This window comes from Pinus tabuliformis, chromosome 8, assembly GCF_031772625.1.
Source record: "Pinus tabuliformis cultivar Carrire ecotype Pingquan chromosome 8, CPIR1, whole genome shotgun sequence".
NCBI lineage: Eukaryota > Viridiplantae > Streptophyta > Pinopsida > Pinales > Pinaceae > Pinus > Pinus tabuliformis.
The window spans coordinates 1,656,533,146-1,656,605,234 of record NC_142294.1 but is presented as its reverse complement, the minus strand read 5'-3'; the positions used below and the strand labels follow the sequence as shown (position 1 = coordinate 1,656,605,234).

The 72,089-nt window shown below is 38.2% G+C and overlaps 1 pseudogene; it reads left to right on the top strand.

The window, feature by feature from the left end:
- Positions 1-41,273: 41,273 nt before the first annotated feature.
- LOC149242544 (uncharacterized) lies at positions 41,274-67,147 on the top strand (annotated as a pseudogene).
- The last annotated feature ends 4,942 nt before the right edge of the window (positions 67,148-72,089 follow it).

Sequence of the window (72,089 nt, the reverse complement as noted above, 5' to 3'; positions counted from 1 at the left end):
CTGCAAATGATGAAAAATACATAAAAAAATATTCACAAATCCTGATCAATGGAGGCTGAATAATGTAAAGGAATATGGCTTCAGCAATGATATACTGATCATAAGTAGCAAAACTACTGAATAGAGCTGAAAACAAGGAGGAAAAACCAAATTCCAAAGAAGGCAATAGTATCATTCAGTCATTGCACCTGTCCTTAAGGGAAATAGGGATGCATCTCACCTGCAACACACAGGAGGTGCGATGCATCCAAGCTGCTAGTTAGAGACAGTGCAATGGACTAGGGAATGAAACTGAGCTTGGTTTTTGCTCAAAATTTGCAGCTAAGTTCAGTGATTTAGGCTGAGCTATGATAGACAATAACAACAAAGTATAGGGGTATGATCTTATGAGGTTATTGAGCTACCACAAGGGCACTTAGGATGTTTACAAGTCAGATGTTCAGTTCATAAACCAACGCAGAGATTGACTGAAGCAGCATTGATCTACTTTGCACTTGCATAGCAAGATTAGTTTGAAGGCTAGCTGGCTTAACTTCAGGTTCCGTCTGTAGTTTATAAAGCAAACAAAAATAACAAACAAACAAACTATTCATTAACCAGTGGAGTCACGGTTTTTGTTTCCGGGAAAACTAGTGTATTTTTGATCTTCTAGTCCCACTAAGATGGGTAGCCATCTTAGAAACAAACTATTCAAAGCACTTCAAGATTTCCTTTATGTATGATAGATAAGAGAGAAGCAGAGAGCACTGTAGTGATTCTAGCTAGGGTACTAGACTAGACTCTATATTTAATATCGACTGAGGTGCGTAAACTTAGAGGCGTGGTCTAAGATATATAGACATAAAGAATTACCGCCCAGGTGATTATGAGGGAAATTGCAAGGCTTCCTTACAGAAGACCGTGATATGCAACCTATCCTTCACACACCTAGATTACCCTACTGATGTATTTGACTACAATGCTGATTATGACATGCATCTATTAAAGCAAACTGTGACTCTAAAGACTGTGTATGATTATGGCAATGATTCTAACCTCCTTACAGAGGTATCACTCAGAAAATCTTTGCTCAGGACACACACACAACATGCAAGATATGTACACTATTAAGCTGTATAAAAGGAACATGAATAGACTAAAAAAAGGAAGCAGAGTTTATAAGCATGTATCTGTAAATCACACGAGGGCCAAATCCCTTACAAGATTCTCATTCCAGGCCCTAATGCTGACCATTCAACATAACAATAAACCCTTCTGATGCGCACACCATATACATATGCATGTAATGAAACTTAAATCATAAAAGAATCGAAAACTCATATGACTGCAACCCGTATGCTATGTGAATCAACAGTTATATAAATCGAAATTATAATGCAATCTGTGTGATACATAAATCGGAATCAATGCAACGCTGTGTAAGCACAGAGATTGAAACTAATACAGCGCTGTGCAAACACATATATATATATGAACTGAAATGAAATATAACAAAAACGAAGAGCAGTATACCAAACAAAGGACGCAGGGCCCGTCCGCGCCTAAGGGTATACCGACTACCACCGTTCAATCAATCAACCAATGCAAAGGAGTGAACACACGTTGGGACTGTAAACGATTCTCTGTGTATTAACTAAACTCTGTTCGAAGCAAATGTTTCAACTATTGATTAACCATCAAAAACATTCAACCACTGTATTTACATACGCGTACATACAGCCATGTCATAGATGCAGTGAATGTACATGCTGTTGCCGCGCTTTTACATAGCTTTTGCAAAATGTTTCCATACCATAAGTTTCAAAAAGAACAAGAAAAATCAAAATGAAAATAGAACAATGCTGTTGCTGCTTTTATGCGCCAGAGTACCCTGCTTTGACTGAGGTTGACCGCATGCTTAGGAGGCCCGATTTGGATGGAAGATAGGTGATTGTCCATCCTTGGACATTCCACTTTTCGCCCATGCTTTCCGTTCTCGCCCATCCGCTGCGCCACATGTCAAACGGTAAACTCATTACAGGTTGTGGGTACTTCCTGTAGTCAAGTCATCAAAAACCTCTAATTCTGGAACATAAAACCCCTAAATTAATTCTTATGCAATCTAATAACTATAGAACAATTAATAATCAATATTCAAGGATTTTGAGGGATAAATGATGAAAGTGTATGGATAAATGATGTGAAACTGGGAAGGGAAAAGGGTCTCAGGATGATACCAACATCTCTCCCCGACTTAAGGACTTAGCATGTCCTCATGCTACCCCAGAGGTACTCCCTTTGAACTCTGTGCCTGCATGGATCTCTGCTGCCTTGAGCAGGGTATCTACATTCTTCTTCACCTGTTGGTCCTTCTGTCCTTTGAGTTCTTGCTTCAGCTTTTTATATTTCTCCTTAAGAGCCTTCTTCTGGTTGTACCACTTAGTGGCCCAGTTGGAAATCTCAGACTGCTCAGTTTCTAACTCACTGATCCTTTCCTTTAGCTTTTCATTTGTCTTCTGCATTTCTTTGCCTTGTGTTTTGAGCAGCTCATTTTCTCTTTTGATAACCTTTTCCAACATGTTAGCTTCCATGAGCTCTTCTTTCAATTCCTCAATTTGCTTTTCTAACCTCTTCTGTCTTTTGGTAGGAGGGGTTGAAGATTTCTCCTGTTGGTTATGGCTTTCCACCTCTATGTCAACTTCTGGTGCTGGTGGTGAATGACCACCACTTTCAACATCCAAATGGGCAGGGGCATGAGATTCAAGTTGGTCTTCTTGCAGCTGAGTTTTTGGTGTCCTTCTTGACCTTCGGGAGTAGGTGGTGAAGATTTTGTCTTTCTCAGCCCCCTTGTCATCCTCTTTTTGCATGTTTCTGGTCCTTATGCTGCCCTCAGGTTGAGGTGCTCTGCTGGCCTTGGACACTGGAATTTCCTCATCTATATCCTTCATAAACCCAGAATCTTCTTGCATCTCTTCTTTTTCTTCCTCATCTCTGATCTGGTTGACAACTAGGAACTCTTTCCATGGCTTCCCTCGCTTCTGCAACTCATGTTCAATGAGGATTTTAATCAGGCCAAAATGGTATAGACTTTTGTCCTCATTCCCTTTTTGTTTCTGGATAGTTTTGGCCATCTTTGTTAAACTTTGCAGCAGAAAATATGGCACACTGATTACACATTGTTTCTTTAAATGGAGGAGTAGCTTGATATGATAGAGATAAACAATGCTGTATCTACCTTCACATGTTATAAACTTCTGAAGAATGTAAACCATTTCATCCCAAGGATGAACTAACCAGCTCCTTGGAACCCCCTTTTTCCAATTCACTGAGGAAACTCTAGATCTGGACATGAATTGTACCCATGATTTCTCCTTGAACTGCTTGGTTTTGAAGTACTTCTCTCCTTCAGGACTTACTCCAATGGCCTGAGCTATAGTATCCTCTGAGATTCTGAAGGAGAAGTTGCCTATTAGGGCCTTTTCCCCATTAAAAGTAAAGGCAAATTGTTTTGTGACTTCTTCATTACTACCATGGAATTTCTCCAGAAAAGGTAGCCACTGTGCTTCTCTAAGAATCTCAATACAGTCTTTATGGTACTGTGAGCTATCGAATGTACTAGGTTCAGCTCTATTAGTCATGGTGATGGCAGAGGGTTATGCCTTTAATCCTTCTCTGTCTACACTTTTAGAATTTAAACACAGAGATGTCAAGTCGGTTACCTGGTATATGCAGCTCCCTTCAATCTTCAATTACGGTGCCTAGTTGGTCAATATGACTGTTGTGGGTGTTAGACGTGGGATGGTGATGCTTCCCTTTTCGGTGCTCACCGGTTTCACTGTGTAAACCGTCCCCAAACGGTGATACTCTCCTCTGCGCTCTTGTTCAAATTTTTACTTTGTAACCCCACTCAAATGGTAACAATCGCCTCGGCGTTCCTTGCTTCACTCCTTTACTTTGTAACTCTACCCAACTGATGACAATTTCCTCGCGTTCCTTGCTTCAAACTTTCACTTCATAAGTTATGGGAACCGAGGATGTGAAATACCCTGTACTCGCCTTACAATGTAATCATACAATTTTAAAAACAGAGGGCTGTACGCTTGTATGCATGTTAGCATAACAACGCTGAGAGCGTACCCAAAGTGTTGAGCTATAATGCTGGGTGACAATGCTGGGTGGCGAGGTTATGATTCGGGTGTGCGGTGATGTAAAGCATATAGGCCGCTTGTTATGATTCGACTGTATGGTGTAAAGAATATATATATATAGGCCGCTTCCATCTCATCCTTTGTATACTTTTTTCTCTTTTTTCTTTTTTAAACAAAACAAACATACAACTCACCACGTGCACGTACCCTCTTCAATTATGTTCAGTCATGTAGAGAATATTGGTATGCCTGGGGGTATATGACATAGTGAATGTGTTGGTGATGGGTGTAAGGGATAGGTGGATGTAGGGAATTGATGAAACTTGGTGGAATGAGGGTAGTGAGTGGATGTATGAGGGTGTCCTTGAAATTAATTACAACAGCTTATAGTCACCAAAATTACATTAAAAACTAATCTAGGAAATTAAATGCCCAAGAATAGAAATACATTACTCCTTTGTTACTCATTTGACATGCTGAGTTGCTAATCCTTGTGACTGTTCTTTTTGACAGGTCCTCTGAAGGAGGTTGAATACACAGGTCCTTTGAGAAAATTTTTGAAGATGTAACAGGTCCCTTTGAAAAGTTTGAATGTACAGGTCCCTTCTTGAAGACTGTTGAAGACTAAAAGTGTAATAGGTCCCTTTGAAAACTGAAGATGTTGGTCCCTTGAGAAAACTGAAGATGTGCATGCAGCTCTTTGTATTATTACAGGTTCACTGAGCTTGCAATTTGCTGAAGTATTGATGCCAAATCCTTGTAAGAGCTTGGTTGAAGTAGCCCTTGTTATCAAGAATTTTTTTAACAGGTCCCAACTGAATGTTTTAAACATGTCCCTACTGCTAGCTGGAATGTCTCAAACAGGTGTCAATTGCTTTAAACAGGTCCCTTCTGAATATCTTAAACAGGTCCCATTGCACTGATGGTGTTGGTAGCATAGGTGTCTGATCAAAACAGGTCCCCCTGCAAACTATTTACAACCAGGTCCCTCTGAAAATCATGACAGAACAGCTTATTTGTTAAAGTCTAGAATACTGGTAACAAGCTGCTGTTGGAAATTTACAGTGAAATATAGAAATCTGAAGAATATACAAGGGAGAGATAAAAGTAACAGAACATATGTCTCCCTCTCCCCGACTGAAAGTTTGACTTGTCCTCAAGTCATGATGCAACTGAGAAAGGAAATAATGAACAACAGAAGTAGAATTCATACCCGCCAATAAATTGGTTTTCAGGTAGGAATTCGGGGTTAGATTGTGCCAGATACTGGTTTTCACATCTAACCCATTATTATGATTATTATTTTTTTCTTTTTTCTTTTTTTTAGTTTTTGTTTTATTCTTTTTTTTTTTTTTTCTTGATTTTGGAATTGAAAAAAATGAAATTAAGGCAGTGATACTGCAGCTGAGGGCTGCAGTAACTCAACCTCTTCTTGCTGAGATAATGTAGTGAGAAAGTCTTGCTTGTTGATGGGTTTGTTATACAGCTTCAGGCGATGACCATTGACTGTGAAACAATGACCTTTGCCATCAATAGTTTGAAGTTTAACTGAACCATTGTCATAAGCCTGAACAATTTCATAAGGGCCCATCCAATGGGTGGTGAACTTAGCTTTATGATCCTTGAATTTTGAATCAAAAAGCAGAGCCCAGTCACCTTCTTTGAAGTTCTTATTTTAATGTGTGAATCATGCCATTGCTTCCTGTGCTTTTGCATGAGGGTGGTGGTTTGTTCTGCTTTTTGCCTCATCTCATCCAGCTGATTCAACTGCTGGATTCTCTCTTTCTGTGCTTGATCCAAATCAATTAATAAATCTGCAGCTAATTTGAAAGTGTGAATTTGGAATTCAATAGGAAGCATGACATCCTTACCGTACACCAACTGGTATGGTGTAAATCCGGTGGTATCTTTCCAGGTAATCCGGTAAGCCCAGAGTGCCTCCTTGAGCTTCTCCTCCCAGTTTTTGCGGTTCATTGCAATAGTTTTGGTAATGATCCCCTCCAGAGTCTTGTTGGTTGATTCCACCTGCCCATTGGCCTGTGGATGGTAGGGGGTACTTTTCCTATGCTTTATTTGGTACTTGTCTGTGATGTCCTTCATGAGCTGGGAGGTGAATTGGGTACCTTGATCAGTGACAATTTCTCTTGGCACTCCATACCTCACAAAGATCTCCTCAAAGAGGAAATTGACTACTGTGTGTTCGGTTGCTCTTACCAATGCTTTTGCTTCTGCCCACTTTGTGACATAATCAGTACACACTAAGATGTACTTCTTACCATTAGAGGCTGGGTTGATCGGTCCTATGAAGTCCAGAGCCCATTTATCAAATGGTTCTAAGTGAACTTGGGGCTGAAGGGGCATCTGATCCATAGCTGTGGGTCTGCCCATCCTTTGGCAGCTGTCACAACTCTTTACATACTTCTTGGCATCCTTGAAAATGGATGGCCAATAGTATCCAAGAGTAAGAACTTTGAAGGCTGTCCGCTTCGCTGCAAAATGCCCACCACACGGTTCATCATGGCAAGATTTTAAAATGTCAATTACCTCATCATTTCGGACACATCTCCTAATGATCATATCAAAACCAGTGTAGAAGAGATCGCCATTAAGCCAAGAATATCTAACACTTTGTTTGATCAGTCTTTTCCTTTCCTTTGTAGTGAAATGTGGAGGTGTCCTACCTGTAGACAAGTAATTAGCTAAATCAGCAAACCAAGGAGTTACTATGGAAATTGCGAATAAGTGCTCATCCGGAAAAGAGTCCTCAACAGGAACAATCTCACCTGGATTTTGTAGTCTAGAGAGGAAATCTGCCACCTGGTTTTCTTTACCTGGTCGATCTAGCACTGTGATGTTAAATTCCTGCAACAATAGTAACCATCTGGTAACTCTGCCACTAGTTATTGGTTTATTCATGAGATGTCGAATGGCAGAGTGATCAGTATGTACAAAGACTTCATAACTAGTTATGTAATGGCGAAATTTGTTCACAGCATAAATGATGGCAAGTGTTTCCTTCTCTGTAACTGTATAGTTTAGCTCGGCAGGTGTGAGATTTTTACTAATGAAATAAATTGCATATGTACAAGATTCTTCTTTTTGGCCTAAGCATGCACCTATGGCAGTGTCAGATGCATCGGTAAAAATATGAAATGGTAAACTCCAATTAGGCCCTCTCAGGACTGGTGCAGTAGACAGTTTCTTCTTAAGTTGTTCAAATGCATGTTGGCAGTTCTCAGTCCAAGTAAAAAGTACATCTTTGGCAAGAAGTTTAAACAAAGGTAAGGCTATCTTGCTAAAATGTTCAATGAATCTGCGGTAATAGCTAGCATACCCGAGAAAACTTCTTACCTCTCTCTGGTTCTGTGGAATAGGCAAATCGGCAATAATCTGTATCTTGGCTGGGTCAACCTGGATGCCTTGAAAAGAGATATAATGGCCCAACACAATCCCTTCATTTAGCATCATGAAGCACTTTTCGTTGCTGAGGGACAGGTTAGCTTTAATACACCTTTTCAAAACTTTTTCTAGATTTTCTAATGCATGATCAAAAGAATTGCCATATACTGAAAAATCATCCATATACACTTCAACACAATCATGAATCAAATCAACAAATATAGCTAACACAGCTCGCTGAAATGTAGCTGGAGCGTTACAAAGTCCAAATGGCAAAACATTGTAGGCATAGGTGCCCCAAGGACATGTGAAGGTGGTTTTGTCCTGGTCTTCAGAGGCAATCCGGATCTGGTTGTAGCCACTGAAACCGTCAAGAAATGAAAAGGATGATTTGCCGGCTAGGGTGTCTAACACTTGGTCAATGAATGGCAGTGGGAAGTAGTCTTTGAGTGTGGCTTTGTTCAGCTGTCTGTAGTCAACACAGATACGCCACTTGCCATTCTTCTTAGGCACAATAACCAATGGGGATACCCACTGACTGTCAGAAATAGGATATATAAAGTTGACTCTCAAGAGTTTTTGCAACTCCTCTCTGACAATGTCTTGGAGCATGGGGTTCATTCTTCGTTGTGGTTGCCTCACCGGTTTAATGGTGCTATCTGTGTAGATGTGGTGAGTGCATGTGTCGGGGTGAATCCCATGCATGTCAGTGTAATCCCATGCAAAGGCTTTTTGGTACTTTGTCAAGAGTCTAATCAATTTTTCTTGTTGAGATGAGTCTAGGTGGTTACCTATGTTCAAAGTTTTGCCCGGACTGATCTCTATGACTTGACTCTGAGTATTGGTGATGGATTGAACAGGAAAGATGTCATGAAATGTAGATTGCAAGGAGTGGATAGTGCATGTTTCTTGAAAGTTCTGAGCGAGAAGTACATCTGCAGCATTATATTGTTCATTTCTCAAGTTTTCAGATATATCAGGCTGTGAGAGAAATAATTCTACCAAATCAGTATTATCTTCATGAAAATCATAGATCTGGTCAATGCTAAAAACAGATTGTACCTCCTCTTTGTCATTAAATTTGTCATCAAGCCACAGGTTATGTGTGACTGCAGGTGATTGTGCTGATGGGTAGAGGGTGAGATGTTTCCTTTCGGTCCCTCTAGAGATAATCATGTTACCTGATCGGCATCCAATAAATGCATCAGCAGTCGCTAACCATGGTCTGCCTAGAATGATAGGATGTCCTCCTAGATTGGATTTGGGTTGCAGGACTAGGAAATCCACCGGATACTCCCAAGAGTCCAGTGAAACAATGATATCTTCCAAAATCCCCTCAGGAATGACTTTGGACCTATCAGCTAGCTCAAGAACAATTGTGGTATGTTGCAAATTCACAAGCTGGAGTGTTCTCATAGTTTCAAGGGTCATGACATTGATTGCAGCTCCAAGATCTATCAAAGTGTTTGGGATCCGTATGTTGTTAATGATAGTGGTCACTTTTGGAATGCCCGGATCAACATACTTCTCCATGGAGATGGTATTGGTCATAAGGCCTGCCAAATTTCCTAAAACATGAATGGTCTGCGGATCAATCCTCTTCCTAGCAGGTTTCTTGAGACACATCTCTTTGATGGCTTTGGTGTAAATAGGAATGTCCTTTATAGCTTGCAGCAAAGGGATTTTTATGTAGACATTTTTAAGTTCATCCAAAACATCAAATTGTGGTGGAGGCAATGGTGGTCTGACTTGGACCAAACGGTCCGGAAAAGGTGGTTGCAGTGATTGCATTTGTTTATCTCTGGTTTCACTGCTTGGTTGTGTTTGAGTTGTTATCTCTTTTTCTTTTTCTAAGTTTTCTTCTTGCTGGTCTGTTATTGGAGAATCCTTCTGAAGCACCCTACCAGACCTCAGATTAATGTTTTGTAAAGGCAATGTGGAGTAGGAAATTCCTTCTTCCACGTTATAAGCTGGCCTCTCTGCTCTATTGTTCGGATTTGGGACAGTTTGAGCAGGTATTTGTGTTGGTCTGGGAGGTTGTGGATTAGTTGGAAATTGAAGTTGTGTGACATTTATTTGTGGAGGAGCAGGCAGAGTTTGTTGAGAAGGCTGGGACTGATAAACAATTGGCTGATGGTGCTACTGATATGGCTGTGAATGTGATGGATATGGCTGCTGGTACTGCTGATATGGCTGTGAGTAAGGTGGATATGATTGAGGATACTGATGGTAAGATTGGGGATATTGTTGAGATGGTCTCCATTGATTTTGTGATTGGTTTCCATGCTGCCATGGCATAGGTATATTCCATGAGTTTTGTGCATACATCTGATCATTCATAGGAAATTGCATGCTTTGATTAGGAAACATACCTTGGGGTGTTTGCCTTGGTTGCCATGGTCGCTTTGCACCCATGTAGTACACGTTCTCCATCTCTGTGCTGGCTGCCATGTTACAATTCTGCACAATTTTAAGTTTGGGGCAGTTAAACACATCATGATGCTCAGTACAGAAAGCACATACTTGTATATTTTCTAGAGGACAGTCTTTTAATGCATGTTTCTTGCGACACTTGGGGCAGAAAATGGCCATGATATTGTTTTCTTCCTCTTGTTTCTTTTTGGCTTTTAAGGTATCAATTTGGTTTCCTAGAGTACTTAACAAATCTATTTTGAACTCTTCTAAGAGATTACCAATTTCAGCCCGGGTGACACTAGCAGAGGCAGTTTTTGTGACCTTAGAGGACAAGGTTCTCTTTCCCATTTTGGCCTTACTTCTGGAATATTTTTCACACAGTCCAACTATTTCTTCAAAGGGTAAGGCAGAGATATCACCTTTGCCCATTAGGTTGAGATCATCCATGTACTCTTCCCGGATACCTTTCAAAAATATGGTGCGGACTAGATCAAGAGGCATTGTTCGATGTTTATATTTTTGCAAGTTATAAACAAACCGTTCTAGATATTCTTCTAAGGTATCATCCTCCTGCTGACTCATTCTAAAGATGTCATCTTTAGAATCTTTGGATCTGCAATAAGGCTGATATTTCCTCAGAAGTACCCTCCTCATGTCATCCCAATCTCCTATGGCATGTTCCCCTAGCCCCATAAACCATTTCAAGGCTGCTGCCTTTAATGTGGCTGGAAATAATCTCAGTCTGTGAGCATCATCTGTATAACCATAAGTGCGACACACAATGTCGAACTCAAATAAGAATGAGTCCGGATCCTCAGATGCCATACCATAGAAATTGGGTAGCACGGATGGGGGTATATTTTTCATTTTAATCTCCTCATCCTCCTGTGGTTCTTGTATAGGGAATTTAAAAGTGGACTCCTCTTCCTCTTGATGGGGGACTGATCCAGATCCCTCCTCAGCCATTTTGCTTGGTTTCTTGGTGTCTCTATGTGGAAAAAAAGGAAAGGAGGATTGTTTGGTAATGGTGCTACTTTTCCTTTGTGTAGAAGCTTTAGGAAAAGGTTGTTGTGATTTATGTGCAAACAGAATTTCCCTCTCAGCAAGAGTAATATGCTGTCCTGAATAAAATTTCTCAGCTAATGTTTGAATATCCTCCTCAGTTGGTGTTGAGTCTGCTCCTGATGATGATGGGTTAGTGTTAAGATGGTGGGGAGGTTTCACAAATCTCCCTTGATTGTCCCTAAGTCTAGGCATAAATGAACATGATTCTAACTGTGTTTTTTTTTTTTTTTTTTTTTATGAAAAAAAAAAAAAAAAAAAAAATTGTTTTGCTTGTTTGAATTCTTTACTTACGCCTCCCCGGCAACGGCGCCAAAATGTAGTGATTCTAGCTAGGGTACTAGACTAGACTCTATATTTAATATCGACCGAGGTGCGTAAACTTAGAGGCGTGGTCTAAGATATATAGACATAAAGAATTACCGCCCAGGTGATTATGAGGGAAATTGCAAGGCTTCCTTACAGAAGACCGTGATATGCAACCTATCCTTCACACACCTAGATTACCCTACTGATGTATTTGACTACAATGCTGATTATGACATGCATCTATTAAAGCAAACTGTGACTCTAAAGACTGTGTATGATTATGGCAATGATTCTAACCTCCTTACAGAGGTATCACTCAGAAAATCTTTGCTCAGGACACACACACAACATGCAAGATATGTACACTATTAAGCTGTATAAAAGGAACATGAATAAACTAAAAAAAAGGAAGCAGAGTTTATAAGCATGTATCTGTAAATCACACGAGGGCCAAATCCCTTACAAGATTCTCATTCAGGCCCTAATGCTGACCATTCAACATAACAATAAACCCTTCTGATGCGCACACCATATACATATGCATGTAATGAAACTTAAATCATAAAAGAATCGAAAACCCATATGACTGCAACCCGTATGCTATGTGAATCAACAGTTATATAAATCGAAATTATAATGCAATCTGTGTGATACATAAATCGGAATCAATGCAACGCTGTGTAAGCACAGAGATTGAAACTAATACAGCGCTGTGCAAACACATATATGTATATGAACTGAAATGAAATATAACAGAAACGAAGAGCAGTATACCAAACAAAGGACGCAGGGCCCGTCCGCGCCTAAGGGTATACCGACTACCACCGTTCAATCAATCAACCAATGCAAAGGAGTGAACACACGTTGGGACTGTAAACGATTCTCTGTGTATTAACTAAAACTCTGTTCGAAGCAAATGTTTCAACTATTGATTAACCATCAAAAACATTCAACCACTGTATTTACATACGCGTACATACAGCCATGTCATAGATGCAGTGAATGTACATGCTGTTGCCGCGCTTTTACATAGCTTTTGCAAAATGTTTCCATACCATAAGTTTCAAAAAGAACAAGAAAAATCAAAATGAAAATAGAACAATGCTGTTGCTGCTTTTATGCGCCAGAGTACCCTGCTTTGACTGAGGTTGACCGCATGCTTAGGAGGCCCGATTTGGATGGAAGATAGGTGATTGTCCATCCTTGGACATTCCACTTTTCGCCCAAAATGTAGTGATTCTAGCTAGGGTACTAGACTAGACTCTATATTTAATATCGACCGAGGTGCGTAAACTTAGAGGCGTAGTCTAAGATATATAGACATAAAGAATTACCGCCCAGGTGATTATGAGGGAAATTGCAAGGCTTCCTTACAGAAGACCGTGATATGCAACCTATCCTTCACACACCTAGATTACCCTACTGATGTATTTGACTACAATGCTGATTATGACATGCATCTATTAAAGCAAACTGTGACTCTAAAGACTGTGTATGATTATGGCAATGATTCTAACCTCCTTACAGAGGTATCACTCAGAAAATCTTTGCTCAGGACACACACACAACATGCAAGATATGTACACTATTAAGCTGTATAAAAGGAACATGAATAGACTAAAAAAAGGAAGCAGAGTTTATAAGCATGTATCTGTAAATCACACGAGGGCCAAATCCCTTACAAGATTCTCATTCCAGGCCCTAATGCTGACCATTCAACATAACAATAAACCCTTCTGATGTGCACACCATATACATATGCATGTAATGAAACTTAAATCATAAAAGAATCGAAAACGCATATGACTGCAACCCGTATGCTATGTGAATCAACAGTTATATAAATCGAAATTATAATGCAATCTGTGTGATACATAAATCGGAATCAATGCAACGCTGTGTAAGCACAGAGATTGAAACTAATACAGCGCTGTGCAAACACATATATGTATATGAACTGAAATGAAATATAACAGAAACGAAGAGCAGTATACCAAACAAAGGACGCAGGGCCCGTCCGCGCCTAAGGGTATACCGACTACCACCGTTCAATCAATCAACCAATGCAAAGGAGTGAACACACGTTGGGACTGTAAACGATTCTCTGTGTATTAACTAAAACTCTGTTCGAAGCAAATGTTTCAACTATTGATTAACCATCAAAAACATTCAACCACTGTATTTACATACGCGTACATACAGCCATGTCATAGATGCAGTGAATGTACATGTTGTTGCCGCGCTTTTACATAGCTTTTGCAAAATGTTTCCATACCATAAGTTTCAAAAAGAACAAGAAAAATCAAAATGAAAATAGAACAATGTTGTTGCTACTTTTATGCGCCAGAGTACCCTGCTTTGACTGAGGTTGACCGCATGCTTAGGAGGCCCGATTTGGATGGAAGATAGGTGATTGTCCATCCTTGGACATTCCACTTTTCGCCCATGCTTTCCGTTCTCACCCATCCGCTGCGCCACATGTCAAACGGTAAACTCATTACAGGTTGTGGGTACTTCCTGTAGTCAAGTCATCAAAAACCTCTAATTCTGGAACATAAAACCCCTAAATTAATTCTTATGCAATCTAATAACTATAGAACAATTAATAATCAATATTCAAGGATTTTGAGGGATAAATGATGAAAGTGTATGGATAAATGATGTGAAACTGGGAAGGAAAAAGGGTCTCAGGATGATACCAACAAGCACCAACCTGTATCTTCCACTTGCCTCCTTGCTTGTTTCCTCTCTCCCTTGATAGAAATTTCCACTCTTCTCCTACTTGTCCTGCTTTAGAGAATACTTGTAGAGGCAAAGTAATAACGTACCATCAAAGCATCGAGATCTATGATATCATAAACAATGCAGAATCAAAAACACATTAACCATACAATTGCATCCACAAATAACAAGATTTACAAATACACACTTATATGGAGGAAAACTCAAAGAACTTTATTGATAGTAGAAATAGAAGAGAGGATTACAACCCAGTTGTCTGATCCAACATCATCCTCCCAGCATGAAAGCCTTCTTCACCTCATGAAAAGCAAGATCACCCAACAATACAATGTTTTTCTCAGAGAGAAACCAACAACACTTCCTTACAAATTACAAAATTGCAGCCTCTGGATCTCTCAGATGAGGGATCCATTTATAGATATTTGCAAAGAGGTGAGTCAACTTCTAGGTTTTTGATTAGTGTCATTTCACTGATAGTTCTTGGTTCCACTTGGATATTTCATGATATCTTACTCATCTCGGGGCGAATTCAGAGAAGCAAATGTCATATGAGAAGTTTCTAAAAGATTCTTTGGGTTTCCACTTAGTAAACTGTCTCTACCATTTGTCTACTCTCACTCATCGCACCCTACAGAAGGCATTTTCAGTATGCATTGCACCTCTTGTGTGTAGCAGGTGGGATGCATCGCACCCTGACCAAGGAGCAGTCAATATGGTCCAGTTTTGGCCAGTTCTGAGTGGTTTTTCATGTGGAACTTCTGGGAAATGATGTAATCAGTTGACCATGATCCTTTAGGGTGTGGAAAGACACTTTTAGAGTTTTGGGAGCCCTTGGTTTATCAACATATGTGATTGGGGTTGCAGTGCCCAAATATGTCTATAACAAAGATACTTCACTGGTTACAAATAAGTTCTCCATAATCTGATAGAGAAAGAAACTAACCTGGAAATTGTCCTTGGAGATAATATGAAATATCCCATGAAAGGTGTAGGCAATTTCTCTCTCAAATTGAATCAAGGTAATACGATCCACTTATAAGATGTATTATATGTACCTGACCTCGAAAAGAAATTGGTGTCCATCTCAGCAATGGAAGACAAAGGCTACAAGGTAACCTTTAACAATGGCAAGGTACATATATGGAAAAATAATGTTAAAGATGCCTTCACTCTTGGGTTTCGAGTTGATTCATTATATCAGGTCAGTGGAAGTCTGCTAGGTGTCATGTCTTGTGACACATCTCTTCAGTCTAAACTTTGGCGTCAGAGGTTTTCCAACCTTCATTACAAAGCTCTACCCGATTAAAGACAAATGGTAACAAGAATGCCCGAATTCCGAGTAGAGAAAGATGGTGTATGTCCAGGATGTGCCGAAGGAAAGCTCAAAAGGGGACCATTCCCCTCAAGCCAAAGCAAGAACTCTGATATATTACAATTGGTTCACTCAGACATATCTGGTATGATGTCTGTGAACTCCTTGGGAGGATATTCATATTACCTTACTTTTACAGATGACTATTCTCGAAAGACTTGGATATACTTCTTGAAAAAGAAGGATGAAGTGTTCTCTTGGTTTCGACACTTCAAAGCCTTGATCGATAATCAAACTGAAAAGAAGATCAAGATCTTAAGGACTGATAATGAGACTAAATATGAATCTAACGAGTTTCATGACTTCTGTAAAGAGGCTAGCATCAAGAGGGAGACTACTACACCATATACTCCTGAATAGAATGGTGTGGTGGAAAGGAAGAACCATACGATTGTTGAAGCTTTCCGTGCCATGCTCCATGATCAAAGACTTCCGAAGTTTTTATGGGCCGAAGCTGCAAACATCGTCATATATGTACAAAACCGATGCCCTCATCAAGCATTGGGTTCCAAGACTCCTGAAGAAATGTTCACCAGTAAGAAACCTGACATATCTCATTTTAGAATTTTTGGAAGCCTTGTATATTTTCATGTGCCGAAAGAGAAAAGGAATAAATTGGGTGCATCTGGAAATAAAGGAATCTTTGTGGGCTATGGTGAAAATACTAAGGGCTATAGAATCTTTGTAGCCGGTCAAAGGGAAGTCGTGATTAGTCATGATGTCACCTTTGATGAAGATATGGCCCTTAGCAAGGTGGACAATCTTCTGACTTTGAGGAGCTCTCAAGAAGCCGACACCAGGGAACCAAAAGAAAAGGATGATGAAACAACGTCTAATGTGGAAGAACTGATGGATCCTATTGATCCACCTGAGCCTTCCTCTTCTAGGAAGAGGCCCTCTTGGCTTAGGGGGCTACTCGATGATGCTGAAGGACACAGTGCACCCTAAGGAACCTTCTGTGAAAGTAAGAAACCCAACAGGTGTCAGGGATACCTAACCATCATGAGCACGATCATACAAAATGATCCTTCATCATTCTCAGATGTCGTCAAGCATCAAGTATGGAAGGATGCTATGACCAAAGAATATGAGTCTATTATGAAGAATGATGTCTGGGAAGTAGTTCCCAGACCCCATGACATGACAATTGTCACTTCTAAATGGCTTTACAAGATAAATCATGCAACAAATGGAAGTACGGAAAAATATAAGGCTCGTTTTGTCGCTCGTGGCTTCTCCTAGAAGGAAGGTATAGACTATGACAAGATATTTGCACCTGTTGCTAGATATATTACCATCCACTCAATCATAGCCCTTTCGGCTTCACAAGGATGGAACCTACATCAGATGGATGTCAAGACCGCGCTATTGCATGGTTCGATCAAAGAAGAGGTTTACGTGGAGCAACCCGAAGGATTTGAGATTTATGATTGAAAATCTCATGTATGCAGGTTGAAGAAGGACCTCTATGGGCTAAAGCAAGAACCCCAAGCATGGTATGAGAGGATCGGTAGCTACTTGATGAAGTTGGGATTCACTAGGAGTGAAGCCGATTCTAACCTTTACTTTAAGGTTGAAGATGACAAACCTCTCATACTGGTGTTGTATGTTGACAACCTCTTCCTAACAGGTGCAAACCCTCTCATTCACAATTGTAAGAGGGAGTTGGCTTCTGAATTTGAAATAAAGGACCTAGGACTAATGCACTATTTACTGGGACTTGAAGTCTGGCAGAAGCGAAGGGAAATTTTCCAATCTCAAGGAAAATATGTGGTGAAAATATTGGAAAGATTCGGTATGGTGGACTACAAGCCTGTAACTACCCCGATGGAGTTTGACTTTAAGAAGTAAAGCAGTAGCACTACTGGACCTGTTCTACGAAATGCCACCAAGTATCGTCAACTCGTCAGAGCATTAATGTTCTTAGTGAACTCCTGTCCAGACATATGCTTTGCAGTAAACACGTTGATTCAACATATGGTTGAACCTCACCACATAGATTGGATTGGTGCCAAGAATCTGTTAAGATATCTTCATGGAAAAATCACATATGGGCTAAGATATGCTATCGGAGATGTGAGACTACTTGGATACACTGATGCTGATTGGGGAGGTAATGTGAAGGACCGTAAGAGCACTTCCGAGTGCTACTTCTCCTTGGGATCTGCTTTGATATCCTAGATGAGCATGAAGCAGAAGTCGGTGACTTTGAGCACCGTCGAAGCAAAATATATTGGTGCTAGCATGGCCTCCTGTGAGGCAATCTGGTTGCGAAAGCTCTTCAGTGAGCTGTTTGGATTTACATTGGATACCACCGTGATCCTATGTGAACACTAGAGTAAGATTCATGTTTCAGAGAATCCCATATTTCATGATCGCTCCAAGCATATCGATATCAGGTACCACTATATTCTAGATATGGTACAACGAGGAGCTATAAGGCTCCAACATATCTATACAGATGAATAGCTCACAAACATCCTAACAAAGCCCCTAGGGAAGGTCAAATTCCTGACTTTTCGAGAATGAATTGGTGTCATTCAAAGACCTTTTGATGAGGGCCCTGTATGATGTATTGAGCTCTGGGAGCTTCCGGGGGGAGGTGGGGTGCGGGGTACTTCTTGGGAAAACATATGACCACATGGTAAAAGAATAAAAACTTTCCCTGTAACACCCCGTGGTGACTATGTAGCAGGATGGTTAGTTCTCCTATGAGGTTTGGATGATGTGTTCTCCATGAAGATTATGTAGCATGATGATTAGTTCTCCTATGAGGTCTAGATGATGTGTTCTCCATGACAATTGTGTAGCAGGATGATTAGTTCTCCTAAGAGGACATGATTGATTAGTTCTCCTGTCAAGGCATCCTACCCATGCAGTATGGGACTCATGGGAAGTACCTCTCATCTGATTAATGAGTAGGGAAATGAGGATAGGGACCATAGTAGTACCGATGGATGCATCACTGTATCTATCGTACTCCCTATGCTAGGATGACCTTCATTAATTTGGGATCAATGATATTGGTATGGGACCAGTGGTAGGATTTGTACCCATTATGACGCTAACTTTGAGTCGGTTGAGACTGGTTTGGGACCGATGGTACACACTCTAAGACTAACTTTGAGTCAGTGGAGGATGATACTAGTCTGGGACTAGTGGTAGGAGTTGTACCCACTATGACGCTGACTTCAGGCTGGTTGAGACTGGTTTGGGACCAGTGGTACACACTCTGAGACTAACTTTGAGTCAGTATGATACATCCTCGATCATTTCTTCCTCTTCATAATTCGGACAAATCAGAACAGAGTATAGCAGAGCAGATCAGAACAGGGTAGAACAGAATAGAGCAGATCAGATAGGATAGAGTAGAGAAGATTAGGGGTCAATCTGTACAGGGCAGTGCATTTGATAAATGAATAGTAGTGACCAACAGATAGATTGTAGATGGAGTTCTCCCTAGTTGAGAGGGAGTGTTAAAATTGGCAACTAGGGCCAAAATCCACGTGGGTCATCTTATTCATGGCTGATAATATTTTATTAGATTCCTCTCGTTGAGAGGTGTAGGATTGATCTAAAGATCATCCGATTCCAATAAGTATTTATGGAGATATGAATTTATTTTGATTATGGAATAATTATCAAGCTTACCAACAACTCATGTAGGCTCAGAAGCCCAACAGTCGAATCTATTCAATCATCAACAATTGTCTATAAATATAGGAGGTCTTTTCCTCATTTTGCCTCACTCAACTCATCATATCTCTCTCTCTCTCATGGTAGAAAAGAGGCTCTTCTCCTACTAGCAGAAAGAGACTCTTCTCTCACATGTGTGGAAGGAAGGTGTAGAATTTAGGGTTGCAACTGCAAAACAAAAGTTTGACTAGCGTTGACCATCAGTATGCCTCTCAGAACTGCATTGTAGGTGAATCTAGATCTCCTATGAAGGCCACATTTTTTGATGAAGGAATCAAGCCGATTTGACGGTCGGTTTGCAAGATATTGTTTGCCCTAGTTTGGATGATCTAGGGTTTGGTGCTGCTAATGTAAATCAGATTTATGTACTATTGGGGTTTGTCCCTGGCTAGCTGCCACATCTTGTGTCTCTTGTCTTGGATTATTTTCTGTCTATCGTTTAATGTTCTATCTGCACTTTACTTTATGTACATGTGATTACTAATTTGTGGGTAATAATAAGAAAGATAGGTAAACTTCTATAAGCATAGAACATACCATAAATTAACACTAAGGCACCAACCCTATCTTCTCAAGGCACCAACCTTGTGTTTAGGAGCACCAACTCCAAGGACACCAATCCTTCCAATTATGAGGCACCAACCCCAAGGGATCTGACCCTATCTTGTCAAGGCACCAACCTTGGATTTAGGAGCACCAACTCCAAGGATACCAATCCTTCCAATTTTGAGGTACCAACCCCAAGGGCTTTGACCCTATCTTGTCAAGGCACCTACCTCGGATTTAGGAGCACCAACTCAAAGGACACCAATCCTTCCAATTATGAGGCACCAACCCCAAGGGCTCTGACCCTATCTTGTCAAGAAATGTTCTGATTGTATTACATTTCTCTCAAAATCTTCTTCACTGTGTTCCTTCAATCTACAGATTCATTGCTACATCAACGACAACCTATCTTCATATGAAGGAGTCTTCACAATTCTTCATATTGCCCAAACAGAGTACAAAGTTACCTCATGATGATTTCAAATAGCCATCATGATTCTACAAGAGTCTTCACACAACTTCAATGTGTCTACAATGAACTGCACTAATCTCTATACAAAAAACAACTCTCTATTTCATGTCTTTGTTCTCACTGTCACAATAAATGCTTCAAAAGTGACTGCTTCAGGAGTGACTTCTTTAGAGGAGTGACTGCCACGGTTTCATATGTGCGTTCAATTAAAAACAACCCTGTTCATACTCAGATAATCTTCTTAGATCTGCATAGCGTCCTTTTGAACTGTTATCTGAATCTCTGTCAAACACAGGTCCAAGCTTTTCAATAAATAACCCAGTCAACCGACTATTTGACCTTCAATTTCCTTCTTCTCCCATTAGACCTTTCGGATTTGTTCTTTGCTCACTCGACCTTTGGCTTCCACTTTCATTCGCTCGACCTTTGGCTTCCTTTTTCACTTACTTGACCTTCGGCTTCCCGATCTTTGGCTTCCTCTGTCTCTTCAAGTTCACGAGTTGTGAACTTCTTTATGCTTTATTTTTATGCCCGAGATAGATGCTTAGAACTGAAGCATTTTAACTCGTTTTTATACGATGTTCACCAATACTCAAAAGACACGTTCATTGGAGGAGAGGCCGACTTATGATGTCGCATATTAAAATTATATCAGAGAGGCCCTTTTTTAATATTCATCTAATATACTTATTATTTACGGAGGATTTCATAGGAGAGACCGTACCCGATGAGGTCCCACATCCATGTTATCAATTGCAATCACAACTTTCGGAGGTCCCGAAATTGCAACTCTTAACATCATCGATGTAACATGGCCGATATTCATATTGCCAATGAAATGGACGCGGTATAATATTAAACATTCGTCAATAGATCTATCTGGTCCATAGCTCCATCACAATCGGCAGTCCGTCAGGTCCACAAGTCTTATCTCAATCGGCAGTCCATTACGTCCACAAGTCTTATCGCAATCACAGTTTTAGTGTGACATTCCTTTAAGACTTGCGATGCGAAGGTTCTGATATAGCACATGCAATATTACAATAGGGCATGTTATAATGGAGCAATTGGGTCCGTAATAATATCAAGAATCGGAGGTTTTACTGTGACAACCCTATAAGACTTGCGATATGGCGGATGCAATGTTATATTAGGGCTGTTACTATAACTTGTTCAGGTCTGCATGTCAAATCATAATCAAAGATTTCAACGTGACAAGGTTTTAAAAACTAACGACGCAACGGATGCGATATTGTATTGAGGTGTGTTGTATTTGAGCGATCGGGTCCGCAATGCATATCGCAATCAAGGGTTTTGAGCAATGTTACATAATATAATGGAACTGCCGATAAAGTTCCTATGATATTTTCTTCTTTACTCCTCTAATAACTCTATTTATGCTCCTCTGTTGTTTTCTTCCTATTGGTTCTTCTTGGGCATGTATTAAATGCGATACTTCCGATATGGCTCCTCTGATGTTTTCTTCTTTACTCCTTTGATATCGTTGTTGCTCTTTGTTCTTTTGATAACACTTACCCTTGGGCATTTGCGATAACCAGCTTCCTTGATGGCTTCTGATGAGCTCTTCCTCTTATTCTTTGGCTTCATGGCTTCTCCTCTTTAATCTTTCTCTTTATCTTCTGATGGCTTCCGATATCTTTCCTCCTCAGTTCCACTGTTTCTATTATGTCTGTATTCAACCCTTGGATCCTCCGTGAGTAGTATTATGATCAATGGACATCAACAGGCAATCATGTATCAAAAATTTTCCATCACTAACACTTCCATATTGACATCAATGACAACCTAGATTAACAATCTCCCTCTTTTTCATTGATGGCAATATTATTTCCCTTTCAATAGTCTCTCCCCCTTTGACATCAATGAAAAACGGGGTGCTCAGGGACTCCCCCTGTCAAACTACTCCCCCTATCAAACTACTTTTGTTCTTTATGAATAGTAGATCTTCATGGGTATGTTACTCCCCCTATCTTGGTGCTCTTCTTTTTACTCAAGATATAAGGATTGCTGCCTCGTCATCAATTAGCACATTATCCCCTCTTCATGTCTCAGAACCTCTTCATAATGCTCTCAACAATGGTTAAATATGCTCCACTTAAATGCTTCAAAACAAACTCCAAATAGTCATACACCAAATGTCCAAGTCCATTTTTTTTTTATGCTTCTATACTGTATTCTGTTGTCTCCATAGTCAGAATTAAGAGGCCTTCACAGTCTGAATCAAGAGAAAATGCCATTGAAATTTTCATTCTCACTATCTTTCTTCAAATCAAGATTCCTTTGTATCTCTGTGCTTCTCCTTAAGTTGCTAAGATATATTCGACAACACAACATTCTCCCCTTTTTTTTAATATCTAATCCTTGACTGTCTTTTAAATTCTTTCTATTGGTTGACAACTTTTTACAATGCTTCAATTATGCTAGATTCTTCCAATTGCTCTTGCTTCAAGCTCCATTCCCAGATGTGTCTGTTTGTTTGAAGCTTGCCTCTATTACTATCCTTGATTTACCTGTTCTCACATCATATCCCTGAGTCGAGATATCCAACTTCTATAATTCCAACAACATAGTTATTTTCCCTATTTCTCTAGCATTGGATGGCCTTCTCTACTACTCCAATTTATCCTTAGTGATCAAGTGGAAAACATCTTCAACAACAGTCCAAAGAATGGTTACAAGATCATGTTCTTCAATGTAGTGCTCCTGAGAAATGATCTTTCAAAGAATGATTGTTAATATAGCTCATCAAGGATTTCATAAGGACCCTTTCACGAATAGCTTCTGCAATAATGATCAAGAATCACAGGCTCCCCCTAACTATATGCATCATCTCTTTTGGCAGAGTCTTCCCATCAAATGCTTAGATTGTCGAAGATCAGGTCAATAACATGTGTTGTTGGCTGGAGAGTTCAAGGGACTTTCAGATTGTATTTGCTTCCTTCTCCATACTTGTGTAACTTTCTTATCTGGCATAGTTCTAGCTTGAGAAGGTGTCCAAATCAAGTTACAATTACGTGCCATAGGACCAATGTTATGAAACTTGAATCATTCTATGTTGTTCATGAATAAGAATTCATGACTTGTTCTTACGAAATTGCTTCTCGGAGATTGACGAGGATCATTATAAGCCCTAAAATATTTTGCCATGTGTCCAAAGTTTGTACAAGAATAACAATAACCAAGAAATAAAGTTTGGTTCCTGGGAGAATAAGGTTTCCTTGATGTACTTCTGAAGTCTTTCTGCTTTGAGATCCTTTGATTATAACCATTTCTTCTTGCATCCTTGACATCATCTACATTTCTTCTTGGAATAGGATTTCCTTCATTATTGCATTGACTCTTATTGCCTTTGCTCGAACTGGGAGCATCAACATTTCTTTCTGGCTTCCTCACATCCTTTTTGTTTGAAGCATTATCATTCTTGCTTGAGGATTCTCCTTCATAGCCAAGACCTGATTTATCAAATGGGAATTTTTGATGGCTAAGCATGTCATCCAAGGCTTGAGAGCTCTTCAAGATTTTGTCCATCCCTTCAACCTTTTTCCTGAGGGAGACAATATCTTCTTCCAATATTTCACAATCATTATTCTTCTTAGCAAGTTGTTTCTCAGTTTCTTCCTTCACACGAGTAGCTTCATTTGCTTCTATGTTAAGGGAGATGATATCTGACTTCATTTTGAATATATCTTCATTTTATTTTGCTAGACTGCTCTCCATTTCTTCCTTGATTCTTGTAGCTTTACATGTTTTTTGCCTTGAGAAGGTTGAGGTCAGATTTTGGTTTGAAGATTTCTCCATCCTTTGCTTTTAGTTGACATATCATGGTGTTTCTCTCGTTTTCTGCTTCATCAACCTGTCCTTCTATGATTGCTAATGCTTCCATTGTCTTCTTAGCTACTTGTTTTAACTTTCTTGCTTCTTGTAGTTGTAGGTTTTAACCCCATACAAAAATTACCTGCATATGAATTCTAAAACACATAAAATAAACAATGCGATAGCATAACACATAAAACACATATACACAAAGATTTTCCCCTGGATCCCAAAACCGGGACTACAAGCTTGATTTTTCATTATGTTCCTTTCAATGTTATAATACATATTTATACATGCCGAAGCATCCAATACCATGGACCGAAAAACCATAATGTCCAAAACCATGGACCGAAAACCATCGCGTCCAAAACCATGTGTGAAAATCATGCACAAAACCATAGGTAGGTTCGCCCAACCTAACATAGGGTCCAAAACCAAAATTTTCCGGGGTGCTGCCTCAGATCCCATAGAGTGGGGTTACCTGCACCTCTCAAACCCCCTGTGACTCCCCCTACTACACAATCGACGCAACGAAGGGGGGGCTCTACCCCCTTCTAACCCCCAGTTAACTATGTGGGTTAGTCGTGGAAATAATATAACACAACCCAACATTCCCCCACTTGTTGTTTTCTTTCCACAGGGGTCCACAAGAGAGCTTAATCATTTATCCAGCCCTACAATGCCCATTGTTTCTCTACACCAAGAGGACTTCTTAGAGCTCACAGATTTTGTCAATGCATCTGCAGTATTCTTCAAAGTGTCCACCTTTACCAGCAACACCTCTTTGTCTTCTATCATATCCCTCACAAAGTGATACTAAACATCAATGTGCTTTGTCTTTGAATGATATGCAGGGTTCTTTACCAAGAAAATTTCACTTTGGCTGTCACAGTCTATTCTTATAGCTCCCTGTGCTAACCCCATACTTGAACACAAACATTGCAACCAAACTGCTTCCTTGCTTGCATGAGTGGTTGCCATGTATTCTGCCTCTGTAGTTGATAGTGCCACTATAGATTTTTTCTTACTCATCTAACTGACTGCACCTCCAAATAGGTTAAACACATACCCACTTGTAGATCTTCTTTGATCCAGATCTCCAGCCCAGTCTACATCAACAAAGCCATGGATATTCAAAACTCTGTCCAATCCTGGTCTTCCTTGGTAGCACAAACCATAATCACTAGTGCCACGCAAATACCTGAAAACCCGCTTCACTGTTGTCCAATGCTCCTTCCCTGGTTTTAACATAAACATGTTCAATACTCCCATTGCATGTGCAATGTCTAGTATAGTACAGACCATTGCATACATGATTTCACTTGCATATGGAACACATGACATATCCTCTTCCTCTTCTTGTGTCTTGGGACACTGTTCAGCAGATAACTTTACACCTATAGGAATAGGAACCTTCACCGGTTTACTATCCTGCATATTAAACCTCTGCAATATTGTCTCAACATACTTCCTCTGATTTAACCAGAGCTTCCTCTTTGCCCAATCTCTTTTAATTTCCATGCCCAAAATTTAGTTTGCAGCACCAAGATCTTTCATGTTGAATTTGGAGGACAATTGGGTCTTCAAATCCTAGATAATTTCTTTGTCATTTCTAACCAGCGACATATCATCCACATACAAGACCAGATAAATAACATGGTCACGAATTAATTTAAAATACACACAGTGATCTGCTTTACTTATGGTGAAGCCAAGTCCCCGCATAAATGTATCAAATTTCTGATACCATATCCTTGGTGACTATTTTAACCCATACAGAGACTTCTTTAACTTGCATACCAGTTCTTTTCCAAATCAACTAAATCAAATATATCTATTTGTCAAAGCATGCTTCAAAATCTTCAACCTTCTATGGAGAGACCTTGCACAATCACAACTCCAATCAATAATAAAATTTCAAATGTATATGTAGAAGTAAACGTAAATCTTCGGGGTCTTTAATCATTCTAATGTTTCTTATATCATCATCAAACACATCTTGTTGGAAGCTTTCTTCTTTTACTTCTTCAGAAACACCAAATACATCCTCGATACTTCTCAAGTATTTTATTTGCAACTTCATCCATTTGTAGTACGCTCATTCTTTCGTTGAAGGTATTATGACTGACATAATGTGCCTTTCCTCTCAACTAGGGAGATATACCTTTTCTTCTATCCAAGCTCCCTCTCAACACAACAACTTCTTTCTTTTATAACATAGGAGATACTTACAATATTTCAAGGCTTTATTTCTTTCTTATGTCATGAAGTTCATCTTGATCATCATCACTCTTATATCTTCCTTCATCATGCTCATCATTATTATCGAATATCTTTAATTACAAACATCTTCAACATCTTGAAGATCATGTACCTGCAAAACTTTAATAACAAGTACAACCAAATACAAATATATAGAAGCATGAAGTTAACTATATCATATCATTATAATGGAAGCATCAAAACATTCAAACTTTTAGACATTAAATACCTAAACCTAGTTAGGTTCATAATTGACAAGAGACACATCTTTTTCATACTAGACTTCAACTTCTTGCTATGGTTTTGTCATAAACCCTAGACTTCATATTTAAAACATAAAGGCTTATTAGCAACCACTCAAGTTAGCAATTAATCATAATATTGTACATCTATGATTTCAACAGTATAATAGATGCTACTAGGGTTTGTTGTAAATCACATATTTAAATCATATCAATATCATTACAATATTAGTTTCTACTAGGGTTTCATTTTATACCCTAGACACAACATTAAAAAAAAAAAAAAAAACCAATCAAGATAGCATACTATTGTATGCATAACTAGGGTTTCATCAACATGTAAAACTTACTTTGGCAGACCTTAGACACAAACATCAATGCATCAAAGTTAGATATTCAACAATTTCAATTCAACTAGGGTTTCGATTATGCAGAAGAACACAAACCTAGGGTTGCATTCCTAGGATCTCATTAATACAAGTGTTTTTATCATAAACCCTAATATACCAAACCCTAAAAATATAGGATTTTGACTTATTAGCAACAAATCCTAACTTATCAAAAAGATCTAAGGTTTTGGTTTATTACTAGAACAATATCAACAAACCTTAAAAGACTAGGATTTTGTCATAACAATATCAAGACCCTAAATATTACAAGAATAGACTCTTCATTGTTGATTCTTTATCAACAACCCTAAGAGGACTAGGGTTTCAATATTATTGTCAACATATTTAAGCAAGGATAGAATTTCAATGTACAAACCCTAAGTAGACTAGGGTTTCATTAGCATACCCTTAGGTTAGATAATATGATGGGTTTAGATTCAATCAAGAGATTAATCACCCTAATAAAAATATTTATGATTTGAAAACTTAGACATGAAATAGATAGTAATATCAAGAAAAAAATTCAAAATGACCACACTTTTAATGAATAGGACTTTTTACATAGCTTGCATTACTCCTTTACAAACCTTGTAGGGTTTCCTTGAAGTGATCCCTCTAAACTTAGATATAATATTTAAACCTACAATACTGATTGAAAAATACAACCAAGAAAAATGTTCGATACCAAAAACATTATGTCAATTTGACAATCTTGGGTTTTCATGAAACAATGGAGGATGTAATCCTAGGTTTTCCAAGTACAATCCTTAGAACTAGTAAAAAACAAATTATCATCCCCATCAATCATCACTAGGGATTGCTATATAATCTAGACTACTTACAAACCCTATAAGTCAATATTAATGAGTGATTAGGGTTAGGATTTCTATATGAGCGAACAAGCAAGTTAAGATTACCATTTTCTTGTGCCACCTAAGTTTTACAGCCTTAAACATCAAGACTAATATCAATAACTTTTGATAATGAAGACAACTATTCCTAGAACCATATAAGTAGTTAACTTTAAACATATCTTTAAAAAATAAATATATTATACATACCTTATGATTACATACCTTTACTTTCATAACTATGGAGTTTGCTTCAAGGTTTGCTATCGAAGTTATGATTTTCTTATTACTTTCAAGATTGTCAAATGCCTTTTTTTTATAGCTGACATGTATGATTTTGATTCTTATAATTGATAGCTACAGGACTTCATGATTATCTTCCATTATTTTTTTCAGGGAAACTATTCATTCTCAAATATCCTCTTCAATTTTAGGAGCTTGATGTTGATCCAAACTTAAATAGGAATGCCACCAATTACAGATATAATCATAAATATAGAAATACAGCGGAAATAACACTTCATTTCATTAATATCATAATATTAAAATATGCTTACAAACATAATGGAAATAAACTAGCTCAAGCGATGGTAGCTTATATCTTGGAAGAGATGTAGCGGCTATATGACTCTGAACTTTGTGTTATAATGAGGCTCCAAGGCCTATTTATTATTGAGAAATAATGGAAAACCCTAAACATCGAGAAACCTAACCCTAGGAGATGAAACGTCAAAACTGTGGACCACATTTGGGTAAATTGGTACATCAATTTCCTGGGGTCGTAACTTTGGCATACAATCTCTGTTTGGCTACATAATACCTCATTTTGAAGATCTTCAAGAATAGGCCGAAAACAACCTAATTACCTCATTTGGGACTTTTTCGGTCTCTCTAGTTTCTCTAAAAACATCATTTAGGGCCTTAAAACGGCTTCAGAAGTTCAAGATCCGAAAAACTACCAAAAATAGTAAATTGTGCTACAATTAAGGAAACTGAAAAACTGAAAGAGACAATGTTGGGGGTACAAGTGGAATAGGAGGGTGGCCACCAATATCCACTTGGATCAATCCTCCCCCCTTAGGAAGCAATGGTCCCCATTGCATTGAGTGCCTCCATGAGATGAGAAAAATTCTGCTAAACTTGGTCCCTGGTGAGCCACTTGCCTTGGTGCAGGAGTTTGCCAGCTTTGACAACTCGATACAGTTAGATCTTCTATTGATGAATGTTCTTGATCTATGTGTCCATGACCCGATCAGTTGTGGCATGTTCCATGCAGTCTGGGTTTAGCTATGTTGGTGTGAGTTGTTCTGCAATGTCGGATGTGTCTAGCAATGGTGGAAAGTATGGACGAAGGCGATCTACATTGAACATTGGGTGCAGACCAAGGAACGGTGGAATGTTGAGCTCGAAGGCATTGTCCCCTATAACCTTGGTGATAGTGTATGGCCCATATCGGAGTGAGCAAAGCTTGCGATGGGGTCCAACGAAGTGCTCCTTCTACAATGTAGCGAAACTTTGTCGCCCACCTAGAACTTGTGCAGCACCTGATGCTGATCATGGTGCTGCTTGTACTTAGAATTGGCTCTGTCCAATATATCATGGACCTGCTGGTGGATGCATTGAATGTGATCAATAAAGTTGTTAGCACTATCAGCTTCAGACTAGTCATAAGCCGAATATGCCTGAGTAGTTACAAATGGTATGGCCACATCAATGGGCCATAATGGTTAAAATCCTAGCCCTATCTGAAAGGGGTTGTGGCCCGTTGAGTTGTGGAGAGATCTTTTGTAATTGTGTTGGACATAGGGGGGGATTTCATCCCATGTGCATGGATGCTTCAAGTTGTACAAGCAAAAAATGTGTATGATCATCCTGTTGACGACTTTTGTTTGACCATCAGTTTGGGATGGAAAGTCATGGACTTAATGAGTTTGTTATCCAACATCGACTAGAGACTTGACCAAAATGAACTTAGGAATCTGTTGTCCCAATCAGAGACAATGGACTGTGGGATCCCAAAGTGTACCCACACTCGCTCAAAGAAGAGCTTAGCAATGGCCTCTGCTGTGATACTCTTCTTGTAGGCTGCCATAATGGCCATCTTAGAGAATCTGTCGATGACCACGAAAACGCAGTCGTTGTCGTGCTTAGTAGAAGGAAGGTCCGACATGTAATCCATGGACGTGGATTCCCAAGGTCGACTAGGAGTAGGAAGAGGAGTATAGAGGCCTTGCTTCTTGATGGTTGGTTTGACAATGGCGCAGGCAGTGTAGGATTTGATGTACCTCCCGACATCCTGACGAAGGTTCTGCCAATAAAAATATTTCTACAGTACTGCCATTGTTTTCTCTACTTTGAAATGCCCAACGACTTGACTATAGTGCGCCACCCAAATCATCTTGACACGCTCGCTTGAAGGAACACAGATGCGTCCCAAGTGGCATAACAGTGTATCCTGAAGGTGAAAACTTGGAATTTTCTTACCTTCCAAGAGTGTCTAGTATGTGTTGTCGAATTCTGGATCGTTCTCGTAAAGATGCGACCACCCCAAAGTCTCGTACCCATAGGGGTCGAGCACAGTGATCGGCGCCATGACTAGTGGTCGGTTAAGGCAGTCTACAACATTATTGGTCTTTCCCTTCTTGTACTTAATGTTCAAATGGAATTGTTGCAAGTATGTGGACCATTTTTTATGGTGATCGTTCTGCAAATTCCCTTGTGTTTGTATGAATTGCAGGGGTTGGTGGTTTGTGTGAATGATTGTTTCCTTTCCCATAATGTAATGCTTCCATTGACGACAAGCCTGCATAATGGAATACATTTCTTTGTCGTAAATGGGATACTTTTAGACTGTGTCTGAAAGTGTCTCATTGTGGTAAGCCATTGGATGCCCCTGTTGAGTAAGAACTACACTAATAGCATAGTCGGAGGCATTTATCTCAATCTCAAATGGTTGCTGCAAGTCTGGTAATGTGAGCACTAGTGCAGAGCAGAGGTGATGCTTCAACTCGGCAAACGCCTTCTGTTGGGTTTTAGACCAAAAAAACTTGTCTTTCTCTGTGCCCTTGGTGAGTTGATTTAAAGGCCAGGTGATATGAGAGAACCCCAACACGAACATGTAGTATAAATTGGCAAGACCTAGAAAGTTGCGGGAGCTCTGTTAGAGTGGTTTGGGCTGGCCAATCCCGAATGACTTATATCTTGAATGAGTCCACATGCACACCCTACTCATCAATGATGTACCCTAGATATTGAACCTGGGTAATGTCAAACATGCATTCTCCAAATTGGCACACAACTTGTGTTTTCGCGGGGTTTGAAGGACCTATCGAATATGGTGGAGGTGCTCTTCCCAATTCTGGGTGAAGATCAAGATGTCATCTAAATACACCACCATGAATGCATTGGTGAAGGGTCGCATGGTGTCATCCATCAATCTCATGAAGGTTGTGGGGGCATTCGTCAACCTGAAAGACATGACCAACCATTCGAAAAGGCCCTTCTTGGATTTGATGGCAGTCTTACACACATAAAAGGGTTCGATAGGCACCTAGTGATAACCAGACTTAAAGTCAATCTTGCTGAAATATTTGGCCCCCTTCAGCTGGTCCAAAAGGTCATTGATCTGTGGGATTGGGTACCTATTCTGGACATTGATCTTTTTCATTACTCGATAGTCAATACAGAATCTCCAAGTCCCTTCTTTCTTTTGAACCAATACAATCGAGCTCCCACAGGGTAATGAGCTTGGCTTGATGTGCTCTTTCTGCAACAACTCCTGAATCTGCCTTTTGATCTCATCGTTCTCAATAACAAAGCATTGATAGATTGGTCCATTGGGTCGATAGAGTGTTCTCCATAACAGAATGTCGATAGATTTATCTACGACGTTTGTATCTATCTGGCCCTGAAATATGGGAATATCAAAGTTAACTTGTACCTTAAAAGGAGTGGTGCCTCCAGAGTGGCTGCTAGATGAAGATGTGTCACATGTGGGTAGTCATCAAAGGATCTGGGAAAAGCTATACATCATCGCATTCCTTTTTCGCTCGAGGGCTTGCTCGAGCAATATTTTGAAAGGATAACCTTCTCCCTCGTCTTTTTTTTTTCCATGGGAGGTTGTCGAGGTTTGCGAGGCTGGTCTTGCAAAGGTTCAACCAGATCAAGCCCTAACTCCTTATACCTTGACCTCGTTGGGGACATGCAAAGAAAAAAACAGAAAGTGTAAGGACCAACCCTATGAATTTTTATTTTTATCTTTTAAAGAATAATACAATAAACTAAGAATACAACCATAAGCAAATAGCATTGGGAATTCAAAAATATTAAGCACTTATATAAAACATCCATGAATTTCACTGCATTACACATATCATCTATTTTACATGTTTTTAACTACAGGCACAATGAAGTCATATAAAAGAACATTTTAAATAACATAGGTACCGTTCACCAGGAGACGAGATTCAATCTTGACTTGCCACTACTTGCACTCCCTTATTGTCATTCGCCTCCAAGTGTGAATGTTGACGTGCTTAATCTGAATGTAGTGACACAACGATTGTCCTCCTAGCCTACTCCTTCAGTACTTTCCTTCCCCGCGGACCCCTAAGCTGCAATGGGGTTGTACAATGGAGAAAATGTGCTAGTTGGTAGAAGAGGGTACTCCTTGGCTCAAGATTCCCCTCTCTAAAGTCCTTTACCTCACCAAAATCAATTATAGCTCGTAGTCACTACTCTGGTATAGTCTCATCCATCCAATAATAGGGTAAAAAAAGTCCCTTCTCCCATGGCTTGCCCCTTCTTTTATAGGAGGCTTCATAGGTGACACTTGGAATTTCATGCATAATTAATTATTTTTATTAATCCAATAGTTTGATTATTCACCCACCCATGTGTCACTCTCTCACCAAGAATCTCCAAAATTATTTACTTAAATTTTAATTAAAAAATAATATTTTTCTCACTCCAACAAGACTTCCTATTTCTTCTCTTAGTTGTCTCTTGATCCCCATTTTTTACTCCTTAATTTGTGTTCATTACTAAAGTCAATTGATAAGTCTCAGATTTGGTCCCCTAACTACTTCTTAATTTAACTCAATTTGCCTCTTAGATGGATATTCTTATGTTGGTTGTTGCCACATGGAGGTTCTCTAAATTTCTCTAAAATTTAATTTATTAATCTTATTTTAATTCACCACCATCTTCTCTTAATGAAGTTTAACTATTTTAGGATTAATATTTATACTTACATTTATGTCCCTCTTTCCCCCTTTTACCTAATTAAGTTACTTATGTACATTATCTACCTAATATTTTCCAACATGGGAAGGGTAGAGTTCTCAAGGTAAAATATTTTATTTCTTCCTATTCTCCCCTTACCCCAAGTTTTATTCTTGATTTAATTGCCTTGGTTATAACATCATTTACCACTTGATGTGAATTTGTAGGATTTTCATATATTGATTATATTTATTAGTTTCTTTTTAATGATGCCAAGGATGCCAAGTTGGTCGTGCCCTTCAAGAACTTCCCTTGAAGTTCCAAGGGTGTCATGCCTAACAATTTATTTGTGATGCCAAGGGTGCCAAGTCGGTCATGCCCTTCAAGAACTTCCCTTGAAGTTCCAAGGGTGCCATGCCACTTTCCCTTCAAGCATTTAGTGACTATGAGGGGAAAGTCTAGGTGCAATGACAAAGACCACTATCATCTCTTATGTTTCCTGCTATATTGAGACTAATGGTGATGGGGATCAAGGAATCCGCCTTGATACGTGTCCCCCAGTAAAATCCTCATAAGAAACCCAAAATTGGGACCTGCCTCCACATCATCGTGATCTTCAAGGCGAAGGTGTTTCAACCTTTCCAGCCCAAGTCACGGTAGGAGTGCTATCAGTTGAGATCAAGGACATTGTCCCACCCCTCCCCTGTAGTTCCATCCAATTGTACAACCCCATCACCCATATGTGAGTCCTTCGGCCAAGCAACTAACATGTGTCTGCAACCACTAACATATCATCAGAATATATAAATATGTATACATATATAGTAGGTTTCAAAATTGACTTAGAATTTCAAAGACAAAATATTAATTTCCATCAAACCAGGTGTCATCAACTCATGATATGCCAGTGTCTCTGGTGGTTTCTTGCCATACTCAATAATAATCAATAAGAAAGTTTCTTAGTGTTAGTCATTGTCATAATAGCATCATCAACATGACCTAGTCATTTGCATCATTGTTCATTGTGAACCAGAACTAATGTAAGTAGCTAACATAGGGGACACATCCATCATGGCTATCATCATCATAACATCAATGGAAACATACATATCCATCAAAGCTATCATCATCATAATATCAATAGAGAGAATACATATCCTTTACTGTTATCATCATCATAATATCAATAGAGAACATACATAACCATTAATGCTACAATCATCATAATATCAATAGATCATTAATTATACAACCATCATAATATCAATAGAGAACATACATAACCATCACATCCACTAATAATAGAATCATGTGTATGGATCCTCAACCTGAGGTCCTCAAAGAATAAAGTGTGGGTCGTAGGGCTAAATAAATGTTAATGTCATATCATTGTCAATCAACTAGAGTGGGGCACTGCAGAAAGAGAAAACCACTCTGATACCATTGATCTGAACTTAAACAGGAATGAAACAAATTACATATATAACCATAAATACAGAAATGCAACAGAAACAACACTTCATTTCACTAATATCAGAATATTCAAATATGCCTACAAACATAATGGAAATAAACTAGCTCGGGCAATGGTAGCTTATCTCTGAGAAGAGATGTGGTGGCTACATGCATCTGAACTTTGTGTTACAATGAGACTTCAAGACCTATTTATTATTAAGAAACAATGGAAGACCCTAAACAACCAGAAACCTAACCCTAGGAGATGAAGCGCCAAAACTATAGGCCCCGTTTGGGTAAATTAGTACATCAATTTCCTGGGGTTGTAACATTGGCATACAATTTCCATTTGGCTATCATAATACCTCGTTTTGAAGATTTCGAAGAGTGGGCCAAAAGCAAACGATTTAATTGGTTTGGGACTTTTTCAGTCTCTTTGTTTTCCCTAAAAACATCATTTATAGCCTCAAAACGGCTCTGGAAGTTCAGGACCCAAAAAAATGCCAAAAATAGTAAATTGTGCTACAATTAAGGAAACTAAAAAACTGAAAAAGACATTGTTGGGGGTCCAAGTGGAATAGGAGGGTGGCCACCAATATCCACCTAGATCATATGTCCTTTGATATGTATGAATGAATCTGGTTGCATTTCACCTTTAGATGGATGACAAACTTACTTCATCTTAATGCACAAGTCTGTAGAAATGTCTTAGCCCAATTTAATGTGACAATTAATATATTTAAGCCCGGGACTGAGGTAGGAGGCTTGGTTACTTCTTCAAATGATTGAAGCTTCTTTCCAATAGGAGTCTTGACTTTCTTTGAATGTGATTGTGGATATACTTTATTCAAAGCACTTTATGCCTAGAACTTTTGATTCCTCATTTAGGGTGACTGTAGTGATATTTAGTTTCGCCCCAGGTCATAGGAGACTCATCTCCTTTTTCTTATAGTGAATTTTCCAAACATGCCTATAAGTCTTAAACACTTCACACTAGCTTGCCTTATCATAGAGTTTATTTCTTGATTTCAAAAAGTACCCATATGAAATTCAAATCTCTGAGTTACCAGATTTCAGACTTCTTTTAGTGATGATTTCATTCCTTGTAGAATGTGCTCAGGACTTCAATCCTTGGCTTGATGGACTCAGCCTTCTTTGGGCTGATTACTTATCCTTTCGGTCCTCTTAAACAAATACTTTAGGCCTTCACTTTTCATATATATGTTTGTGATCCTATTACATTGGTTAGGGCTTATTTACAATGCCCAAAATTTTGTTATACTTCTTTTAGTAGCTTGGTAGCCATATCAAACTTCTTTGTCATGATTAGTAGCCTTTGTGATCTCTTTCTTGCCCTTTATGCAAATGAACCTTGCTTTGATACCATGTTAAAAAAATCTAGGGCATCATATTTCTTAGTTCTTGACATTTACTTGTGAATATTATTATATACTTATTAGTTCTTTTTTTCTTATTTATATTCTTCTTTCATCAAGATAAATGCCAAATTTTAAAATCACAAAAGACACAAGATGTAGGCACACATCTAGGGCAAAATCCTAAGTAGGGGAAAAGCCAGTGAGTAACTCTTCCTCAAGTATATTCAAATCCCAGTGAGACAACCAAGACACTTAACCTAAACCTCTCTCCATCCATCAAGTTAGCCTTGAAGTAGTCTTCTTCCAAAATTGATCTTCAAGAATAAGAGATCCTTATTCAAACATAAAACAACTTCAGGTGCTGCAATTACAGGGAGAAACTTTGGTCCTGCAATCTGTAATGATATAAAATTTTGACCTATGTAATTGTGAAGAATTTTGATCTTGATTTTATGTCATGTTTAAATACCTTGTTGTCTTGTATATGATCTAAAACCAAACTTTTTTGCACTTTTAACTTTGTTGCATGTGGTCCATACGAACTTGTTGATTTGTTGTACATTTGGTCGACTTCACTAGGGTATATATAGCAATTTATGTCTGCCCATTGAGCTGACATGTCCAGTAGGAGAGGCCGACTTGTAGAAGATGAGATTAAAGCCAAATTTGAAGAGCTTGAGGTCGACATGATGGTGGAGGAGTTAACATGACTCAATCAAGTTCTTTCTTTAATACAATGATCCCAAAAAGGGTTTACATAATTAAATTTGACTTTGACTCAACAAAAACCTAGAATACATAATGAGTGATTTAACCTATTGACCATTGACCCAAGCATGAAACTCATGCTTTAATAAGTCAATTTAATAATAATAATAAATTTATTTTGACAAATATTTCAAAAATAGAATCAAATTACTTTTCTTCTTCATAATAATTACACTAAATCTTTCCTTCCTTACTATATGTTTATTATTTACTATTACAAACTACGCTAGTATTTTGTCCAGGGGCGATAGAAAGCGAATAAGCTTTATGTTGAGGGAGTTTTCAATAGATAGCAACAGAGATAAAATAAGGGAAAATGTCTTGCTCGACAAAGGATGGCAAGGAATAAACTAAATTATAATAAAGTTTAAATTTTTGCTATTCCTCCACTTTTCAATGATTAGATAAAAAAGGTGAACTACCATCCAAAGAAAGACTAGAAACTGGTGGGTTGTTGCCAAACATAAATCATGAATCAAAGGTCTTTTGACAAAGGAATCTTGGGTTCACCTCTCTCTTTTTTTTCGCAATGAAGATGCATATTGTGTTTCAATTCAACGTTAATGGATCCATCCCCTTCTTCTAGAGTTCCAATAATTTTAAATGTGAGCGATAAGACTGATTTCTTCGTGACTCAAACGCCCCATGCCTCAAAAGAAAGTCTCCATAACTGGGGACCTGAACAACATTTACGAAGTTTTGAGGCCACACTTGTTTTGTTGGTTCGGGGCAGAGAAAAGATACTACCAACTAGTGGGATATAGAATCTCTTTTCCTCTTGGAGCTAATTGGTGCGCCAACATTACCTACAATATAGATTCTTGATAATGTTTTAAACCGATTCTAAGGCCATTTGCATGCTATTGAAGGCCTTTTGAATGCATGGCCTTCACGTTCAAATCTCTTTAAATTTCACATGGGCAACATGGTGACAAGTGAAACAAATTGGTACAACCATAATGTTCACCAAGCACAACCTTAATGTTCACCCATTTTTACTGCCCTAAAATCCTTAAATCCACAATGGTTGCTAATTACAAAACCACACAATAGTCACTCAATTCATGTGTTACAAGTATAATTTAATTTGCAACAAGACAATCATGTAATATTTCCTACCTTGCTAAATCAATTCACATAACTTTAAATATGGAATCATGAATAGGAGAACACGAATTATAACACCATATCATTTTTTCCTTAATGGCTATTAATATTCCACCATATCATTTTTCAAATCATTTCATGGCCATATCACCCAATTAACATAATCATGGCCTTTTTCAATAAAATAAACCCGCCTTTATTGCTATTTCTTCTTGTGAAAACCTTTTGATAGAAAATCAAGCTTCATGAATGTTATGAAAAAAATGTACCTCTTTCATTCTTGTTGTTACGATTCCACTCGACATGTTCCATTTATACTTTTTTTTCATTTATTATATGAAAAGGCGTTACATTATGGCACTTATATATATATATATATATATATATATATATATATATATATATTTATTTATTTGTCCTCTTCTTTTTAAAGCTTCTATATGTATTCTCTCTTCATTCTATATGGAGAACCTCTCAATGCCTTTGTCGGGGATCGAGCCTATGCTTTCCATTCCTCCTTTCCAAAGAATTATATTGTAGTATCTATAATCAATATCCCGCAATGCTAGTCTTTGGAACCCATATAGTATTGAATCTAAGAATAATATCAAATCCCACTATTCTCAAAAATTGCAAGGCAATCTTTCTCTTGTTGCTATAATTGATGTTTCACTTGACTTACCACATAAGCAGTTACTTTTATTTTTCATGGTTCAATTGCACTTTTAATAAGTAGAAACACTCATGAAACTTTCTCAAGACAACACCATTTTTTGAGTATTTTAATACTACATTTGTGTTGCTCTTGTATGTATTTGTTTACTTTGCATAGATAAAATGAAATCACTACATGCTCCTTTCCTATAAGCGATAATGCTCAAAAGTTACCAACATACTATGTTATACAATTTTTCACTATGGTTCTTCATGTGAATTTAGCTTCTCTTCAAGTCATGAATTGTGTTGTACAATTTTTCACTATGGTTCTTCATGTGACTTTAGCTTCTCTTCAAGTCATGAACTGACGAGAGGAAGCCCTAATTTTTTTCTAGGGAAATTTCCCTTTACAATGAGCAATAAATTGTAGCCTTCGGATATGCTTGTTTCTTATGCTTAGACTAAATTCAAAGCACTAACAAAGCCAGCGCCGAAGATCTTGAATTCACAATATTTTCATTCTCCAAGTGTGTTTCCTATCTACTTTGTAGTAATAACAATTACCATTTGCTCGATGGAACAACTCTTTCAACCTACTTTTCACATGTCCATCTATGGTTCCCATATGCTGCCTTTACACAATAGAGAGATCGTGGTCGTGGCCATGGTTCTGATACCAAAATGTTATTATAAGGGCAGCAATGAAGAAATATTTCCACACAAAATCAGATAAGAACAATAAAATAGCTTTCAAAATCCTATTTTATTAATTACAATAAATAGAAACAACAAAATGGTTCTAAACATCACATTTTATTAATTACAATACTAATACAGCACACCCTCACTTTTATCAATCTAATACCTGAGGTCTTGTAATATGACAATAATGTGCCTTAAACAAAATTTTCACTCTGACTAATTGCTTCAACCATCTCCATACCTATCTCCACAATACATCCATGAATATCTCTATAAATATCTTAGTTGATTTTATGTGATTTCCATCTCTAACTTCTCTCACTGTCGTCATAGAAAGACTTTTAGAATAAGTGAATATAATATATAAAAATAATATAAATGATAATAATTATAATAATGATTAATTAAAAAGACATGTCCCTTATTTGTGAAAGGGCACTTTGAGTAGTATATAAGTAGGGCCCTCATTTGTAAGTAGCTATACATTTTATATATATATAACGTGTATCTTCAATGAGCATCTTTATATTGTTAGTGTTTTGGTGTATTTAACTTGTGAGTATGAATTTTGTTCGTTATAATGGTATCAAAGTCATTTGATCCTCTAGTTATTCAATTGTTACACAAAATCAATCTAATCTAACTTTTGGCCATCAACTTTTCCTCAAATTTATTGTGAGACTTTTAACCCTAAAAGATTTTAGAAAGTTTCCAATTTTCCATTAAACCATTATCCATATATATTTAAAAAAAAAAAAACAAAATCACATAGCATCGTTCCGGCGTTTTCCTTGCCACCAATATTCTCTTGTTGAACGCCTTACACAGCACTTGCACAGTGTCACAACCTATGTTTGTGCCTTCTGTCCACATCTTCGTCGTTGTTTGCATACATAGCAGAAGCCATATTTTTGAAAGCATTTTTGTCACCATTTATAAACAGAATGGCCATTTTTTTAACGTGCCATCTTAGCTCTGCTACAAAAATTGAGTTGTGTAATTGAATATGTGAAGGTGGGCTAAGTATTTCGGAATATGATTATTCAATATTAAATTCATTGTGTAATAAAGTTAGGGAAGATTATACGACTGTGTTTATCATAGCTATTCCAGCGTGGCACGTGACCCATTAGGAGAGTCATGTTATCATTCAAGTTTGAAGAAAACATATTATATTAAAAGGTTAAATTATAAAAGATTAAAAAAATATCCATAATATTTGAAATTTGTTAACATATATTAAGTAAAGAATATGAAAAAAATTAAAAAAATAAAAATATGTGTATTATTTGGATTTTTTTAACATATCTTATCTATATTATTTGGAATTGTTTAACATATATTAAATAAAGAATATGGAAAAATAAAAATAAAAATGTCTATTTTATTTGAATTTTTTTAACATATTTTAAATAAAGAATATGGAAAAAGTCTAAAAAAATAGTTGATATATATGAGATTTTTTTGAAACCTATATATAAAGAGTTATCTAAATTCTTTGGATCTATCAAGTACTGAGAGGAATCAAATCTCTATGAAGTGCATAGTTTAGATTGAAAAGATATTTGATCTCTCTTAGCATTTGGTAGACCCGAAGTTAAAATGGATCTAAATTGCGTGCTAATAAATTAATATTCTTAACTCATTAGTTAAAATAAAGAGAATTCAAAAGAAAAATAGTGAAATATTAATAATTTATAAAAGAAAATTGTTAAAGATTAATAACTTGTAATATTTATTGGAAATTATTATAAAAATGATTAATATTAATAATTAATATATAAGAGATTAATAATAATGGTAATAATAGAAGAATTGTTGCAGAGCGCGCCATCAAGCCCTTGTTAGGTCAAGACTACTTTCGCACATCGCCTTCAGCTCTCTGCCATGGCCCCTTCAGAAGCTTCACCGGAGGTGGTCGTTGCTCAACAGACATTCTCAGATCTGGTAAGTCCTTGCCACCCCAAAGACCTCGCCTAACAATTTCCAAGTTCGTGAAGAAGCTTGATGTTTTGGAGGAAGTCAATCTCCCCCCAGCTCTGCCTCGTATGGCTGCTCTTGCACTAGCAAAACGAGGACTCATTGGGCAATTTATTGGACTCCGACCATCGCCGAAAACAGTTCAAACATGAGTTGAAAGAAATTGGTATGATAAAATACAAGGCAAAATCTCCATTCGATTTTGTGGAAAATGGTACTTCACCTTTCATTTTGAAACTAGAGAAGACAAAGACTTGATATTCAGGAATGGACCCTATTTCATGGATTCAAGAGGGATATATCTCAACAAATGGACTCTGGATTTCGATCCCGAGTTGGATATTCCGAGCGTTGTCCCTGTGTGGGTTCGGCTTCCACATCTCCCTCTCCACTGCTGGGGAGACGAATCAGTCCGAGCTATTGGGAATGCTGTGGGCAGATACATTGATCGCAGTGAACCAAAAGACAATATGCAGGCTTGTGCCCGCATATGCGTAGAAGTGGATCTCGGCAAAGGACTTCCAGAGGCCATCAAGCTCAAGGTGGACAATTGGACCCACATTCAACAATTGGACTACGAACAGATTCCCTTCAAGTGCAAGGTATGTCATGAATATGGACATTTTGCTAATCGATGCACTAAACTAGTTGATGTAGAGAATACTTTGCAAGATGAATATTGGGAAATAGTCAAGAAAAAGAAAGCAGACCCAACCCCCAAGTCAAACCATGAAGCTGGCTCTTCTCGTAATCCTCCCATTCCATTCTCCTCGTCGCTCTCTCATTCCTCACTTCCTTCGCTGGACCAGCCCCATCCCAAACCACCTCCTTCGTCCTCCAATCCTTTCGACATCCTTACTCCCCCAGAGGAAAATCCCTCTCCTGGCTCAAATCGATGCCCTTGAATCTCCTCTCCCTCTGATTATCTCCTCCACCCCCCCTCCTAATCCACCCTCAGCAAGAATCACCAGAAACAACTCAAATGAGCATGGGGCAACTTTAGACACTCAAAAGAGAAATGGGCCAGGAAGGAAATCCGCCAAGCAGCAGAGAGATGAAAATACCCATAAGGATATAGGCATGGGCACCCAGAACCCCATAGAGTCCTACATCATGGGACAAATCGACAAAGATACGGCAAACAAGGAGCAGGAAGGGCGAGCAACTCTTCGTAGCCTCCACATGAAATGATGAAAGTCCTCTCCTGGAACAGTAGGGGACTAGGGCACCCCTCCAAAATAACTGCCTTAATAGATCTAATAAATCAAGAGAAACCAGGAGTTGTATTAGTTCAAGAAACAAAGCAAGGGTAGCAAGAAATGAAAAAAATCATAGCATATCATAAACAGTACAAAGGCAGCGTTTGTGAATCAAGAGGAGCCTCTGGGGGAATCGCAACGCTTTGGGACCAAAACACTTGAAGTCTCACAGCAGAAACAATCAACCAAAACTGGATAAAGACGGTTCTGGAGAGCACTACAAATAATCAAAGGATAGCCATTTATAATGTTTACGCTCTAAACCATTATAGAGACAAGGAGCAATGCTGGGGCACACTTAAAGAAAATATGGATGAAGAAGAAAATAACAACATTATTCTGGAGGGAGATCTAAATCTCATTTTTCACTCCAATGAGAAGCGAGGAGGCTACTTCTCTTCAGATCCATACAGAAACCAGGTGGAGACTATCATGCAGGACTGTGACCTTATTGATGTAGTCCCAAAAAACTGCAGATTCACTTGGAATAATTGCAGGTTATGGAAAAAAAATATTATGGAAAGGTTGGATAGAATCTTGGTGAATGTTTCACTTCTCTCCACTTTCTCTGCAGCTTATGCCTTCATCCATCCCTCCACAACTTCAGATCACAACCCCACATTTCTGACTCTTGAAACCCACTACTCATTGGAACCTATTCCCTTTAAGTACAGTCCTTTGTGGAATGATAACCCAACAGTCAAAAGTATTATTCAAAGTAGTTGGCAGCAACACATAGAAGGATTGTCAAGTTATATCTAGGAAAGCAAAATTAAAAGAGTCAAACATGCACTAAAAGACTGTGCAAAAAACTGCTACACTGAGCCGAAAAAAGAGAAAAGAGAGATCAAAGCCAAATTGGAGGATCTCCATAGCACAATTGAGAGGCATGGATATCAGTAGGAAGATAAAAATCGTGAAGATAAACTCTATTTCCAGCTATATCGTATTAATAGAGAAGAAGAGCAGAAATGGAAAATTAAGTCTAGGCAGCTATGGCTGAAAGGAGGAGATAAAAATTCGGTTTTTTTCCATAAGCAAACTACAGCCCAGAAAATTAGGAACAACATTACATCTATCGTTGATAGAGAAGGCAATCTACAAACCAGCCAAGGTATTATCAAGCAGGCAACTTTAGATCATTATAGAGAACTTCTAACAGAAACTAAGGAAGAGAAAGACTATTCAGACTTGTTGTAATACCTTCCAAGTGGGATCAGCAAAGAAATCAATGGCAACTTGAGTAAGGAGATAGAAGAAGAAGAAATAAAAGGAGCCATCTGGGCTCTCCAACCAAACAAAACTCTTGGACCGGATGGCTTTCCAGTCTGCTTCTACAAAGCTCACTGGGGCATTATTAAAAAGGATCTTATCAAAATGATGAAATGGATCCAGCGCAAAGGGAAAAATGGAGGTTATACCAACTCCACCTACCTAGCCCTCATTCCCAAAGAGAATCGCCCCACGACCTTTTCCCGCTTCCGGCCCATTTCTCTTTGCAACTCCTCTTACAAAATCCTCACAAAAATCTTAGCTACTCATCTCAAACCTCTCCTTCCTTCGCTCATATCTGAAAACCAAGGTGGTTTTCTGGCCAACAAGCACATCTCTGATTCAATCCTCCTTGTTCAAGAAGCAATTCATTCCAGTCATTCCAGAAAAGAAAAAGGGTTCATCCTGAAGCTGGATTTGACCAACGCTTTTGATAGGGTAAGGCACTTCTTCCTTATCGTTGTCCTTAATAAAATGGGTTTTGCTAAGCCCCTCCTTGATCTCATCAAGGCCTGTATCATGGGGCCTTGGATTTCCCCCCTTGTCAATGATAGACCTGGACCTCCCTTTCAATCTTCGAGAGGGTTAAGACAAGGTTGCCCTCTCTCCCCTTACATGTTTATCTTGATGGCGGAATCCTTCAGGAAAGCTTTAGATTACAAGAGACGAACTGGTTTCATCACTAGCATAAAATTCGAGAACGGAGTCAAAAACATAAACCATTCCCAATTTGTGGATGACACTCTGTTAATTGGAGGGGCATCTATCACAATAGCTCGTCGATTCAAAACTCTTCTGGACAAATATATGAGTTATTCAGGAGGCATGATTAATCATTTAAAAAGTTGCATCTATGGTTGGCATGCAACAGCCCAAACCCTTCATAATATAGCCAATACTTTTGGGGTCCCTTGCAAATTGAATTGGGATTGTTTCACCTATCTGGGAATGCCTGTGAGCATTGGGCCCTTAAAAGCTGAAATCTGGGACACAATTATAGACAAAATGAAGAGGAAAGTGCAGCAGTGGGGTTCTACATGGCTTAACCCGGCAGGCTGCCTTGTTCTTCTAAAATCAGGGCTCTCATCTCTTCCACTCTACCAATTCACTCTAATGCAGGCCCCAGCCATATTCCATAATAAAATGGAAAGTATTCTTCACCATTTTCTCTGGCAAGGGGGGAAAAACGAAAAAAAGAAGTTCAATCTTGTTAACTGGAAGCAAGTAATTCAAGGCCAGGATTGTGGAGGACTCGGAATCAGATCTCCCAAGCTCTCAAATTTGGCTTTTGGAGGCAAGATTGTGTGGAGGCTAATCAGCGAGCAAACGACATGGTGGAAAAGAGTTTTAGAAGTCAAATATCTAAGCTGCCCAAGACAGTAGCTCTTGGACTGTGAAATACATGTTAGAAACAGTTCAAAAATTTGAAAACTATGCAAAAAGTAATCTCTTTTTTGGCTCAAAACACCTCCAAAGTCCCCAAGGGAGGCAGTCGTATCAAAATTGGAGCAAACAAAATTATAGGGAATCAATCTATCAGTAGTCAACCAAGTATGGATAAAATCCTTCTCTTTCTTTGCAATAAAGGAATTCATTATCTGGACCAAATATCGCAATGGGACACTCGCAGATATGGATGGGATGGGCTTTTCCACCCATACCCCTATATCTTAAGGAGAGCTTTAACATTCTGTTATATACCTAGGGGGGATAATATGGGGTACCAAGGGAGGTACCCAAGGTAATAATGTAATAATGGGATGGGTCATAGTAATAAATAAGGTGGTTAACCCATGTCATGTAAGGGACCACAAGTAGTTAATAATAATGTAATGGGCCCATGGTATTAGTTGATGGTATGAGGAAACCATGGTAATGATGCATGGTATTGTATGTATGAACCCTATATAAAGGCTAGAGACTCCACATATGAAGATGAAGAGAAGTATTCTTGTATGAACAGGCATATGGCTTGTGGAGTGTTCTCCTTCCTTAAGGAGTGAATGTATGGTGTTGTCCTACCATAAGGGTTTTGATAATAAAGAATCATTTCATATTATTTATGGATTTCTTTGCATTATCTTATACTTTTATATCAGATCTATAATATTCTTGGGTCAGATCTACAACAATTGGTATCAGAGCTACAACAATTGGTATCAGAGCACTTTCTTGGGCAAACCGTGGAGAAATTTTTTTTTTTTCTTCATTTTTGCAGGGTTTTTGGGGCGGTGAGTTGCAGGTCAGATCTGTACGTTTTGGTGAAAGATCTGTAGAATCTAATTGCAGATCTATATTCCTTGTGAAAAAATACCCAAATTCAAAAAAAAAAAATCAGTTGAATCGGAATCCGGATGAAGGAGATATCGTTGATCTAAAAATCAATGGGGTTGCAGACAATTTTCAGGGCAGCGAGTTTTGCGGCGCAGATCTAGAAGTCCTGGTGCTAGATCTGCAAGATCTAATTGTAGATCTGGAATATTTGGGAAAAAACACATGATTTCAAAAAAAAAATCAGTCGAATCGGAGTCCGGATGAGGGAGATATCGCTGATTTAAAATCAGCTCTTTTTGCAGAAATTTTGGGTGACGCCGGGAGCGTAGCAGCGCAGATCTGGAATTCTAGTGCCTGGATCAGGATTTTTATCACATGGGCAGATGCAGAAAGGTTGTTCCATTTCCAAAAACAGGTTATAATAGAGATTCTGAGTAATATTGACGGATTTGTGGCCATTTCAAATTTTCGCCAAGTTTTTTCAAAACCCTCTTCATGGCTTCTAGCAAGGCTCTATTATTTACAGGAAAAGATAATGGTCCTACTATTGAAGAATACATAAAACAACAAAAGTCAGCATGGGAAAAAAATTGGAGGAATTCATGGTGGTTTGGTTTCAAAGATGAGGCTTACAAATGGTATCTCTCACTTGATAACAAACAGTTGACCAAACTCTCAGATGCAGAATTTGAAAAAGTCCTTTTAGACAAATGGTCTCGTACTAGAAAAAAGGAGAATGAGCCACGTAAAGGGTTATTTCCTACTGGTATATCTTTATTGCAGGTTCATGGATTGATTCAGAAAGAGAAAATCATTGTTTCTATCAATCCTAGTTGTAAACATAATTTTATCAGTGTTAATTTGGCAAAAAAATTGCAAGTCCCAGCAAAACAAATTGAACATACTCAGGTTGATGATAAGGATGTTCAAATCTATATGGATTTGAAGCTTTCTATGGATAAGTATGTGTTTCATGGTGATTTTTATGCTTCAGATACGAATAACATGGATGTTGTTTTGGGATACCCTTGGATGGAATTAGTGGGTATTACCAATATTAATGTGCAGAAGAAATTCCTGAAGCTTTGGTATAAAAAGAAGAAAATTACATTACAGGATATTTCCATTAATAAGCAGGTAGAGTCCAAGGAGGCTGAAGCAGAAGATGTTCAAGGGACTAACATATCAGATGATGAGCCTTTGATGATCGACAATCAAACACAAACAGAGGCTGCAGAAGAAAAGGTTACAAGTGATGATACATCAGAGGAGGGCTCAGTGGTTGAAGTCATATTAAAAGAAGAAGACACCACAACAAGCACCACAGCAGGGTGAAGTCAAGCAAAAGCCATCGTGGGTTAAAACTTCAACATATCATCACCCACATCACCCCGCAAGACAACCATCATGGAAACCAAGTAGTCACATGATGGATAGAAAGGAGAGACGATCCACCTACTACACATCAACACAGAAGAGCTACCACGGTCACCTTCCATCTCAAGCGAGCAAGGCACCAGCGAGATCGAGGGTTCACCTTTCTCTTGGATGGCTAGATGCACGTGCATGGTATCAGTGGACTACTCTTTTGAGTAGATCTTATTATTTGTGTTCTTCCCATGTTTCGGGGACGAAACATGCTTAGGGGGGTGGAATGTTATATACCTAGGGGGGATAATATGGGGTACCAAGGGAGGTACCCAAGGTAATAATGTAATAATGGGATGGGCCATAGTAATAAATAAGGTGGTTAACCCATGTCATGTAAGGGACCACAAGTAGTTAATAATAATGTAATGGGCCCATGGTATTAGTTGATGGTATGAGGAAACCATGGTAATGATGCATGGTATTGTATGTATGAGGCCTATATAAAGGCTAGAGACTCCACATATGAAGATGAAGAGAAGTATTCTTGTATGAACAAGCATATGGCTTGTGGAGTGTTCTCCTTCCTTAAGGAGTGAATGTATGGTGTTGCCCTACCATAAGGGTTTTGATAATAAAGAATCATTTCATATCATTTCTGGGTTTATTTGCATGGTCTTATATTTTTGTATCAGATCTATAATATTCTTGGGTCAGATCTACAACAATTGGTATCAGAGCTACAACACATTCTTCAAGCTCATCTCCACAACATTGCCCCCATAATAAAAAATGATATCGACAGTTTTCGATGGGATCCTACAGGCTCCAACTACACAATTCAAGCTGGCCACCATTACTTATGTAACAAAGAATATCCTGCTCCTGCTTGGACTTATTGGAAAATTCCTTGTAAATCTGAGGCCATCCCCAAAATAAAATTCTTCATCTGGACCCTCTTGAAAGGGAAAATTCTCACTACTGATAATCTGCAAAAGAGAGGTATGGCAGGACCTTCGCAATGCCCAAATTGTAAAGAAGCAGAAGAAACCATCCAGCGTCTCTTTATTGCCTGCCCTTTTGCAATTTCTTGCTAGAAAGAAATATTTCCCAACGATTATCTTCCATGGAATTCCCAAAACTCCATTAGCGAGGTTCTGAATCTATGGAAGAAGAATTATCCTTGGCAACATAAGAAGAACAATAAATCCGAAAGGGTTTGGGATGCCCTCCCCTATGCCCTTCTGTGGAAAATCTGGTTGGCAAGGAACCGTATGATCTTCCAAAACAAGGAAACCGTCATAAGGCATCTCTGCAGCAAGGCCAAAAGTTTAACGTTAGAAACCATTTTTGCCAAAAATCTGAAGAAAATTGATGTCGCTGGCCTATGTGTTGAGGAAAAGGATATTATTGGCTATTTGCTAGATAAAAGCAATAGCAATCAAATTGAAAGTAATTCTAGCATCCAGTCCAGCATCCCCAAACATAATTGGAAAATAAGAAACAAAGAAGAATAATTTTCAAGCTGGCTCCGAGGCAGTAATCTCCACTATCTCTTCTTCGATGGAGCTTTTAAATCCAACCCAGGAACAACAGGTGCAGGCAAAGTCATCTACAATCCCAATGGTAGCATTATATCCACTAATGAATGGGGACTGGGCTCCTTATCCAACAACAAGGCAGAAGCTCTTGCCCTCTATCAAGGTCTAAATCAACTCCAAAAGTTTGGAATTAGAAAAGCGTTGATTTTTGGAGACTCTGCCACAATCATCAGTCTCATGGTTTGCAATCGAAAGGCATCCAATATCTTCCTTCAGCAAACGATTAACAGGTGTCAAGCTCTAACCCGTCAAAACATGGAACTTAGATTTTTCCATGTGCTCCGCTCTCTCAACAAAGAAGCCGACATGCGTGCCAACAGAGCTTGTTGCAAACCCAAAGGAAATCTTCTCTGCAATAATACAGAATCCCATCATCATCTCCCGTAATCCTTTCCCTCATCATGATCTGTGGTAACTCATCTGACCCTGTCCTCCGCAGCATCTTCATGGGATTCTCTGACAGACATCTGCATCTCTCTTCTTCCATCAAATCTCTGATTAAGATCTTCTCTCCTCCCATCTGTCCTGTCGCCCCTTCCGCTCTGCCCCGATTGACTCGACTCCTTCACTCTTGTGACTCCCTCCTTCCCTCTCTCGTGATCCCACGCCTCCTCTTCCGTGGTCTTCATCTTATAAATTCGAGCATCCCCCCTCAACCCAGTGCTCAGTTTTGTTCACTAGTTTTTTACGTGATTCTTTGCATTTGTTCCTCGACTCCCAGCTTGGCTAGGACCTCGGTCTCCGCTGTCTCCCCAGCTCGATGCTTCTTTTTGCTTCTCCCTCGCCTGCATTCCCCTTTGCTCTCTGATTTGCGCTCTGTCCTCAATCCTTTTCCGCGGCGCCCTCCTTTTTTCTCCCTTTCTTCGTCTTAAAAGGATTATCCTCTCAGTTCCTTTGCTCACCAAGATGTTCTCCTTTATAGTCCTTCTTCTTCCTTATCTTCGTCGGCTAGACAAAACTCCTTAAACATTCCAGGTCTTTCTCATCCCAAGCAGAGCACTAAGGCAGCTCCCAACATCCACGATATGGCAAGATCTGAAGACTGCCTGCATTGTGCTGATCTACAGGCGGAATTGGAACAAATCCGCGTGCATCAAAAACTTTTGGACGCCAAAATAGATTCCCATGCCACACTGACCAACGAAAAATATGAAGCAGATATCAATTTATTTCTACATAGAGTCTCCTCGCTCCAGACACAGTTTAACGATCTGGCCAATAAATGCAGCCATGTCCAGGAATCAATCGAAATCCTGAAGTACATGATGGAGAAAAGGAATGCTCCCAACACCAGTTCTTCAAGCCTCAGGAATGTTGAAGTCGATAGCAAACTAGAAGATTCAACAGCACATCAGATCAACCATGTTAGCATAGATTAAAGATGTGTTGCAGATATTGCTTACTTCTGTCTCAGTTTGTTAGAATTTTTACTTACTCTTGTTTTCCAAAAGTAAAAAATGACAGAAGCAAAGGGAAATTTTGTCTTCCCAATCATCTCCTAGCTTTGCCTTTGAGCTTAAAACTTTGTATTACAAGAGCTCAGTCTCCCTATTTTTTTTTTGGAATACAAATAGCAACCGATTATGTTAAAAAAAATAATAATAATGGTAATAATAAACTTATATAAGGGTCAAAATATAAATTTGAGAAATTAAAATTCAAAAATTAAATTAAATTAAAGATATGGAAAAATAAAAATTTATATAAAATATTATTATGGCCTATCTAATGCTCATAGGAGATAATTTAATTGGTCATTGCCATGTTATAAAGTGATGTAAACAATGAGATTCAATATTCAAATCTCCATTGAGTCAAATCAATAAAAAAATATATGGAATAAGGGAGAGATATTGTAGTGTCAATAAATGAGTGTAAACATTTAAATGTTGTCTCAATTAATAATAAAAGGTTTTTAACCATGCATATTTAAGACCATTTTACCTTCTATATTAGTAGCAATTGCTCCAAAAATGCAAAAAGGTGCCAATAGGACTTTTTAAATTGAAAAAAATGTACTTTGGCTTCCATAATCAAGCAAATAATCATTGATAAAATAAATTTGAGTTTTTTAATGTTTTAAAAATTATATATATGCGATTTATTTTGGTCTAGCAGTGTTATCGTAAATTTTGTTGAGGGGGATTGAGATTTTTTCTTTTGGCATTTATATCTAATGCCAAGGAGCCCATAGTTAAATCCATTAGTTAGTAACTTATGTCTTGACCTGTTGTTTATGAGTTTGAGTCAATCCAAATGTAGTTGATAGGTAGGCAAACTTAAAGCTGAGTTAATTTTCCTAAGAATGGACTAAACAAATTGACTGAAGAGTAAAAGGACTTATTATCCAACAACTACTCATCCAATGTTAATGCTATCCATTCGAAAGTGTAAGGCACTTTAGAATCAATAATTATGCTCAATTCGCAATTCAGGACGAGTTTGTTATACTTTCTTATGTTCTTGCAGGTCGAATTTGAGGAGGGTTGATTACGATCTTTTGGGCATGGTTCTATGGTATGCTTTTGTGTCAAGGCCGAGTTAAAACAGTGCTTTTATCTCTATTAATGGAGGAAATAATGGTTAAATGAAAACCTGCACCAATAATCAAGTGTGTGAAGACATTTTTCTAAGGCTTCTTTGAAGAAAATTGTAAATCTACATGAGCATGTGCAAATCATGCCGCTTTGTATTAGTTGCACTGAGAGTGAAGAAGAATGTTGGGCTTCCTATTTGTGTGATTATATCAGTCAACTCACATTGTTGCTTGTTCCTTGAAGACCTGAACCGAAGCGCATAACTTGTTCTTGATATTTGGAATCTAGGAAGTCACATAGGCATTGTCGAAGATCTGAAACAGTTGTCTGTAAGTTGTTCTCAATGTGTTTTTTCAAATATGGTAGCAATTGCTTGGTTGCGATGGCGCACTAGAATGTTGTGATGGCGCACTAGAATGTTGTATAAGTAGTAGTAGAATCTTGGATGTTGGCCGAATCAATTATCGTGGTAGTGCATCAAGTGCAAAGCATACCCATGCGTCACAATTTTTGTAATTCATGCTTGTGCAATCATAGCAATGCATATAGGAAAGAGAGTGGGGAATGACATAGTGAATAGGCGCTCAATGGTGTATTCATTCACAAGGGATAGGGATATTGCAAGCCAATCAAGTGAGTTGTTGAATTTGAATGGGTTGAGTGCAAATTGGCACATGTGTTCAACCTTAATGCATGACTTTTGGAGAGTTGGAACGAAAGAGGAATGTTGGAGAGTTAATGGAGTGAAGATGACATCAGGGTCATAATTAAAATCACTACAGATTGATGTGGTTCGAGAGAAGAGGTGGTTATACTACAAAGAAAAGAGGAGATATTTGTAGGTTGATTTGGCATAACATAAAGTTGGACATCCTTGTAGTAGGGATCATTTTTAGTTTGTATTCAAGTGTCGTCATTAACGTGATTTACAAGCAAAGAATTCGTAATCCTTTTTAGAAGAATTGTGTCTTTTGACAATGATGATGTCCAATTTAGAAACCATTTGAGGTAAATAGTTGACAATAGTAGTGATGTCTTGGGGGAAGTTGATTGTATGGTCAATGTATTTGTATTGACATCCACGGGCATGAGTAACTTGTAGAATGGGGTTCACACATGCAATGAGCATTTCTTCAACTTGTGTTAAATTACGAAGGGAAAGTGGTTGTGTGTTGGGTTCCATGTTGTTCAAATGAGAAAAACGATAGGTAGACATAGAAAAGGCGAAGCAAAAGCAAGAAAGATTACCATGAAAAAGCTTGTTTTCATACATGGGTTTGATTCTTTGCATATTGTGCAAACATACATGGTATAAATTTTATCTATCCTTTGTCAAAAGTGACAGTGCTCATCATTGGGGGAAGGGGGGTTGTATTGGTTTTGAAGAAGGTGAGGTGAGTTGGTTTGCACATTTGGGGGAGCACTTGAGGTGGGAGGGGACGCAGTTGAGGAAGTAGGGTTTTTGCATTTTTTATAAAGTAGTCGTTGACATGCATTTATTGTATCCTGGTTTTGCGCATTAAGAAGACGTCTTTGTGTGCTTTTATCTGCATTTCCACTATTGCATGTCATATCTAAGCAAGAATAAATAATTTATTGTTAGATGGGATGCATAAGAAAATTACAGACAAGTATAAATGAGCTTTGTATGCATAGAAAATGAATTACGAGTCATTACATTTAAAATTAGTTTATATAATAAAGAAGAAAAGATAGCTTTGTTAAGAAAGTGGTGTGTCAATGACATGAGCATGTGCAAATCATGCCACTTTGTGTCAGTTGTACTAAGAGTGAAGAAGAATGTTGGACTTCCTATTTCTGTGATCATATCAGTCATCTCACATTATTGATTGTTCCAGAGAGAGCTTATTCCTAGAAGACCTAAACCGAAGCGCATAACTTTTTCTTGATATTTGGAATCTAGGAAGTCATGAAAGCGTTGTCGAAGAGCTGAAACAGTTGTCTATAAGTTGTTCTCAATGTGTTTTTTCAAATATGGTAGCAATTGCTTGGCTGCGATGGCGCACTAGAATGTTGTATAAATAGTAGTAGAATCTTGGATGTTGGCCGAATTAGTTATCATGGTAGTGCATCAAGTGCAAAGCATATCCATGCATCACAATTTTTGTAATCCATGTTTGTGCAATCATAGCAATGCATATAGGAAAGAGGGTGGGGAATGACATAGCGAATAGGCGCTCAATGGTGTATTCGTTCACAGGGGATAGGGGTATTGCAAGCCAATCAAGTGAGCATGTTGAATTTGAATGGGTTAAGTGCAAATTAGCACATATGTGTTCAACCTCAATGCATGAATTTTGGAGAGTTGGAACAAAAGAGGAATGTTGGAGAGTTAATGGAGTGAAGATGACATCAAGGTCATAATTAAAAGAAACTACAGATTGATGTGGTTCGAGAGAAGAGGTGGTTACACTACAAAGAAAAGAGGAGATATTTGTAGGTTGATTTGGCATAACATAAATTGTAGATGGGTTGAGTTGGACATCCTTGTAGTAGGGATCATTTTTTAGTTTGTATTCAAGTGTCGTCATTAACGTGATTTACAAGCAAATAATTCGTAATCATTTTTAGAAGAATTGTGTCTTTTGACAATGATGATGTCCAATTTAGAAACCATTTGAAGTATATAGTTGACAATAGTAGTGATGTCTTGGGGGAAGTTGATTGTATGGTCGTTGTATTTGTATTGACATCCACAGGGATGAGTAACTTGTAGAATGGGGTTCACACATGCAATGAGCATTTCTTCAACTTGTGTTAAATTACGAAGGGAAAGTGGTTGTGTGTTGGGTTCCATGTTGTTCAAATGAGAAAAACGATAGGTAGACATAGAAAAGGCGAAGAAAAAGCAAGAAAGATTACCATGAAAAAGTTTTGTTTTCATACATGGGTTTGATTCTTTGCATATTGTGCAAACATGCATGGTATAAATTTTATCTATCCTTTGTCAAAAGTGACAGTGCTCATCATTGGGGGGAAGTGGGTTTGTATTGGTTTTGAAGAAGGTGAGGTGAGTTGGTTTGCACATTTGGGGGAGCACTTGAGGTGGAAGGGGACGCAGTTGAGGAAGTATGGTTTTTGCATTTTTTATATAGTCGTTGACATGGATTTATTGTATCTTGGTTTTGCGCATTAAGAAGACGCCTTTGTGTGATTTTCTCTGCATTTCCATTGTTGCATGTCATATCTAAGCAAGGAGAAATCATTTATTATTAGATTGGAGGCAAAAGAAAATTACAGACAACTATAAATGAGCTTTGTATGCATAGAAAATGAATTACGAGTCTTTACATTTAAAAATAGTTTATATAATAAAGAAGAAAAGATAGCATTGTTAGGAAAGGGGTGTGTCCATGACATGCTTGTAAGTCTAAAAAGATACATGTTAGGTTTGTAGGAAAATACATTATTGTAGCATTAAATGTCGAAATAAATAAAGTGAGATAATCAAATTTTAGTTTTCTATTTGAACATGCTTGAGAGATAGCATGAATAGTTAAAAGGACAAACATTTAATTTATAGACATATAGACATTGTACAAAAAATAAATTGTTATTGTTACAGATGCTACTATTTATATTTTGTAAATTTGGACGGGGTAAACATGCGTATTTTGGAATTTTTGAACAAGTCTTTCAAAAAAATGGTGTACTACAACAACATGGAGATATTTTACAGAGCTATAGAACAATGAATTCTACAAAGATGATACTTCATCTACAAAATGGTAGTGGTCCTTGGTGCCATGAAGAAATATCAAAGGTGATGGATAACAAATTTTTGTGTAGCAGGCATTGCTTGAATGTCTTTGAGGACCTCTTTGCATGCAAAGTCATAATGAAGTTCCTCTTGGTTAACTGAATTGTTTGCAAACGCTCGACACCATTGAAAAAGTATGTTTTGATGGAAAGTGTTAGTAGGAAAAGGTGACCTGAAATTCTTCCACAAATTTCTTAGACATCAGATGGTTCGATAGAAAGAAGAAACAAGTCTTTTGTTGTAACACCCATGAGCTCATTTCCAACATCATTGAAAGCTATGACATTTTCTAAGTGCCCAGTGTGGTCATGTAATTCAATTCTAAGTTTGTAACGGTAGTCACATTTTGGGAAGTCATCGTTACATTTTGTACAATGCCACATATTGTTAGAATGATGCATCACTTTTTTCATGCATTGCTTGCCATTGAAACTCAACGGACATGCGAGAAAATAGAAATTGTCCATGTGAAGAGCAGTTACAATTGCACAAACAAAAACCCATATTGCTTTCTCAAAGACTTGCATGCAAGTAATGTCATGAATTGTCTTCCGTGCTTGGGCTCGCTTAGTAGCAACATTATAGTTCCTTCTCAAAGATGGAGAGAAAGCTTTGAATCCTATTTCACAGAACCATCTTTGAAGTTGTTGATTTTCTACATTGTTTGGATTTATGACAATATTTTTGGTGGTCATAGTCCCTATAGTGATTCCGTTGAATTCAGGTACACTACCTCCTTTCATTACAAGGATTGGCAAGTTGTCGGAAGAGCACAATTTAGCAAGCTTATTTCCTTCAAAGTCACAATGGTCTCCCCATAGTGTTACATCAATGTTAAATCCCAACATGTCCTTTAATGTGAGAGTTTTTCTAAGTGTTTTAGTTCCATCCCTTCGTTGAATTGTCGAGACAGGTGTGGTGGAACTAACCACAAAAGTAACACCAACATTGGTATTCGAGTTTGCAGACTTAATTTCATTGATAGTTTTGAAATGAAAGCACTGATAAGGAAAGGTTGCATCGTCTTGCAAACATGGCTTGATAGTGGATGCATGTTAATTTTAGATAACAATGGTATGTTCTAAGCTTAAGAGCAATTTACTTCAATTTTCTTATTAGCCCAATATCAATTTCCAGATTAGCAATCACATTAACATTGATAGTAAATGCAGATAGAACAAAAACAATATGCAGAAGACAAGCCAAGACAAGAGGACACAATATTTGGCGGATGTCAGGGAAAAACCTCAATGTGGGGAAAACCCTTTGATCAAATCTTTTTATTATTCTTCAAAAGTTCAGCACAGAGAGAGTACAATATACAAAATTCACTTGCCCAAACACAGTCAAATCTGTCCAGTCAAACTTTAGTCAACAAGATGCCCTAACTAGAAAGTCAACATTGGTCAACTTAGCATAATTACTCCTCCAAATCAGCTCAGTCAAAACCCAATCAATTCAGCCTCCAAGAACAGTCTGAATCAGCCCAAAACAGTCCAAAAAAAGTCAGTCAAACTCTGTCAATGCAAAGTCAAACTTGTGGTCAACGCTGGTCAAACAGCCCATAAAACCTCGAAATTTGTGCCAAGAAATGTGGCATGCCCAAACAAAATCTCCCAAAAAAACACAGTCAAGCAAGGTCAATTGTTGCTCGGTCAATGTTGGTCAAACTTGTTGCAACCCAAGAAAACAGAAAAGTACAGTCAACCCTATGCACGTGTGGAGGAGAGAAAGTTGCCCAGAAATCCATACAACCCAATTAAATGAGGAGAGAGAGATATGTGAGTGATGATGAGTGTCCAAATGAGGTAGATGCTCCTTCTATTTATATGCAACGTTGAGGATGAAAAGACATGACTTTTGGGCTTTTGAGCCTACATTAGTTTGCTGGCCGACCTTGACAATTTGTCCATAAAATAAATAAATTCATAATTCCATTTGTACATGTCAGAATAAGATGATCTTTAGATCAATCCTACACCTCTCAAAAAGAAGAATCCAATAAAAATAGCAGCTTCATCATATGAGCTATCCAAGGTCGAAATTGGCCCTAGATACCGATTTTAACACTTCCTCTCAACTAAGGAGAACTCCACCTGCCAAATCATCTGTCAATCTGTACCATCTCTGACATCCCTATTATACTATGCTCTGCTTTGTTGAACCATGAAGAAATAATGAAGATGAAAGGATCGAGTGTGTCATACCACTCCACTGACCCGAAGTCAGTCTCCATTGATCCCAGATCAATATCAAACATCCTACCATAGGGAGTAAGGTAGTACACGATGCATCCATCGATAGTACTATGGTCCCTATCCTCATTTCCCTACTCATTAGCCAAATGAGTGGTACTTCCCATGAGTCCCGGACTACATGGGTAGGATGTATCGGCACGAGAAGGTGAACCACTCATCCTACTCATATGCTTAGGAGAAGGTGAACCACTCATCTTATGCATGTATCAACCATCATGGGGTATCACAGGAGAAGGTGAACCACTCATCCTGTACACAACGCACCACTAGGGGAAGGTGAACCACTCAACCTATGGTTGTTCATCGCTCTAAGAAGTACCCCAAGTCCCCTAAAGTTCCCAGAGCTCAATATCCAACTCAAACGAGACCCTCATAAGAGGGTCTCTCCACAACTCCAAGTCGTTCACGGAAGGTTAAGAATTTGACCTTCCCCAGGAGCTTTGTAAGAATATTTGTAACATGTTTATCAGTCCCAATGTGATGGAGCCTTATTGCTCCTCGTTGATCATATCACAGATAAAGTGGTGCCTGATATCAATATGCTTAGAGAGGTCATGAAACACGGGATTATCAGAAAGACAAATCCCACTTTGATTGTCGCAGAAGATCACAGTGGCATCCAACACATGTCCAAACAGCGCACTAAAGAGCTTCCTCAACCAAACAGCTTCACAGGAGGCCATACTAGCAGCAATATATTCAACCTCAGCGGTGCTTAAGGCAACCGATTTCTGCTTCTTGCTCATCCACAATGTCGAAGCAGAACCTAGTGAGAAGCAACATATAGATGTGCTCTTACGATCCACCACATTACCAGCCTAGTCTGCATTAGAATAACCATGAGGCCTCACATTCCCTGCAGTGTATCTCAGTCCATAGGAAATTGAGCCCCGAAGATATCTCAAAAGATTCTTGGCAGCAATCCAATGTATGTGATGAGGCTCGACCATAAATTGACTCAACGTATTCACTGCAATGCATATGTCCAGACGGGAGTTCACTAAGAACATCAGGGACCCCACTAGTTGATGATACTGAGAAGGATTTCCCAAATTGGGCCCAGCAGCACTTCCACATAACTTCTTGAAGTTGAGTTCCATCAGAGTAGTCACAGACTTACAATCCACCATCCCAAATCTTTCAAGTAGCTTCACAATGTATTTTCCTTGATAAAGGAAAATCTCACCTGGCTTTTGCCAGACCTCCAACCCTAGTAAATAATGCATCAGTCATAGGTCCATCTCAAGTTCAGAAGCCAACTCCCTCTTGCATTAATGAATGAGAGGGTTTGCACCTGTCAGAAAGAGACCATCCACATAAAGTACCAAGATGAGAGATCTAGCATTCTCAACCTTAAAGTAAAGGTTCAGATCAGCTTCACTTGTTGTAAAACCCAATTTCATCAGATAGTTGTCTATCCTCTCATACCAAGCCAAGGGTGCTTCCTTCAGCCCATAGAGGGCTTTCTTCAACCTACATACATGTTTCTTTCGATCTTGGACTTCGAACCCCTCGAGTTGTTCTACATAGACTTCCTCCTTAAGTGAACCATGCAAGAAAGCGGTCTTGACATCCATCTAGTGTAGGTTTCATCATTGCGAGGCAGCAAGGGCTGTAATTGAACAGATGGTGGTATATCAGGCAACTGGTGCAAATATCTCACCATAGTCCACACCTCTTTTTTGAGAGAAGCCTCAAGCAACAAATCTGGCCTTGAACTTTTCAGCGCTTCCATCAGCGCCATGCTTGATCTTGTAGAGTCATTTAAATGTGACAAAAGATTTGTCCTGGGGTCTAGGGACCACATCTCATACATCATTCTTCATAATCGACTCATACTCTTTATTCATAGCATCCTTCCATACATGGTGCTTCACAGATTCTTTGAATGTGCAAGGCCCAGTTTGAATAATGGTGCTCATGGCAGTTAAGTACCCTTGGTATCTATTCAGCTTCTTACCTTCACGAAATGTCCCCCCTTGGTGCAATATGTCTCTCAACATCTTCGAGAGTTTCCCTAAGCCATGAGGGTCTCCTTTTTTAGGAGGAGGGCTAATGAGGAGGTGGATCAATGGGATCCAATGGTTCTTCAACATTGTGCATCGGCTCATCCTGTGTTTCTCACTGTTTTCTTGTATATGCTTCTTTGTCCTTCCTTGGAATAGGAAGGTTGTTAATCTTCCCAAGGGCAGCATCTTCATTGAATGTGACATCATGACTTATCTCCACTTCTTTTTTATCAAGCACATAGATCCTATATGCCTTGGAAGTTTCATTGTAGCCCACAAATGTTCCTTCTTCCCAGATGCATCCAATTTGCTTCTCTTTTCTTTCAGCACATGAAAATACACGGGACTACCAAAAATTCTAAAATGAGATACATGAAGTTTCTTACTGATGAAAACTTCTTCGGGAGTTTTGGAGTCCAATGCTTGATGTGGGCATCTATTTTGAACATACACGGAAGTATTGGCAAATTCTCCCCATAGGAACTTCGGAAGGCCTTGATCATGAAGCATGGCACGAGTGGCTCCTATAATAGAACGATTCTTCCTTTCAGCAACACCGTTTTGTTCAGGAGTATCTGCGATAGTAGTCTCCCTCTTAATGCCAACTTCTCTACAATAGTCATTGAATTCATTTGATTCATACTCGGTTCCATTAGTAGTTCTCAATATTTTGATCTTCTTCCTTGTTTGATTTTTGACCAAGGCTTTGAAAGAACGGAATCATGTGAACACTCCATCCTTCTTCTTCAAGAAATAGATCCAAGTTTTATGAGAGAAGTCATCCACAAAGATAGCATAATATAAGTATCTTCTCAAAGATGTCATAGGCAACATATCAGATAGATCAAAATGAACCAATTGCAAAATTTCAGTAGTCTTGCTATCACTTGAGGGGAATGGTCCCCTTGTATGTTTTCCTTCAGCACATCCCTAACAAACACCTTCATGTTCCACTTTAAATTTGGGCATACCTGTCACCATCTTCCTCATATCAGGTAGAGCCTTATAATGAAGATGAGAAAACCTCTAGTGCCATAGTTCGAATTGAAGTGATGTGTCGCAAGACACAGCTCCTAGTGGACTCCCTGCAACTTGATATAAGTTGTCAACCTTTAATCCAAGAGTAAATGCTTCTTTGAAATTTCTTTTCCAAACATGTACCTTTCCATCAATGAATGCCATCTTGAATCCTTTGTCTTCCATCATCAAGATAGGTACCAAGTTCTTCTTTAGATCGGGTACATATAGTACTTCTTGTAAATGAATGGTGTTACCTTAATTCAATTTAAGAGTAACATTCCCAACTCCTTTCACGGGATAGGTGTCATTGTCTCCAAGAATGATTTCCAAATTTGTATCCTTTTCTATCGAATTTGAGAGAGCTTCCTTATACCCAGTGAAGTGCCTTGAGGCACCACTATCAATCAACCAATTTCCCAAGGTGTCTGGAGGAGAGGCAGTAGAGAGGGCAGATATAAGATAAAATTATTTTTGCTTGTTATCTACAACATTAGATTAATCATACCTGGAGTTTCTTGATCTTTTGGGAGGTCGCCCATTTCCATGTTGAGTAGCGAGAGCATTCTTTTTTCCTTTGTTGTTGAACCTGCCATTCCTTTGATTGTTGTTGCTACTGAATTTTTTGTTGTAGTTGTTGTCATCATCCCGAGGTGTATCCCTTCTATTAGGACACTCCCTTGCACAGTGGCCAAACCTGTTACAAATGAAGCATCTTCCCTTCCTTCCATCTTTGAATCTCAGTCTTCCTTGACATTGCTTCTTTGAACTTGTATTGTTCTTCTTTTTAGCATGAGCGAAGAATGCAATAGGATCATTCATATTTGAAGGCATGTCTCGTTCCAACATCCTTGTCTCTTCTTGAGTGCATCTAGTCAGCAATTCATCAAAACCTAGAATTTTGTCATTGTTGAGGATAGTGGTGTTGAACACATGACATTCACGAGGGAGCCCTACAAAGGCAATGAGAGTGAGCTCCATGTCAGCAATAACTTCTCCAATTGAAAGAAGATCATTTTTTATCTCAATAATCCTCATGAAGTAGGATTGGATATCTTTGCCTCTTTCCTTCTTTATGTCTTTCAACTTGTTCTTGAGAAAGAGGACTTGGTTTGCATTGCTAGCTTTGAACATACCAACCAACCTGTCATATATCTCCTTAGATGTGTTCAAATCGGAGATGTAAGCAACTAAATGCTTATGAATAAAATCCTTGATGATCTTCTTGGCTTTGACTTCACCTTTCTTGTACTTTGTCTTAGCAGCAGCCGATGCATTTGAAAGAGTTATGTAATCTTTCCCTGCACATAGTCCATAACATTCTGCTCTTCCAAAGTCAAATCAAGAGACATCTTCCATGCATGATAATCAAACATATCATTGATCTTGTCATCGGGTTTGAAGTAAGATGTGGAGGCCATTGAATCTTGTCCTTGTCCAACAAATCTCAGTGACTTCTTTTTTCACTCTTGTTTGGGTTTTGTCTTCACCTCAACTCTGATACCATGTTAATTTTAGATAACAATGGTATGTTCTATGCTTAAGAGCAATTTACTTCAATTTTCTTATTAGTCCAATATCAATTTCCAAATTAGCAATCACATTAACATTGATAGTAAATGCAGATAGAACACAAACAATATGCAGAAGACAAGCCAAGACAAGAGGACACAATATTTAGCGGATGCCAAAGAAAAACCCCAATGTGGGGAAAGACCTTTGATCAAATCTTCTTATTATTCTTGAAAAGCTCAGCGGAGAGATAGAGCACAATATACAAAATTCACTTTCTCAAACACAGTGAAATTTGTCCAGTCAATAGGATACCCTAATTAGAAAGTCAACATTAGTCAACTTAGCAGAATTACTCCTCCAAATCAGTTTAGTCAAACCTTGTCAATTCAGCCTTCAAGAATAGTCTAAATCAACCCAAAACAGTCAAGAAAAATTCAATCAACGCAAAGTCATACCTGTTGTCAACGCTAGTCAAATAGCCCAAAAAAACTCAAAATCTGTGCCAAGAAATGTGGTATGTCCAAACAAAATTTCTCCCAAGAAAAACACAGTCAAGCAAGGTCAACTGATGCCTAGTCAATGCTAGTCAAACTTGTTGCAACTTTGTCAACGCAGAAAACAGAAAAGTACAGTCAGCCCTTGGCACATGTGGAGGAGAAAGCTGCCCAGAAATCCGTACGACCCAATCAGATGAGGAGAGAGAGAGATGTGAGTGATGATGAGTGTCCAAATGAAGTAGATTCTCCTATTTATTTGCAATTTTGCAGATGAAAAGACATGACTTTTGGGCTTTTGAGCCTACATTAGTTTGTTGGCCGACCTTGACAATTTGCCCATAAAAGAAATAAATTCATAATTCCATTTGTACATGTCAGAATGAGATGATCTTTAGATCAATCCTACACCTCTCAGAAAGAGGAATCCAATAAAAATAGTAGCTTCATCATATGAGTTGTCCAAGGTGGAATTTGGCCCTAGATGCCAATTTTAACAATGCAACAAACAAAAAAATCCCCCATTTGTTCTTAAGGTGGTTGTAGTTTGAGTTTGTTTCTTTCACTTTGCCATTCGAAACGATGTATAGTTGTCCAACTTGGATTAGATCATAAAAGAAATCAGCCAATTTAGCAAATGAAGAAAGGTGGATCTCATCTTTGTTTCGATCAATGAGGTCAAAGCCAAAGCCTTTTCCTGAGCCACGTGTCTTGTTGTAAGTTTGCAACGTTGTTTTTGCAGTTGCTCTATCTTGGATTTACCAATATTTTTGGTAGGGATCGAGTGCCTTGAATGAGATAGTTGTAGTTGTGGACATATTTCTTAGAGTTAATATAGAGGGCAAACCCTCTTGTGTTAATGAAGAGCTAGCTTGGAGTGTGTTTGTCTTTGCATGTAGTAGTGTTGATGAGTCTCTAGTCAACGTTGTATTCTATCTCACAACCTCAAATTGAAGAAACCTTGTGGACTTTGTGCAAATGAAAGAAGAAGAAAATAATGTAGAATCTATTAGCATTTTTGCTAAATGAAGGAAGAGCGCAAAGAGACAAAAATTCAGAAGAGAGTGAAGGCAAAAGTTGGGTCTTACGAAGAGTGTTGGAAGACCATGCAAACTACTTTTTTAAGCAAAACAATCGAGCTGACTTGGATATCTCTAGATGTAACCTGTCTTAGCATATGCAGATGGTAGCAAAGTCTAGTGTTGATGTGTTCTATTAGAGAGAGAAATGTGGAAGTGTGAGAATGTAGTTCTTGTTGAGGCAACCGAGCCAATATCAATTATTTGGAGTAATGGTTGAGTCTTCTTATTCAAGGTTGGTTCCATGATATAAGCACTGTACAATTTTGGATTGGCAAGATAACCCTGTAAAACTCTTCAATTTTTTTGAAGAGATATAAAAATTAGGACTATAAATTATACAAGGAATGCATGAACAATCATTTGTGATATGTAAGTGTATAAAGTCTTAAATATTAGTGGGGGAAATGATAAGGAACAACTATTTCAATCAGAAGCAGTTTCATTAAGAGTGATGTGTAGAAGAGGCTGTCAGCAAAACAGAATTTTATCAGCAAACAAAAATTCCAATCACTTTAAACAGCTAAAAAATTTATTAACATAATTTCATGATTGGCTAGGTTAGCAAAAGCCAAAAAATACAATATATATTATAAAACAGAGCAAAACAGGGAATGAAACGGGAAAGGGAAAAGAAACACTTCTTAAAGGAATTCAAGAAAAGCCTAATTACAAGAACCAGAAAAAGATTCTCTATTCTGAAAGTGCATTTCGAGATCCAGAATATGGTAAAAAATAAAAATAATGAAAAATAAAAGATGATATCCAGAAGGAGAATTTAGTTTTAATGCTAAAAAGAACAGTGCCAGAGGTTAATATACCACAGGCAAATGATGATAACATTGTTGTAACTTATTGTTTGTTTATGATCAGATGGTTGCTTCACACTACTTGATATATCCTCGATAACTTCAATTAAGATTTTTCTCTCAACATCACTTAGAATAAACGATAGTAATCTGCTTAGAGTAGACGGTGTCCTAATTTACAGTTAGCAAGACCTTAGTCATTATATATAAGCTTATTTTAAGTAATGACTTGACAGATTGCAATCCAAAAACCAGAATATATGGATTTGTTCCTAATTTATTTCAGCCTAAAGCATAAATTAATCTACAAGTGCAAAATGGCCTTTAATCAATAAACTTGCATTCTAACTGTTATAAAAATATTGGCATAAAAACAACAATGTGGAAACACGGTATAAAAGAGAAATCCAAAGGATGATGAGAATGATACACAGAATTATTGTGCAATATTGGTTTTTGCTCTTTCTGATCATTAATGGCAATTTTGTTATAGTTTGAATGCCTTCCCTATTTTATGAGCTAGCGTACTCTAATATCCAAAGGCGTAAGCAAAGGTAACAACATATCATGTAAGGTATATTGAGAAAATTAGCCATACAAGTCCATCCAGCCACCCCCTTCTGCTATTTGTGGATCTCCTAATGGCCCTCCCGTTACTGCCCTTCGTATTCGCCTTCAAGATGGAAGATATTCGGCCTACAAGGAAAGTGAAGTGCCCAGAGAGAGAGCAAAGTATAAGATCATTATGACACATGGCTTTACAAGGTCCAGAAATGATACTTTTCAAACCTCTGAGGTAAGTGTAGAATGACATTCGTTTGCCACACCCAATTCAGTGGTTGATGGTTGTGAGCTTGTGATAATGGCATTTTTTAAGCCATCAAGGATTTTGCAGGAAACTGTGAAAGAACTTGGAGTGTACATTGTAACCTTTGACAGGCCTGGGTACGGATAAAGTGATCCTCATCCTAAGCGATATGTAAGAAGTGCGGCTTTAGATATTGCAGAGCTTGCAGACCAACTTGATATTGGTCCCAAATTTTATGTGTTGTGCTTCTCCCTTGGGGGACACGCGATATGGAGATGCCTCAAATATATTCCCAACTTTGCTTCTATTGTATATGATATTACTTGACATAATACTAATTAGGGTGAATAGAAAAGCATGCAGTCTCTGACTCTCTGTGACTATAGTTAAGAAACACAACGGTTGTGTTAGATCTTTTTCTAAGCAATTTTGGGATTTTCTCGTTTTGATAACATTGAAATATGAATGATAGCAATAAAGGCTATCAGGTGTTGCACTCTTAACCTCTGTAATAAACTACAGGTGGCCTGGGTTCCCAGCCAATTTATCTAAAGAGACTTATTATCAGCAAGACCTACAAGATCAATGGGCGCTTCGTGTTGCTGATTATACCCCTTGGCTGACTTATTAGTGGAATACCCAGATATGGTTTCCTTCTTCAAGTGTTATTCAAGGGACATGGAAACCTCTGAACCGGCATGACAAGGAGCTAGGCCTCAAATTAACTGCAAGTGTAAGATTTACTGAAGTATTTATTTTTCCTTGATCTAAACCTTGTACCACTCACTTCTTTTTGGAAAGTGAATTATAATTTCTTGTCTATTTATGTTCTTTTATGTGGTTTGCAACTCGGACCTTGACCTCTGCTTTTCCTAGAAATGACTGTTTTAAAATGCCAAGTCAAAATGCTATGTTTTTTAACTAAATTGAATTTGAAATTTGCTCGAGGTTGTCTGACTTTCGTTTGCAACTCAGACCTTGATCTCTCCTTTTCCTAGGAAAAACCATTTTCAAAAGTCAAGCCAGAATGTTATGCTGTTCTTAACGAAATTGAATTTTGGAATTTGCTTGAGATTGATTGACTTTTCTCTTTCTCAATAAACCAATGCTAAGATTAGACAAAGAATTTCAAATTAACAAGATACTGGTATTGTGTCTGATTCTGGATCCAAGAGCTGTTTTCTCCTTATTTATTGATTCATTTGCCTATGCAGTGTTTCAAGGAAGCAATGCAGCAAGGATTGTTTGAGTCACTACATCGAGACCTGACGGCTATGTTTGGCAAGTCAAATGTTGATCCTTTGGAACTTAAGAACCCATTTCCTAACAATGATGTTCCAGTGAAAAGCTTTCTTGGATCCACTATCATGAGCTTCCTAGGGTTGGTCACTTATTCAACCTAATGGAAGGCATTCCTGATCATATTTTGAAGTGTCTTTTGTTGGGACAGCAATGTTAGAACAGGATTAATTAGACTTGTACCTCAGTTACTCCATTTCGGACCAGGTAGTTTTCTTCTTTTTTGGCAATATTTGGATATTAAATGCAGTGCTTTGCGTCTCTAGAGTTTTCTCAAATGCCTCTTTTCACGCGCAGTTGTTGCAGAGCATGTACAAATGACTTGATGTAACATGTGATGATACCTTTCTCAATAAACCAATGCTAAGATTAGACAAAGAATCTCAAATTAACAAGATATTGGTATTGTGCTTGATTCTGGATCCAATAGCTGCTTTCTCCTTATTCACTGATTCATTTGCCTCTGCAGCGCTTGAGGGTAGCAATGCAGCAAGGATTGTTTGAGTCACTACATCAAGACCTGATGGTGATGTTTGGCAAGTGAAATTTTGATCCTTTGGAACTCAATAACCCATTTCCTAACAATGATGTTCCAGTTCATATATGTCAAGGGGATGAGGATGCATTAGTGTCGTTGACTTTGCAGTGTTACATTGGTTAAAAGCTTTCTTGGATCCACTATCATGAGCTTTCTGGGGTTGGTCACTTTTTCAACCTAATGGAAGGCATTCCTGGTCGTTTTTTGAAGTGTCTTTTGTTGGGACAGCAATGTTAGAACATGACTAATTAGACCTGTATCTCAATTATTCCATTTAGGACCAGGTAGTTTTCCTTTTTTTAGCAATATTTGGATATTAAACTTAGTGCTTTGCATCTCTGGAATTTTCTCAAATGCCCCTTTTCACGGGCAGTTGTTGCACAGCATGTACAAATGATTTGATGTAACATGTGATGATGTATGCAAAAGATTATAGCTGGGTTTTTCTTAAAACCTAACAGAAAATATTATGAGATATATTATTGTTTGTATCAGCTTTCTATATAATTCGGACTCTGGTGATCCTTCTACACTCTTCTAGCCATTTAACTTGTCTTAGAAGACCTGCAGTGTGTGTATTATGTATCAAAGTATTTCCTGTCCTGATATTATTCCGATTGATTTGTAATATCATCACATTGAATGATGACAAGCGCCACTTCTGTTGACATCTCTATTCCAAATTTTATGTTGAAGAATGTAACTAGGTTTGGTCTTCATAAATTGTACTTGAGTCAAAATGTAATATATTTGTCAAAAGAAAGAAAAAAGAATTTTATTATTAATTGAATTGACTTGTTAAAGCATGGGTTTCATGCTTGGGTCAATTTATCTTAGGTCAACCCTCCATTGTAGGCTTTAGGTTGTTGTCAAAATCAATTTTTGTTTGGTCAAAGACTCCTCCATCAAAGTCTCATTGCTGTCGGCCTCAAAAAGAATCATCATCAAGTCGGCTTCCCTCAATGAACTCATGTCGGCCTAACCTTATATAGACACTGCTCTTCAAAGTACTCATGTCGGCTTATTAACTATGGGGAACAACTATAAATAGGAGGGTATACCTCGCTCCACAGGTCAGATACATAACTCGCAGAAATTTCAGAGAGATGAATTCGTATAACCTCAGAAGCAAGTGTGGATTACAGTTCGGTATATATCACAGTAATACAGTTCGGTTCATTTCAAAAATTGGGTCAGTCAAGTCTCGGTGTAGTCACAGTACAATAAAGATGTGACTTCGCTATACTTTGCAGAGAAAACTTCAGTGGAATTAAGTATTAAAACTTCAGAAATCTACAGGTTAGCAAGTTCGGTGCAAATCTCATATATAAGCGAAGATAAATTTCAGAGTAGGACAAATTTGGATCATCTTCAGAGATTGGGTGAAGTCACAGTCATAGTCATTCGGGCTCAGTGATATGTTTATGATCGAAGTACTGATATGTATAAAGGCTGAAGCATTGCTAAGGTCAAAGCAGTGATATGTATATGGGAAGCATTGATAAGGTCGGAGCTGCCTGTGGAGAGCTACTACTCACAGAACTAAGAACTGAAGAAGATAATGCAAGGATGACTTGATGGAGGAAGTCTTGAGTCTAAGTTGCGGGGATCTTGGTCGTCTCATCTTTTGAATCTACTGAAGGAAGAATTTTGACCGGGTTTTCCCCTAGAGTGGGGTTTTTCCCTGGCTACGTGCCTACATTTTGTGTCCTCCAGCTCCTTTATTTCTTGCTTGGCATTAGTCTTGATGATAAGAAAAGATAAATTGAAAGAAAGAATAATAATAATGAAAACATCCCAAGATAATGTCATAACAAGGGAAATCATTTAACTTGCCACGCTTTGGATTTTTCAACATTTTAGACAGCCGAAGAACCTGCAAACCTGTTATTCATTTTCGAAATCACAGGAGTTGATTGATTCTTGACTTCTATCTTACCTAGAATGATTTCCTAAATGAGAAGATTCATGACTCCTATAGATATTGCATCAATCAGACTTCAAATTCAATTTAGGTAATGCAACTCTCATATATGAACAAACAGGCTTCTATGGTTTAGTGTTGTTACTTTTTAGAAGGTTCACTAACTAGTTCATATGGTTCTCAACAATTATGCTTTAATGGCAACAAGGGAGTTATAAGACAAGAAAAAAAAAATGTTTTCATTCAAATGTACAACTACTGAAAAAATATTTTTTTTTAAATGCAGAGACATAGAGGGCCATTGAAGCAAGGGTCGGACTCTTGACATGATCACTTCTTTGCTTGTGACTTCCAATTGCCTGAACTTTCTAAGTTCAATGGCCAATTTACTGCTTCCATAAGGTCTCTCCATTCTAAGTAGTTTCTAGATGATTTTTGTGTGTTTCTGGTTGTCAGTTTCATGTCAAAACAGAGCCAGTCACCAAGGAGTGTGGCTCATTGTGCTCCCTGCACTCATGTTTGTGTTTTGTATTTTGTATTTTTCTGTCATTAAATCTAGCTGAACATTTTAGTGGAATCCAGGGCCTTATCACCTACAAGGATTGGGTTTCCATAGTTCTGTTTTTAGTGCTGAGTGTTGCATTTCAGTTTTATTTTAATACACGAGAGCCTGCTTCATCTTTACACAAGTTGTTGAGTTTTCATGATACAATTTTTTTAATATCTAATCATGAGTTCAACTTGGAAGAGAATGGAACATAAAGGACAATCACACGAGATAACGACCATTATAAACTTCTTTATAAAAACTTTGTAGAATCATCACCGCCTCATGGTAACAAAATATCTCATGTAGAGTTGTGCATTACCTCAGTCCTTTACTCAGCAGAAATTCTAGTAACTAGTTACAGTTGATCTGTCAAGGCTCATGATTTCTTTTTTTCAAGGCCACGATGCATTTCAGTGTCAAGAAGGATAATGATTATTAGCTGTGGAAAAATTATTATCTAATTTGTCAAGGATAATGATTTCTTATTGACCCCTATTGTTACAATTAGGGATAATAAAAACATTGCAAGATTAGATATCTTAAGTAGTTGAAAAAATATTTAGCAATCTGTCAAGGAAAATAATCTCTCTTTATTCTTGTTCTTGGAAGGCAACATTTGTCAGAGTCCCACTGCAGAGGCTGTATTTCGTGAAGCTGTGCAGAAAAGGCGATTGACATCAGCATTCAAAATTGACTCTGCTGGAAATATTGACTACCGTGACGTAGGTTCTAGCTTATCACGGGTCAAGGTTAATTGAAATGGTATTTTTGTCTATTATACTGCAATAAATAGTTATCATGTATTAATATGTTGAAATTATTTGAAGGGAAATCCAGCAGATCCCAGAATGAAGAATGCAACCAAGAAACTGGAATAGAGATAACTTCTATATCAAGGTCTATATCACCTACAGACTTTAAAGAGTGATCTAATACTTGCAATGGAGAAGCAGAACAAAGGTAAATAAAAATCATAAATTGCATAAAAGCTCCCAAAAGTTTCAAATTCTTCAGTATCGTTTGCTAAATTAAAATCAGCAAAATTACGTTAAAGTTTGTCTATGTTATGGATAACATATGCTTCTAATTAGTTTTTAAGTTGTGTGCAAAAAGAAATTAATAACATGGGATGGATATATTTTGTCGCTGACATATTGAAGGCTTTTGAAGACTGGAAAGTGAAGTATTCTCTCCCTGATGAAGCCAACAAAAAGGTCAGTCTATATCGTACATGGAAAGAAATTGTTTTGAATTGGTACAGTTGAGCTTAGTGATGTTCATGATATGTGAAGTATGGGTTCTGACAAAAATACGAAGTTCAGTATAGGAATTACAGAAGGAAGCGCTGGAAGGTACCGAGATGTTATCAGAGTGACCCTCCCCACTCCCTCGTTAACGTATGCATTCAGAATTGGAGGCGGCCAATACAAATATCATATGGCCATCAGTTCACCGGCAGAATTTGGTAATACTTGACAAACTGAAAGATTGGATCCCATGGATTAAACTGATAAATAGATAGAGTATACCCGAATAGGAAAGCGCACCCCAAACAACTATTCACCACACAACCAGAAGCAAAAGAACAGCATCGAGAACATTCTTAAATTCCATTAATTACAGAATTTAGTTTAAATTACATAAATTAAAAATCCAACTTGAAATACATAGGGGCTCCATGTATGAAAATTTGATATGGGCCGCTTGCAGTACACAATTATGTTTGTCAAACAGGCATACCCAATGAATCAAACTGAGAAACAACAAATACAAGAAGAGAACCAAGAAAAAACAAATACAAACAGGGAAAATACACAGTTTCATTGTAGATAAGATCGTTAAGGAACTTACTTTGACCCGACATGGCAAGAAAGGTGTCGACCGCCCGATGCATAAGGAAATAGTTGATCTTGCATCATGGAATTCACAAGGTGTTGGTCATGTGCCATAAAAATCGACAGAGTGTTGGTCATGCGTCATGAAATTTGCTCGTAGAGTGTATGAAGTTGCCAAAATGGAGCCACCCTTCCGAAAATAGAGCCACCATTCTGGCAGGTGTAATTGCGTAAAGTACTTGGACAGATATCATCCGTGTAGAGTTATTGGACAGATGTCACAGGCGCAACAAAAAGGTAGACGAAAATGTCAAGTGAACAATTTCAAAAGGGAACGCCTATTGGCGTAATTAACTTGTAAATAGGATTTGCGACAATATCATGGGCCTATACCATGGCTTATCAATACCACCTGCCCAAAAACCATAACTCATTTCACAATCAAAATATTTTATACATATTTTATTTTAATTTTAATTTGACATTTTTAATTAAATCTAAAAGCAAAAAGGTTATAATTACTTTTGACATATATCTAAACTACTTGTCCTCACTACTACTAAGAATATTCTGTCAATATTCCATAGAGATTAAATCAAGATGTAGTAAAATGAAAAATGAGAATATTTTGATATAAAGAGATGTGAAATATAGCCCCAAGAGTTAGCTCAATCGGTCAAATCAAGTGCCTCGCCAATGGGAGGTCACAGGGTCAAATCCTGAAAGCTCTTGGGGTCAGGTCAGTAAATAGGCCGAGGGGTGTTGATGCCCTTCGGGTGGCATCCACTCAATGTTAAACAACCCTAGACGTAGCGGCTACACACTGACCCGAGTATCTGTGAACCAATATGTGAAAAAAAAAAGAGATGT